We start from the raw sequence: 72,089 nt of genomic DNA, 5'->3' as shown, positions 1-72,089 counted from the left end.
GCAGAACAAATTCTATTCTCCTAAGAAAGCAAGAATTTCTCTCTGGCAAAAAGAGTCTTTGAAATAGTTATTTGTCTTTGGCAATGGCTCATTGCCAGGTGAATATAGAAAAATGATTTTATTCATGTAAATGCCAGTATTGCCTTCAGGAGGTAAGGATGTTAAAAACTGTTTGGAAATTTTGGAGCCTAGTTAGCATATAGTTAAGTTAAATCTGAGCTGCAATCTTGGCTTCTCTGAGAAGAGTATTATTTTATTTTTATTAAATATTTTAAAATTAACTTATAAGGAAATAAAAATCACTCTTTAAATCTTGCCTAATATTTGCTTAATAATTTCAAATAATAAATTTGGTATTTAAGGAAATGGGATTGATTTGTTACAGTTATCATGTAGTATCCATGATTGAAGTGTTCTTTTCATTATGACATTTATCCCACTTTAATAAAAAATTTTCTACAGTTTTCTAAAATAGCATTCTCAAAATATGTCCTATTGGTGCTGCAAGAAGTTAATAGAGGTCACACAGACAAATCATTTCTATACTGAAAGAAGCTTGGGTAACACAATATATACATTTCAAATACCACCCTAATGAAAGTTCTTAGAAATTTCTTTTATAATAGATATTTTTACCTGAAGACTATTTGTAGATCTAGAATAAAAGGTGGAAATTTTTTTTAAGTTGTCATTTGCAGACTCATATCTGTTTACTCAGAGACTGCAACAGGGGAGGGGCACTTTCTGGTTTTACGGTATGTATATGAAGACATACACAGATTATGGCAGTTCTGAGCAGCTTCTGGGATTTAAGTAGGTAAAAGTCTAAGTAGTAAGGTTTTTCTCCAGATTCTGATGGGGATGCATATGGAAAATATAATTTGGTGGTGAATTGTTGGAATTTCTTGTCCCTATATTAAAGTCTAACGTGATGTGCTAAGTACACTATCCAGTACCGTAATCACTAGCCATGTATGGTTATTTATATTTACATGTAAGTTAAAAATAAAAGTTTAAATTCAACTCTATGAATAGACTAGTTCAACTGCTCAGTTACTAGATATGATCATTTTCATCATCTCAGAAAATTCTGTTAGAAGCACAGGTCTGGTGTACTGGTCCCAGCCACTGAACCCTAACTCAGGATAAGAGTTTGTACACCAGAGCTGGGGTTATAGCTCAATGGTAGAACTCTTGCCTAGCACACACATTGTGCTGAGTTTCATCCTGAGCAATGAAAAAGCTGTACTTTCTCATTGGTTTGGGGCCCCCCTATCCTTCTGCAATGAGACAATGGGATCTATCTTGATGATTGCCTTTTATTTTATATTTCACATGATTTTGCCTCCAAGTACTCTCTTAGACCCTACCTTGGGTAGGTACTGTTGTACTTCCTACCTTAGTTATCTATTTAATTTTTCTTAATTCTGAAGGCTGTCAGGGTTCAGGTGGTGGTCTTTCTCTTTGTATGTCCTTGATGAGAGAGCTGGAAGGTTCAAGATGGCTTCATTGACATGTTGGACACCTCAGCTAGGTGGCTGTGAGCTGCCTGAGTTTCTCTCTTGCATTTTGCCTCAATCCTGGTTTCATCTCATGAACAAATGAAAATAGAAGATGTCAGACCTTTGAAGGCAGAGCCTACAACTTGTGCCACACCATCTCCATCATGTTCCAGCGAGTCACAGGATCACAAGGAGAGGAAATAGATGCCATTGCTTGAGGGGAGGTGTGGCTACTTATATAGGAAGAGAATGAATTTTTGGTAGTCATCTTTGAAGTTTCCTACACTGTTTTCTATCTCATGTAATTTCTTTTTTTGTTATCACCTATGACTGTTCTTAGTGATATACACAACTGTATAATTAATATATCTAGCAAAAAATAATCTTTTATTTATAATTTTCATACACAATAATATATAATCATAAGTAACATTTTCAGAATATAGGAACTAATAGTGGAATAATTATAAAATGATAGAAAGGTAGAAGGTGAGAAGTGTTAAGTACACATTTTCCTTTAAATCTTCTCTTCCAACCTCCATCTTAGAAAGTCACAATGTACATAAGTATAAAATATCCTAGCAGTACTGAAAAAAAGACTTTTCTCAGAGGGAATTTGGGATAGTCTACCTTCCTATTTAGCCATCATGAGATAATTTCCTCATTTAGTTTGGGATTTTTATAAGAAATTCTTTGAGGTATCGCCATACTAATTTCCACAGTGGTTGCACCAGTCTGCACTTCCACCAACAATGGTCATTTGACCCAGCTATTCCCCTGCTGGGTATCTTCCCAAAAGGATTGAAAGAATCATACCACAGCGATAGATGTGCATCCATGTTTATAGCATCACAGTTCATAATAGCTAAAGCTTGGAAACAGCCCAAGTGCCCATCAACTGGAAACTGGATAAAGAAGATGTGGTTTTTTAATAAAATGGAGTACTACTCAGCCATAATTAATGAGAAACTAGAGACATTTATAGCTAAATGGATGCATATTGAGGCCATACTCTTAAGTGAAATAAATGGGACACACATGCTTAAATACCAAATAGTTTCTCTAGTGTGAGAAACTGAAAGAACAAATAAGGATTAAAATGAATAATTGATAATTTGAAATAGCTAGAAAAGGTTCAAAGGGGTAGGGGAAGTAGGAGGGGAAAGGGAAATGAAAGAGGGGAAAGGAAAAATTATGAGAAAAGAAAAAACTGGAAACAAAGTCTTTGTAAATGGGGACGGGTGGAGGCAGTGAAGGGTGCACAGGTAATGGGGAAAAAATAAGGACAAAGATACATCATGTACAGGTACAAGCACCCAAGGATAAATGTAAACATATTGTATACTTAAAATGTACCAATAAAAGAATTTAAGTGAAAAAAAAAAAAAGAAATTCTTAGGCAGGTAGGCAATAAGAAAAAGAAATATATGATGTTCAAACACATTCATAATTTAAGAATGCAATTTGAAACCAAGATACTACAATTTATAAACTACATTTTCCACAATTATAACATTAGTATTGTCCAGGTGGAGTTGAGTGTTGGAGGGGCAGTTTAGGGTATTACAGGTTGTCAGAATATATACTTAAACAAAATTTTAGAGGTCATTTTGACAATATTTTTCAAAATTTCAAAGGCATGTAATTTAAGTCAGTATTTCCAGTTTTGAGAATTTATTCTCATTCTAATAAATCTTTAGTCAAATTCCCCTTTTCAATGCATTCCATATATATTTTTTTTTCTGCTGAAGAAAAAGAGAAACATCAAATTGTGAAATAACAATTGCTCTCAACTAAGCCATATCAGGATCTGCAGGATCTTTCAGAACAGAATGAATATTATTACCATAATAATATTATATTATTGAACATGTGATGATTGCCAAGTTTATGGAAAATCTCTTCAAAAAACGGTTCCAGCACACTGCTCAATATAATTTTAACAAATTAGCAAAAAGAATGGAACTCTTCTCAAAGGGTTACCCCATAATGATTTCTATCTTATCAAAAGAGCCAGAACCTATTCTCCCTTTGAAGGTGTCACTCATCTGTTATCAACCTAATAAAACATGTATGTCCAGAGAATTCAAAGATTTGAAAGAAATCTGCAAGTCTGCAGCAAACTAAAAGCAGCATGGTAATATCCATATATTGGATAATGTCGCTCCAAGTAGCAAATAAAGAAGTCATGTAATGACTCTTTTTAACTGATTTATCCAGCTCTTCAAGCTCTGAAATTTCTATCGCATTACTTATTATGACACAAACTAGCACTTGTTTAAAGAGTTAATTCTTGACTTTGCAAGTACCTACTTCAACGTGATCATTGTAGTACTGTTTGCAATTGTGAAAAAAAGAAATAACCCCAGTAAGAATTAGTTATGTGGATTGTGTACATCTGTACAAAGGAATATGAATATACAAATATATATAACCATCATAATGAAAATACAGAATTGTATGTTTTTGTTTGGAAAGATGTGTGATACAAATTAAGTGAAAAAAGAAAGATGTAGAACAGTATGAAAAATACGTATATTTCTGAAGAAAATCATAAGTATATGACTAAATTTAGAAAATATCTATAAAGGTCTATGTCTGGGAAGGGTGTATGTATAATGGGGAGGGGGAGAATTTAAATATACCTTTTTATTATTCGATCTTTAAACAAACAAACATTACTTTAAAAACTTAAGTAAATGACAAAGAGGTAAAACAATTGACAAAAAAATTAAAGGTACTGTGTTTTAAAATAATCTCATATGAATGTAATTAAATGATCATTTTAATCTGAAATCCATGGCAGTTGATGTCTTTGTAATGCATTGAAAACAGTGTAGGCTTGGAGTTAGTTCTAGGTTAAATTTCACCTGCACAACACTTTCAGCAGTGCTTTGGGCAGCTCATTTAAACCTTCTGAGACTCAGTTTTTGCATCTTCCAAGTGGATATATTCCTACTTTCATTATAGGTTTCATCATGGGGATGATTATGTTGGTAAAATACTTGGCTTACTGTCTGCTTCATAATAGATTCTCAACAAAGAGTTGCTGCTATCATTACATTATACAAAATCTTTGTGGCCTTGAGAAAGTCTCAACTTTCATTTCTATGTCTGAAAACAGGATAATTTAATACCAGTTTTACTGGTTATAGAGAATTGAGCTCTGCCAATTAACAAATGATATTTTTCTATCCCTTACAAATTTCCTAAAAGCCACACAAGAGAGTAGTTTCAAACCCATGGAATAAAGAAAAAAATATGACTTTCCATTATATCCCTTCAGTGATCAGTCTGTAAAAGTCAGTGCTAGTTGAAGGCCTTCCTAATAGCCTCCTCTTTTTATATTTTGTTGCTCACAGCCTTGTTAGCTGATTCTTGTCTTGAAGACTGCTGTCTCATATCCTTGGGCAATAATGACAGTTTGACAGTTTACATCCTGGCAAATTTATTTTGATCCAGAATCTCCCTGGTCAAACTATGGTTCAAAGAAAGTGTTTTAAACAAAATTTTTTCTTTATTGGTTTTCTGGTTTCACTCTAAAAACATTCCCCCACTCATATATATATGCATATATATATATATATATATATATATATATATATGCATATATATGTATGTAATTTTGTCCCAAAATATTTGTTGGCTCAAGTGTACAAGTAGAAAGAAAATCTGTTAGTGGTTATAAAAGAAGGAGTCTTTGTTTATGTTTGACTAATGCTTCTGACAGATACCAGACCTTTTTCCATGAGAATCTAATAAGCTTGATATATTTGTCATGTGTCTCTGGGAATAGGAAATGGTATTTGGTATAAAAATTTTAAAGGAAATATACTTCTCAGTCTCAATTTTCTTAATTTACTCTAATGAACAAATTCTATAAAATATTTTAAAATTTAATCAATAACTTATAAGTCTGTATTCCTAGTACATACAGTTAGCAAGTCCAATAAATTTAATGATTTCTTAATATCATCCAATATACAATCTATGTTCAAATGTCTCTGCTGCTTTAAAAAATATTTTTGAATTGGAGTACAAAATCTATGTATGATGTTTGCCTTTAGGTTTCAAATATGTAAAACAAAACCTATAGACCTAAAAAGAGGAATACCAAGTTTATAATGATAGTGGAAGAATTTATTTTTCTTTCACTATGTTATAAAACAAGCAGTCAAAAATCATTAAAAGCCTAGAAGATTTTAATAATCGGATTAACAGATTTTATTTAAGAGACGTATACAGAACACTCACTTAACACTGACACAATTCACATTTTTCGAGTGTACATGGAACAAATTTTAATTGCTCACATGCTGGGCTGTAAAGCAACTCTCTACAAATTTGACAGGATAAAAACCACAGAATATGCTCTTTGATCCTGGTGGAATTAAAATAGAACTCAAGAATAAAAAGAAAACTAGCAAATAGAGCATGTTAGTTTTTCATAGCAGTGACAAACTATCTGAGAAAAACAATTTAAAGGAGGAAAGATTTATTTAGGCTCATGGTTTCAGACCATGGTCAGCTGGTTTCATTGCTGTGGGCTTAAAGGGAGACCTAACATCATGGAAGAAGGGTAGGATGGAGTACAGCTGTTCACTCCACTGCAGCTGGGATACAGAGAGAGAAGCAAGTGCCACAGAGGAAGGGGCTGGGTACAAGATTTAGTCCCCAAGGCCATGTCCATATGATTCCCTCCCATCAGCTAGGCCCCATCTTCTGTTTCCATCACCTTCCGTCCATCTTGCAATCTAATTGTGATCTTATCTGTGGATTAAGCTACTGATGACATTAGAGCCCTCATGATCAAATCACTTCTTATAGCCCATCAGCATCTAAGCCTTCAACACAATGAGCTTTTTGGAGGACATATTGGATCTCAATTATAACATACCCCAAATGTTTGGAGATTAAACAAATATATATATACATAATTTATTAGTCAAAAAAGGCTCAATAGAGGGATATGGAATATCACATATACTATGTTTCAATAAATTTGGTCAGGGGAGAGATTTCTTAAACAACAGAAACACTGAAAAAAAACTACATCAGAAGTAGAATTCAGAAGAGTGTTTTTTGGGGGAGGAGTGACTTAGAAGATAAACTTATGCAAGGAACTAGTAATGTTTTATTTTTTATTTTGATTGTATTTATATAACTATACTCACTTGGTATTAATTCATTAATCCATACATCTATGACTTACTCTTTTCTGTATGTATGTGAAATTTTACAAACTTTGTGTATAATGGAAGCTACACAGAAACAAATCTAGCAAAACACTGTTCTTTTAGAGATAAAAATTAAAGCCGTAATAAGAGGTGTAAAGAAGACTCAGAAACTTATACTATGTTAATAAATGGAAGGAGGGCTGGGGATTTAGCTCATTGACGCTGCGGCTGCCTCAAAAGCACAAGGTCCCCAGTTCAATCCCTGGTACCGGAACATAAGTAAATAAATAAATTAATTAAACTAAATGGAAAGATTCAATATTGTAATGATGTCAAGGATATTTATAGAGTGATTTAACAATTTTATGTGGAGAATGATGGCCTAAAATGAGCCTATATGCTATTTTTTCACTGGCTTTCATTGTTTTAAAACATACACCTAAAATTATCCCTTTACTCATTGTCTCACAGTGTTGGAGGCCTGAAGTGTAAAGCAGAGTGAAGGTGCCCCTGACAGGTGTAAGGGAATATCCTTCCTTGCTTCTTTCAGCTTCTGGTGCTTTCTGGCAATCTTTGGCATCCCTTGTATTATAGACGCATCTTTCCAGTCTCATAGCCTTCCTCTTTCTGTGTATGTGGATCGTCTTTTGTTTTTGTGCCCACAGTTGCTCTTTTCTTTGAGAACACCAGGCTCTATCTGCAAATACAGCCACATTCTGTGGTCCTGGATGTTAAGGCTTTGACATAGAACTTTGAAAGGGGACTCAATTACCATAACAATTACTGTTGGCTTCGCAAAAATAATCACAATTATAAGAGAATATTATGAATAATTATATGCCCAAAGATTAGGTGAGACAAAATGGTTAAACTCTGTTGTTTGAGCTGCCCAGTCTGTAATATTTTCATATGGCCACCCTAGCAAACTTACACAGCAGTGCTCCACTGTCATACCTGATTTTATTAATTTACATCTTCCTTTTTTTCTTAGTCAATCTGGTTAAAATATTTTAAATTTTGTTGATCTTTACACAACCAAATTTCGGTTTTGTTGATTCTCTTTTGTTTTCTATTCTCTATTTCATAAATTCCCCTACAATCTTACTTCATTCTTTCTGATAGCTTTGTGATTTACTTTCCTCTTTGTAATTCTTTAAGGCATAAAGTTAGGCTATTGACTTAAGATCTTTCTTATTTTTTAATGTAGTTATTTACAGTTGCAAATCTCCCCCTGAGTGCTGCTTTCTCTTCATTCCAAAAGTATAATTATTCATTTTCATTGGTTTCAAAGTACTCTCATTTTCTTCTGTGAATTCTCTTTAACCCATTAGCTGTTAAAAGTGTTATTTAATTTAAACCATGTGTGGTGGTGCACACCTTTAATCTGAGCATTTGGGAGGCTGAGGTAGGAGGATCTCTTGAGAACTCAAAGCCAGCCTGGACTACAGAGCGAGACCCTGTCTCAAGAAAAGCCAAAAGTGTTGTTTAATTTAACATGATTTTGAAACATATTTCACAAAATTTCTGACTTTTGATAATGAATAAAACAACTAGACAGATAATAAAGAAATAGAGCAGTTGAACACCACTATACATAAACTAGATTTAATATTTATACAGAACATTCCATTCAACAACAGAACACATTTAACTTCTCAAACGCTCATGAACATTCCCCCAGGATAGATCATATGTTAGGGTACAAGTCTCAATAAATTTAAGAAAACTAACACTATACTAATCATGTCCTCTGATCCCAATGGAATAAAATTATCAGTACCAGGTGGTTGTCATTGTTCCTTCTTTATCTTAAAGAATTTCAGATATTCTTGAAGTAAGAACATGGTATATTTCATTTTTCATATCTAGGACTCAGCAAACAAGCAGGTCCAGATCATAAAAATTAGTACAATGACTGAATTAATGAACAACACAGAATCTGACTTCCTTTACAAATAACCACAAGACAGAAACAAGAAGAAAAATATGAAATGTATCACATAAATTATGAATTGTATAGGTGAACCCTGGATAATATTTGAACATCTATTTCAAAGAGATAACATTTTGCCTCTCTTAGAGGCAAGTTTTCAATTCTGCTTGCTTTGCTTATTTTATCATACAAGTTAATATATGTGTTAGTCACTTCCTGTGGGCCTCATCTACTATGTGAATAAATTGGATCTCTAGCAACAGGAAATATATGAATAATTTCTATGATGCTCTTATTCACCACACATGAGTGATCTGAATACTAATTAGTATATTTAAAGCAGGAGAACAAACGAAAGTGAAGCATTGGTTGATTTCAGTTACCTGATAGTAATGAACATTTCATAGTGTTACTATAAAGAATAACATGCTAGTATTCTTTCATCTTGACAAATGAATGAAAATGAATCTTGACCACACTCTATGAGGAAAAAGTTTGAACAGGTAAAGACAATCCATAAAATATGGTTTTCAAAAGGGATTAAAAATAAAACCTATACCTCCAGTCCTAACATCTTTCTTGACCTTCAGACCCACATATATAAGAACTTATTCAGTGACTTAGACGGATAGTCACAACTCGAATGTGTTCCAACTATTAGACATCATCTTACCCCAAAACTCAACCAGCACATCACAGAACTCTCCATCTTTCCCCTCAAATATTTTTTGCTGTATTTCTTATTTCCATACTCAACACAGGCATCCACTCACTTTCCCAATCCAGAAACATAGCAGTTATCTTATTTCTCCAATTCCTCCCATGTCTATAATGAATATATGTCTATGTCATGTTGATTCTACCTCCTAAATTATCCTTTGATTCTACATCTTCTCTATCTGTACCAGTACCACTTTAGTTCAGTCTCTCACTACAACTTTTTAAAAAAATTTTATTTTATTTTATCCCATCCCTCCCCTCAATAAGGAAATTATCCTGAATTATCTGGGAGGACCTGAAGTCAATAACAAATGTCCTTATAAAAGAAATACAGAGGGGCAGACAGAAGAGAAGGTAGCAACGTGACCATGGAGGCAGTGATGCAGTGATCCCAATGATGCAGTCATTAATTAAAGAATGCCGCTGCTACAAGAGTCTGGATGAGGTAAAAAACAGATTCTTTCCTAAACTCCCCCAAGGAAGTATGGCACTGAGGACACCTTGCTTTTGGATTTCTGTCTTCCAGAACTGTAAGAGAATCAATTTCTGTTATTGAAGCTACACAGTTTATGGTGATTTGTTATAATAGCGACAGGTAACTATGCAGGGAGTCACAGAATCTCAGTCACAACTATTCAACTCTGCTGCAGAAGAGTGAAAGTGCCCCTAGACAATATGTAAACAGATGGCCTTGACTGTGATCTTGTAAAAGCTACTTACAAAAAGTTATTGGGGTAAATTCTATCTGTTCTATCCCCATGGGGGATATTTTGTCAATCCATATTTTAGTGTAGTGATTGTCACACCAGTTTATCCCTTTTCACTCACCTTTTCCTAAGGAGATACCTTTGTCCAGGTGGCACCAGATATCACAGTGCCACATGTATATTCCAACCAGAGGGAAGAAGGGAAGAGGAAGGGGAGAGTAGATCCCTTCCAAGATGTAACCACAAAGTTATCCACATAATTTCTGCACAACCAGTGGGAAGAAAATACCCACACTTAGCTGCAAAGTTAGAGTGTAGTCCTTATTCTGGGCACCTATGTATCCAGCTAACAATTGATATTTCCTTTAATATGGAAGAAGGAGAGAATAGATATTTGGAAAACAAAAAGTTTTAAAAATTTCACGAATCAGTCATGGTACTAACTAGCAAGGGTCAAAATATATTGCAAAAATCATATTTTTAAAAGTATCAAAGAATGATGGAAGAAATAAGGTCTGTTTGCTTGGGCAGACCAAAAGATAAAATAATATAGAAAAATGAACCGAGTCTTAGAAACCCATGGGACACCATCAAGCATACTAACATAGGCACAGTGGGACTTCCAGCAGTGTGAGTGATAGAAAGGATACCTGAAGACATAATGGCAAAAAAAAAAAATCTTCTAAAATTTAATAGAAACAACACAAACAAGCTCAACAAACTCCAAATAGGATAAATTTGAAGAGTTCCACACCTAGACACATCAAACTCAATCTGTCAGAAGACAGAGACAAAGAGAATTTTAAAAGCAGAAAAGAAAAGCAACTTACTGCCTGAAGAGAACTTAAAGTATTCCCTAGGGCCAAGAAGAGTGCCCAAATGAAATAGAAATTTGGACCGGAAGTTGTATGTTGGAATCTGGCATTCCAGTGCATGCTGGGGCTGCAAGGTCTTGGGGGACTGTATGCTGTCACTTGCAGCAGGGGCAGAGTGCTACAGAGATGCTTTCACATATGTCCAGCTCATGGGCTGCACAGCTGCAGAAGAAACAAAACAGCAGCAAACTTGACCAGGAGGAAAAGTCCTCTTTTTACTTGCAATCTTCCTCTAGTACCTGCTACTGACAAAGCTTAATAATGTGCTCACTGTATAGAAAAAAATCCTCATAAAAAGCCTAACCTATTCTTGCAGGGTGCATACTAAAGGATAAATTTGATTTTGGAGTCAATAAATCAATAAGGTGTAATATGATATAGCTTTGTGTTTCCACTACATGAATTTTCGTCTCTATTTGATCTAATTCAGAGCTCACTTTGCAAATAGGTATTTATAGTTTTTGTCAAACTTGAAAGAATTTCAACCATTACTCTTCAAGTTTTTCTGTTTCTTTTCTCTTTTTCTGTGATTTGAATTACATAAATGTTTGGCTGGTTGATATTGTCCTACAGGTCACCAAGATGCATTGTTTTCTCTTTCCATACTTCTCCTTCCTTATAATTGTATGATTTATATTGATATGTCTTTAAGTTCACTGATCTCTTTTGACCGCAATGATTAATCATTTCATATGTTTATTCTGTGACTAATCATTTAATGTTTATTCAGTGAGTTTTCATTTTATGTATTGTATTTTTCAGGTCAAATAGTTAAATTCAGTTCCTTTTATAACTTCTGTTTATCTCATTATGTTCATATTTGAAGTCCTTAGGCATTTCTTTTTCTTTTTCGGTATCGGAAATTGAACTCAGGACCTTGAGCTTGCCAGGCAGGCCTAGTGCCACTGAGCTACATCCCAGGCCTGTTGGCATTTATTTTTAAAGTCTCTTAAAGTCTTTGTTCTACTAATCCCATCGCTTTTATTTCCAAGTCTGTTTCTAATGACTAAATATTCTCTTAGCTATTCAAACTCTTTTGTTTCTTTGTGTTCAGAGTAAGTGCTAAACAAGTACTAAATATGAGATGTTAAAATTGTTAGGTATCTGGATGGTCTTACTGTTCTTTAAAGTGTGTCAAATGTTGTTTTGGAAGTTGGTTGATTTACTTGCTGGTCAGCTTGGCCTTTTTAATCTTTATTTTAAAATTTTGTTAGACATAGTCTAGAGTCAGCCTTATTCTGGGGCTGATTTAGCCCTACTAAGACATGATAATTTTGAAGTTTCCACTGAATTCCCTGGGGTCTCTACTGAATTCAATTGGGTTTTTCACTCTGGAAGATTAGAGTGAAATCTCTTCCAGCCTTATATGAGCTCTGAGGATCATTCAATTTGTAGACACTGTACTTTCCCACTTTTGTGGAGTTTGACCACCTATATATTTAATTTAGTATTCACCTAAGATCTTACAGGAAACTGCACATTTGTGAACTTTTTTGTTTTGTTTTGTCTATTCTTCTCTAGATCTTTATTCTGGAAACAACAGCAGCCTCAGTCTCCTCAAACTCCAATTTCTTGCCTACTTTACTCAGTGGCAGTGGCATATACTATCGCGTTTCTCTTCCCTTTTCCAGAGTCTGGAAAGTGCTTTCAGGCAGAAAGCTGGAAAAAGTTAAGGATTACAGTATTTATTTCCCATCAGGATCACATTCTAATTACAATATCTGAAAACAATGGTTTCATACATTTTGTTCACTTTATTTGTCATGGCCAGAAGCAAAAGTTCCTTTTGCATGGTCTTCTACTATTGCTTGTCATGTAAGTTCACAGTAAAGAATCCAGGTCAAGCCAGGGGTATTGATCTTACTGAAACTGCAATACAACTGCATCTGAACTTGCATTTGCCACCTGTAAAGTCTTGAAATGGGAATTATTTTAATTTCAAACCCAGAACATCCTTTATAGGAGGTGGTTATAGGTGAGATTCCTTAGTTTTGGTTCCTCAAGGTAACTTCTAGAATAGTTTCTCTTGATCTAAACACTTGTAAACTAATGAGGCCAGTTTTATACTCCCCAAATACCCAAATTACAACAATGTGGCAGGCATAAGCTAACCATTATAGACTCTCCCAATAAAAAGGAAGAAAATGAGAGCCAAACAGAAATCACCAGTACATAGAAATTCTGAAATCCTTCTAGGCACATGTTGCCAGTTAATTTATTAAAATTAAATCTAATTACTGCCTGGTAATGATTCTTCATGGCTCTTGAGTCCACTATCCGGACTTTTAGTTCTACCTTTAAATCACTTTTCCTCTTCCACAAATGGTAGCCCATATTTTCAGCTGAGTAATTTATCTTAGCCTTCTTTCTGATTCTAGAAGTGTAGGGGTCCAAAGACCTCTTGTCATCATATTGTACTGTCTTGGGCCCTTTCAGATCCCATACTGTGGGCATTAGTATGTTGTTGTTGTTGTTGTTGTTGTTTTAATCAATGAGTTTCTTATAAATTTTACTGGAGTTAACTCCATTAGTTACAGCCAAACACACAAATGCCTTCACTGGAAGCCCTTTTAAATCTTAGGTTGCTTCTGGGGCTGTTGAAGTTCAATATCTCCAAGATGCTTAGAAACTTTGTCATTTAAAAGGGAGGTCTATGGGGCATATCCTTCAAATTGGTATAGGGCTTTTTCTCTCACCAGTTCTCTGAGACATTGCTTTAAATTTTTCTAAACTCTTTGCAAAGAATTTTTCAGTAACACCATCTGCTTCATCTTTAGATCAAATTTTTACTGAGTGCCCTAGATTGATATGTGCCTGAAAGCTATTTCTTAATTTTAGCATTATTTGCCATCTGTAAAATCTTGGAATAAGAAATGATTTTAATTTCAAAGCTAGCACATCCTGGATTTTTATTCTTTGCAGTTCTTCCTTTAGCTTATCTCCATGAGCTTATATTTTACTATGAACAGCAAGGAGAAGCCAAACAATACATTTAACACTACAGCTTGAAATTCTCTTAACAGTTTCTTCCAGTTTAGTAGGCATATTTTAAATTTTCCATGCAACCTCAGGCAACAATATTGATAAGTGTTCCAGCACTCTGTAATAGATGTCCTCTTTTTTCCAGCTTCCAATAACATTTTCTTCACTTTAATTTCTCATCTTCTATCCTCAATGAATACCATCTAGCCTCCATTAACTCTCTCAAATGGTATTTAGGTTTCACTAATAACCTCCCCAAGTTCTTTTCAGATTTTCCCACCAACTTGTCCCAAAATGATCACCATATTTTTTAATTTGTTTTTTGTTATAGCAACACCTCATTTTCAGTCATCATAATTTGTGTTTATTTACTGCTCTGCAATAAATAAATAAATAACCTAAATCTCACTGGATTAGAAAAAACCAATTCATTGTCTAATAGTTTCTAGAAGTCACTAATTCTTTTGTAGCTTGGTTGGTACATTTAAGGTCAGGTTCTTTTATGAGATGCAGTTGGCTGTTGACTAAGACTGCCATCATTGGAAGGTTTGACTGGGATAGGGATCTATTTCCTAAGGTTCCTTTACAATCTGGCAGGTTGATGCTGGCTGCTTTTTTCTCTCCATCCTGGCTTTTGCACGAGTCTGTACGAACTCCTCACTATCTGCTAATTTGCTTCTCCTAGTGTGGAAAATTCAAGAGAAAAAGGTAGAGCTGCACCACCTTTTATAAAATAGCTTCAGAAGTTATATGCCACCATTTCTGCACAAGACCATTGTTTACACAATTCCACTCTGATTCAATTCACAAAGTCATGAATATCAGGGATGAGGTTCACTGGGGACACTCTTTAAGACTGGAAAAAAAAGAGATTTACAGACAGTATTTGGACTTGACAGCAGGAATGGACCTTGTGAGAGAAGGGAAAAAACCAGCATTGGACTGAAGGAGGAGCTGAAGTTGATGCACTTTCAACAGTGGCCTCAGCCAAATCCTCAGGGGGAAATCTGGAGCTGCAAAAGCCCTTTAGATGTGTCCTGACTTGAGGACAGACTTTATACACGCAAGACAAACCATCATTTGATGTGGATTCTACTTTGAGAGGTGTAATAATCTTGAGCAAGCCATTATATTCCCCCAATGGTGATTCTTAGTGAAGAATCACACTGTGAGCTCTGAGAGCATAATATTCCTGGTAAGAGGAGAAGTAAGATATTCCTCATTTAATGACCAAGTATCAGGGGCTGGGCTACACCCCAACCACGTGACTGAGGGAACAGCAAGGATAAGAATAATACAAGACAAAGTTTTACTGCATAATGGAGTTCCAGGACAGTCAGAGTTTTTATCAGGCTAAGACTACAAAGCTTTGGACTTGCCAGTATTTATTGATCACACAACATTGCAGGAGGCATAAAGGCAGATGCAGGGAACAGTGTGGGCTAAGACGTTGACAAGAGCCAGGCTTATAAAAAGAGGGGCAATACATTCCTGTGCAAGATAGGTCCTGATTACCGAGTAACCCATGTTTTCTTTACCTAACATTTGTTCTGGGAAAATGGCTGCATAAGAGCCATAAAATCCTTAGCTGCAGTGTCATCTTGCTGTCAAAGTTGCCACAGTGTCACTGACCATTGAGACCTCAACTGTGAGAGTTGGCATAGGGATCTCTGTTTCCATATGCCAGCCGAAGGCTCATCTTGCAAGTCATATAGGCTGAGGACAGACTCACAATTTAATCCATAATTCATAAGTCAGTTCAATAATATTTTATAGCCTGATTAGTACAGTTTCAAGCTGGTCCCCAGCAACCAAGTTATGGTCCTGTACTAAGATCGTTAATTGAATTAGTCATTAAATGCGGAATTGTGTATGATTTGTACATTATAATATTCAGAACAAAGAAATGATCAAAGGAAACTCCAACTTGATGAATTTGCTTATATTTGCATAACTCTTACATGTAGTACTGGGATGTATAACAAAATATAAAGCTATAGCACTGTACTATACAGTAAAATCAGCAAATACTATAGTTTTCTATGAACAAGGTGTACTGTACAAAAAAAAGATATTGAGGCTCTATTAAAAATGTACAAAACCATACAAAAAAAAAGTCAGGTCATTAGTCCAAGTGACGGGTTATAAGTCTGAACAATCATTAAACAGGTAGGTCATTAAACAAGGAATGTCTGTATTTTGCTTCTGAAGGACAGTCTTGATGGTGTACCACAGGAATACCTACACAAAGAAAGTTAGAAAGTAACTGGTGAAAACTTTAGAAACCTAAAGAAATGGTTGCTAATGTAGAATTCTATATTCAGAGAAAATGTCTTTTAACAATGCCAATGAAATTGTACATTTCCAGACAAACACAATTAAGAAAATTTTTATTAAAATATTTTTACTAAAAGTAAATTAAGAAAATACCTTCAGGCAGAAGGAAATGATCCCAAACAGGAACATAAAAATATAGGAAGGAATAAAAAACACCAGAAATAGAAACCAAATTAGCCAATATAAAAGCGTGTTAATTGCACAAAATAATAGTCAGACATTTAAATTATATTTAGAACAGTAAAACAAAAGTAGGGGGTAAATAGTAGTAAAAGGACCAACTTTCAATTCAAGGTTGTATGTTGCATATTTAGCAAAGCTAGTATATAGTTCATGACATATAATTATAAGACAATAGAAGGAATACATGGAGTAGTAATTTTAAAAGTTTAATTAGTCCTAAAGAAGGAAAAAATACAATAAAAGAATATAAAACAGATGGCCTTAATAGAAAATAAATAGCAACATGCTATACATAAATCCAACTATTTTGGTAATTACATTAATAGTAAATTCATTAAATACACCAAATGAAAGTTTATGGTTGTTGGGTTAAACTATAACTATATCGTGCTTATAGGAATTATACTTTAAATATAAAAACACAAGAAAGTTGACAGTAAAAAAAATGCCACACAAACACTAATCAAAAGAAAGTTGGTATAATAAAATTAGACAAAGTAGACTTCAATACAAAAAGTATTATGACAAAGACGGGGATTTAATAAACACAAAAAGGTTGACACAACAGGAAGTTATCACATTCAAATTTGAATGAACTCAGTAAGAGAGCTTAAAAACATTGCTATGATCTGAAAGTTTTTGTTTCCTCAAGATTCATTTATTGAAACATCATCACAAATGTATTAGGTATTAGGAAGTGGGGCATTTGGAAAATGGCATGGTCATGAGGGGTCTGGCCTTTAAATGAGATTAGTGCTTTTATACAGGAGCCTCCCAAAAGCTGCAAGAAAGTGGGCCTTCATCAGATTGTGGGCACCTTGATCTTGGACTTTCCACCCTCAGAACTGTGGGAACTAAATTTCTGTTCTTTATAAATTGCCTAAATTGTGGTATTTCATGTAGTACCTCAATTGACTAAGAAAAGCATTGAAACCAAAATAGGTTTTTAAAAAACAATGGATGAATCCACACTTAAAATGGAAAACTTCAGCAAACTTCATTTAATAGCTTATAAAATAATCTAGAAAAAAATGTAAAAATATAACATGATTGACTATGTTGACCTAATTGGCTTATACAAAATACCACATCAAACGATGTCAGAATTCACCTTCTTTTACCAAAACTATAAAGGAAGCCTCAACAAAATTAAAAAGATTGGAGTTACTGAGTGTGCTGTCCTACCAGAGTAGAATCAAAGTAGAAATGGATTTATTGTCTTATAAAAGAAGCAAAAGTAATTATTCTGATATAAATGACAAACATTTGACTAAGCCAATAAGTAAATAAATCAAAATACAAATTATAAAGTATTTGATTAGGTTATAATGAAATTGTATCAAAACATAAAATGCAGGTAAAGGAGTGAATAAAAGGAAATACATTGCTCTAAATGTATGTCTTGAGAAAGAAGAAAGACTAAAATTAATCATTTAAGTTTTAGTCTCAAGCAGCTAAAAGTAAGTAAATTAAATTTAAGGACAACAGAAGAAAGGAAAAATGAAGGGGAAAGCAGAAATTGGTGAACAGCAAAACAAACTTATAATTAATAACATTAACTGTTGGTTAGGGTGGGGATTTAGTTCAGTGGCACCATACCTGCCCTGCAAGCACAAGGTCCTGAGTTCAATCCATGTTACCAGAAAAAAAAAAGCTACAACAGTTGGTTATTTGTGAAGAGTAATAAAAGAGATAAGCCCACTGCAAGACTGTTTAAGAATGACAAAAAAAGGAGAGATGATTATTATCAAGAGTGAAATAAGGGATCTCTAGAGGAAAATGGTAGAGTGGTAAGTAACAACAACTCACCCTCTTCAAGATTTGAAATTCAGACACTGGAAAATAACAACCTGGTGGAAGAGAGAGAGAGAGATTGATTGATTGATTGATTGATTGATTGGTTGATTTGTGGGAACCAAGAAGGATCTGACAGAAAAATTAATCCTATAGAGAAATTGAACAGATAGCACATAAAGTGGAGAAGGGAAGGGACAATCTGCACTTTCTCCATGGCTCAAGGCTCATGGCTCAAGAGAAAAGGAGACCATATCTACAGAGACAAAGTGAAAGCTGGGACACCAGAAGGCTTCAAGGAGAAACACAGTGGTGGAACAGACCAGGAAGTGCCATGAGCTGCAGGGAGAGCACAGGGTTCTGCTCTGATATGAGTCCTTCAACAGGCAACAGCTGGTGAATGACTCCAGTCCCAGAGCTTGCCATTTCCCCTGGAGAGAGTGCTTTGTCCACTGCCATTCCTGGGAAGATTTCACTGAACCTGGTATGCAGAGAAGCCATAGGAAAGCTTCAATTCAGGGCTCCTTGTGTTATGTTCCCAGTAACTGGGTGACGAACTGCCACAGTAGATAGCCATAGTCAGGGAGCTGCAGTCAGGCTGGAAAGAGACCCCAGAGGAGTTAAGTTAAAGGACACAGCTCTGTCGCCATGGCCAGAGGCCAGGCTCAACCTGAATTGCTCTGGATTTGAAGGTTTCTGCATTGGCACCCATGCCCTAATCCTGCTGCCTGCTGGTGACTACAGATCCACCCTGGATTGTGGTCTGACTGCCTTCTTGTTCTACCAGTGTGAGCAAGGACATGTCTTGATTTAGACACTGCCCCAAAATTGTATATCCCAGAAGGAAACTACACATTTGAAACCACAGAGAAATTTCTTTTTCTTTTTTTTGGTCTATTTGTTTTGTTTTCAGGTTTGGGTTTCTTGTTTTGTGTTGTTATTGTTGCTGTTTCTGTTTTTATGTGTGTTGTTTTTAGTGGTGCTGGGCATTCTTTTTTCTTCTTGCCTTTCCTCTTTTCTTCTTCACTGGTTCATTGGGGCTTGGGGAACTGTCCTTTGTCCTTCTTATCTCTTTTTCTTCTTTCTTTTTTCTCTGTTTATTTGTTCCTCTCTGCCCCCCTTTTAATTTTTCACCCTTTAATTTTTCTCTCTTAGTTTCACTCTCTTGGTCCCCCCTTCTTTTATCTTCTATTTCTCATCAGTTTTTTATTACCTTTACCTAATTCTATAAACCTCCTTTTACTCCTCAATAGGATCCATCGCACTAATTCTCTCTTCTCCTCATATTCTAAGGCTTCAAGTTTTCCCTCTTGTATATCCCTGTTCCAAAACTTTATATCTTTAATAGCATAATCATGAAGTTCTGTTAATCTTTTGATAGCTAATTAACTGTAAAATTGATGTTGAATTATTTTCAACCATTAGCGGAGATATAGTTGTCACATTTAGTACATATTAGCTGTAAGTCAATACCTGGTTTATCCTAATACTTACACCATAATTGTGGATTTATCCTTATATTTACATGATAATTGTGAATTTCTTCTCCAGAGTTGAGGTTTGTACCTCATTGGTTCTTATGTTAATATCCAATTTATCTTAGACAACACTAATGTATCTTCTTTGTTTGCTGTTACCAGAGTTGCATAATTGTCACTATTTCTCTGTAAGCCAACACTCATATTGCCTTTGGAATATAAACAATACTAGAGTACATTTTCAGAGAACTTGGTTGCTGGGCCAATTATACTACATCCTCCCCTTGCAAGTTAACAAAGGTGGTTGGATCTTGGGGCTGAAGTAAAGGACTATATATAGTTAGCCATGCCCAAAATACATCACTTAAAAATGAATAAAGAGATCTCTATACTAGCAACAAAGTCTTTATACTATAAGTGTCTGCAAATCTTAGCACAAGACAAAAAAGCAAAAAACAATAGGAACATAAGAAGACAGGTCAACAAAATGCTTCCCCAAACTCCCAACTCCCCCAAAGCCAATCCAGGGGACACCACAGGGCAGAACAGCATAAGTCATGTACCCAAATTACTCAGAAAGAAAATGAAACAGGTTAGAAAACACATCAAAGAGGTACTCAGCGGGATCACAGAAGATATAACTGAATAGATAATAGAATAATAGCCAAATGATCTAGAAGCTTTCAGAAGATACTAATAAAAAAGGTAGATGAGCTAAACAAAATGACACAAAGCAGGAATGACTAGTTCTCTCTAAAATCAGGAACAAGACAAGGATGCATGCTATCACCATTTCTGTTCAGCATAGTTCTTGAAGCATTATATAGAACAATTAGACAAGAGAAAGAACTAACAGGGATATGAATAGAAAGAAAGAAGTTAAATTATCATTATTTGCAAAAGACATAATGACACGATCCTCTACATAGCAGACCCCCAAAACGCCACCAAACACTCCTGGTATTAATAACCAAATTCAGCAGTGTAGCAGGGTACAAAGTCAACATTCAAAAATCAATAGTATTTCTGTATACCAATAATAAACTCACTTAGACAGAACTTAGGGAAATTATATCCTTCATTATAGGATACAAAAGAGAAATAATTAGGAATAATGTTCTCAAGAAAGCGAAAGACTTCTGCAATGAAAATTGCAGTACTCTGAAAAAGAAGATCAAAAGGAACATCAGAAAATAAAAAGATAGTCCCTCCTCCCGGATAGGCAGAATGAATAGTCAGAGTGGCTGCAATTACAGAACTGTCATACAGATTTAATGCAGTCCCAATCAAAATACCAACAACATTTCTCACAGCACTAGAGATTGTAATCCTAAATATAATATGGAATTAGAAGAGATCTAAAATAGCAAAAGTAATTCTGGGCAGCAAGAGCAAGGCAAGAGTCATCACCATCCCAGACTTCAAGTTATACTACAAAGTTACAATGATAAATACAACATGGTATTGGCAAAAACAAAACAAAGCAAAAAATCCCAACAGATGTTTTTGGTCAATGGAACAGAATACAGGATGCAGAAACAACTCCAGGTACACTCAGCTACCTTTTCTTTGACAAAGGGACAAAATACTATTGCTAGAGGAAAGATAGCCCCTTTAACAAATGGTGCTGCGAAAATTGGCTATCTTTATGCTGAAGGTTGAACTTAGACCCATTATCTCCCTCCATGCAATAAACTAAAAATCAAAATGGACCAAAGATCTAAATATTAAAACAGAAACAATCCAGGGGCTGGGGATTTAGCTCAGTGGCACTGCACCTGCCTTGAAAGCACAAGGTCCTGAGTTTGATCCCCGGTACCAAAAAACAACAAGAAAGGAAACAATCTGCTGGAAGACAAAATAGGTAAAACTCTTAAAGACAATGGTGGTGCCTGCCTATAATCCTATCATTCCGGAGGCTTAGGCAATAGGAGCACCATGAGCTTGAGCTCAGCCTGGGCTATATAGTGCATTCAAGGCCAGCTTGACTTACAGAGTGAGACTCTTGTCTTTAAAAAAAAAAACCCACACCAGCCAAACAAACAAACACCTCTTGAAGATATAGGTGTAGGCCAAGTCTTTCTAAACAGAACTCTTGCTGTACAAGAAACAACACCAAAAATGTACAAATGGGATCACATCAAGTTAAAAAGCTTCTACACAGCAAAAGAAGCCAGAGTGAAGAGTGAAGAGACAACCTTTAGAATGGATAAAAAATTTTGCAAGCTACTCCTCAGACAAGGGACTAATATCTAGAATATAAAGAACTCGAAAAAATTAGATCCCTCAAATTTAAAGCCACTCCAATAAAAAAAAATGGGCATCTGAAATGAATAGGTCTTTCTCAGATGAAGAGATACAAATGACCAATAAATGCATGAAAAAATATTCAACTTTGCTGGCCATTTAAGAAATGCAAATTAAAACAGCACTAAGATTTCATCTCACTTCAGAAAGAATGGCTACCATCAAGAAGTCAACCAATAACAAATGCTGGAGAAGCTGCAGGGGAAAAGAAACCCTTTTTCATTGTTGGTGGGAGTATAAACAGGTAAAACCACTATGGAAATCAGTATGGACATTCCTCAAAAGACTAAAAATGGATCCATTTAATCTAGCTATTCCTCTTCTAGATATCTTCCTGAAAGTTAAAAACATCATATTATAGTGATATATGTATACTCATGTTTATAGCAGCACAGTTCATAATAGCTAAATCATGGAAGCAGACTGTATGTCCTTCAACAGATGAATGAATAAAGAAAATGTGGTATTTATACACAACGGAGTTCTTCTTTGTCATAAAGAAAGGTAAACTCAACTCATTTGCAGGAAAATGGTTGCACCTTAAGACCATAATGTTAAGTGAAGGAAATCACACAAGCTTAAATATCACATGGCATAGAGAAGCATATTTGCTTATCTCTGGCTGGCCTTAAACTAAAAAGTACAGCCAAAAATTAGGGAAACTGGCATACATGATCAAGTTTGGTCATTTGGGGGCCAATTACCACAAAGGTTGTAGTTTAAATTCCTGGATTGATTATACAGGTATTTCAGGCTAGAGTTTAATTTTTATAGATGTTCTGGCCATTGTCTGTTTGTATATTCAATATCTCACTAGAATGTTCCCATCAACTTTTCACAAATAATTACAAGCTAGGTACTACCCAAATGCTCATCATTATTGGAATCCATAAATAAATGGAATATATGAAATGCACAATAAAATATTATCTAGCAATGAGAAGGAATAACTATAACTATGCTCAACAATGTGAGTAAATCTCACAAACATAATATTGAACAAAAATTAAATTAAAAGACTGCATACAATAAGACTGTGTTTATATGAGGCACATAGAACCAGCCTAACCTATGCCACTAGAAGTCCAAATGGTGATACCCTTGTGAGAAGTGAGAAGTAGTTATAAGTACTTGACAGGAATAGGAGGAAATGTTCTGTGAAGCAGGTAATAACTGTTTTTTGATCTGGGAACCTGGTTACATGGTGTGTATAGTGAAAATTTATTAGTATTTACAATTATGATATGAAAACCTATATGTATATTGGTTTCCAATAAAATGTTTATAACAATCTAATGCTTCATTTTTAGAGGGGAAATTAGACTAGAAGGTAGTGACTAAAACACTACTTATTTTCACTGTATAACAATAGCATTCTAAAATAGCTACCTTTTTAACTCACCTTATAACCTTAGCCATGAGGTATCTATTAAAATGTACCTCTTAGCATAACCTAGGAAACCAGTTCTGTACTGCTGGAGGTGGGAGAGGAGACTCTCTTGTCTTCCCAGTCAGAAGAATTATTTCTATTGTCAACGAAGGGTAGAAAGGGCTCCAATTAAATATTCAGACATCTTCACTGGAGTATGTTAAAAATTATTCCTCCTATATTGTTTAACCAGGTTTTAGTCTATTCATATAGTATTTGTTTTCTTTACATACAGGAGAAAATTCTCTGTATATTTTATTTTCAAGTTCAGTTCTCTCTTGCCTATAGCAAAATGCTCTCTTTTTTCCTCTCTGCCTCTAAAAAACAAATGTAATTTCCACCTAAAATAGCAGAATAAAATTGCCTCTGTAGTTTAGGTCCTAGAAAACAGGCTCTATTTTAACAGTGTCAGTTCCATAATTCCTACTTCACATAATTACATAATTCAAACTGATTATTTAACAATCCCCATATTTTAACTGCGTCTTTTCTGTACATTTTATTCCACAGCAACATGCTTTCTAGCTCTTCCACAACCATTTTGCTAGTGGAAGATATCTCAAAGATTTCTCTCCACTTTATAAACTACCCAGAAAGGAAAGGGCTTGAAGGTTTGTGATAACAAGCACTAAGAACTTTCTAGCAGAGCAATTAGATTTTGAGAACCATTAGGGTGCAAGGCAAGGGTCTTGGAACTACACATATGAAGGGATAATGGTCAAGCATATAGGATCTTTATTAGGTCACCAGAGTCAAATCTTAGACATATAATTTACTATCTCTGTAAAGATGAGCTATTTACTTTACCTCTCTATGATTCAGTTTACTGATTTGTGAAATAAAGGTTTCTGCTCCTACTTTTTTAGGGAAGTTAAACAGCATATCATGTGAAAACATCTTAGAATCATCCTCGGCACATAAGAACTTGATACATGTCAGCTTTTACTACAAGAAGAGATGACATCTAATGTTATTTTTGCCAAATTGCTTATTGACAAAGTACTCCATCACCACCTTGATAGCCTGCCATGTTCTCTTCTGTAGTCACTGCATCCATGCTATCAAGGAAATGACAAATGCATTAAGTGAACTAGCAACTGGGATTGTGGCACTGGGAAGTCCTTAGCCCAGTCTAGCTCGTGGCTTTTACAAATGAACACACTGGAGCCCAGAGATGTTGCCTATTTTAAACTGAAACTCCCACATTTAATTGGGCTGATGGCAATATTAGACTTTAGGTCTCTACATTCTTTGGCCAAGCACTGGGCTGAAGAAGCCTACAAAGTGGAAGATTAACCCCTCCTCTTATCTGGCTCACATTTGACCCCACCAAGGGGAATGAGTAAGTAACACTGGTAGGGGGGCCCACCTGGCTGGCAGATGTCTATTTTTAGCCTCTATAGATGGCCTACTCCCTGCAGATTCACACAGGCTAACAGACTGCTGTGGGATTTAAGGCACTTTCCATGGTGTTGCTTGGTGGTTGCCATGCCAACAGAATTTAATAGAAACAGAGTTTTTTAGTAGATTATTCGGGTGGAGGCTTTAAAACCAGATTACAGCTACAACTCTGAAGGCTAAATGATGCATATGATTTGTACTGGCACATTGTAGGCATGCCATAATACTTGGAGAAAGACAGAATGAATACATGGATTCAATTAGTTGCATCAGGAACTTGGAAGACAGTAGTAATGGAGAGTCGATCTGCTAACTAAAGACAATACTTGAGGTCAGTATAGAGCAAGTTCACTTGCACCTTCCTTGGGAAGTGCTGCAGCCTGGATTTTCACAATTACCTGGCACTCTGTGTGTGAAATGATTTGTCAGACTCCAAAGGTCTGTTCACAATCTTTAGGCTGCTTATTAGTCCTGCAACCCAGGGGTTCTGACTGCACACAGATGTTTGCCAATGTAGCTGCAAATGAGTACAAAAGCTCTCCCTACCTCGAGGGATGTTAAAAGATTTAATGAAATAATAAAATGCTTAGGGAGAGGAAGGCAGGAGGATCACGTGTTCAAGACCAGTCCTGGCAACGTGGTGACTTAGTGAGGCCCTGTTTCAAAATAAAAATGAATAAATAAAAATAAGAAGGGCTGGGTATGTATGTAGCTCAGTGCAAAGGCCCTGGGTGGGTTCAACTCAGTACTACAAGAAAAAACCCAAAAAACAATAAAACAACTCCTTAGCATCATGCCCAGCCCAGAGAAACATAATGATAATGGAAATATAGCTGTTTCGTTGGGAGACAACATATGAAGAAGTACCATGCAAACCAGCAATTCTTGAACTTTAGTAGTCATCAGACTCACTCCAGGTGGCAGGGACCCACCTCTAGGTTTCTGATTCAGTGGCACTGCAATAAGCCTATAATAGACATTTCTAATAAGTTATCAGGTGACACTCATGCTGCTGGAGGAGAGGGGCGTGAAGCTGTGTGCAAGTGAGACTTTGAGAACCACCGGTGCAATCTGAAAGGTCCTAAATGTCTGTGGATCAAAGCTGAACCTCCCACAATGCACAGCTCTTGATCCTGCACAGAACCTCTCGGTAATCATCTGGTAATACTTATGACATTTGTAGAGTGATAAAAGGCCCCAGAAAATCTCTCTTTCACTTGGCAGGATTTTTACTTCAGGACCAGAAAAAGGTGAAGTTGTCTCAGAATTGGGAGAATTCTGAGCCTGAGCTTTTCACCTCTGCCACAAAAGCAGCCAGGGTGACCTGGAATGCTCTGTCCACGATGACCAGGATAACCTGGGCCTCCATTATGTACTCTTTTCAGACTGTACAGTTTTTCACTAAATGAATTAATTGCTGGAGTACATACACTTTTGACAGCGAATTAAAAGGCAACATCAATGAAATACTGTATAATATTTTCATCGAGAACATACCCCAGCAAACTGTCTACCTCGATGTATGTGGAGTGTGTATTAGTTCCCTTTCTGGTTTCTCTTTTTTACAGGTATGTAGGCCCCTCTCTTATCCAGGGTTTAAATCTTAGAGTAAGGATTTGTATCCGCTGTCTGCCAAGCAGGGGCTCTTAATTGCATTGATGTGATGATTCATTTGAACTAAACAACAACAACAAAACCAACAAAACCGACTAAGATAACTATTGAGCTATTTACAATTCAATAAAATCAGGTGAAATGAGTAATAGCCGCTAAGGACAGACTCCCCAAGGTGTTAAGATGACAAGAAAACCCAACAGTACTGGTACTTTTGTTCTGGTTTCATATTTCAGGAGTTGGACTAGGAGTATCTCAAAGTTGGTGTAAAACAGAACAAAAATCAACAAGCTGGGACATCAGAAATCCTCAGAAGGAGAGAAACGACTCTTTAGGATGAGAAATCTTCATTTCTCTGGGGAAAGCGGCATCCCTTCAGAGATTAGGGTGCAGGTGGGAGCTCTGGTTGAGAACTGTTTATCGGTAAACTTTATGAGCTCTAGTCCTGCCTGTTAACGGAGCTTCAGGATCCTCTGCTTGGGCACTGCCTAGACTCGGTTAGTTATTTGGGGACATTCGTGCCCTGTCTCTTAAGATGATGAAGTCCTTATATAAAATATTGGACATTCCTGCCGGCAGCTTCTCAAGAAGATGGTCAGCCCTGCTTCATCCTCATCTACAGTTTCTCGGTCCCCGTAACTGCAAACTGCAAAAAGCTTGCCAGGGCCTGCAGGAAACGCAGTGCCCGCGGGGCTGGCACGCGTCTTCCCCGGCCTCTCCGGGGACTGATCACAGCATCTCTGCGTGATGTCAGCGGAATCCTGAGCCGGATCCTGCGCCCCGACTGGAGCAGGGCGGCCGGCCTCTTGCCATCCGGGCAGAGACAGGGCGGTACCCGCGGGGGGTGGCAGCCCCGGGGCCGCTGCGCCCGCGCCACTCTCCGCCCTGGACGCCGCTCGTCCGGGAGCGGGGGTGCGGCAAGGGTGCGGCGGGGGGCGGGAGGCAGAGAGCCCGGCTCAGCCTGATTTACGGCTCTGCTGAAAACCGCTTGACTACCGCAGCTTCAGCCTCGGTGGCCGCGGCAGCAGCTGCAAGACAGCAACAAGTCGGGTAAGTGGCAGCCCTGGGCATCTGCGCCCGCGGCCCGGCCCGGGCTGGGGAGGGAATCTTGGCCTAAGCAGCACCGCGGGGACTTGGGGGGAGCGGCCCTCCTGCGGGAACTCGTCTGCGCACCATTCCTCTGTGCGCCCGCGGGCTGGCGGCAGCGGGCGGGGGCAGGGAGAGTCGGGACCCCAGAGGCGAGTGGGGTCATCAGTACCCTGCCTGGCGCTGGCGGAGTAAATCGGAGCTTTTCCGCCAACCCTTTGCACTGAGGTTTCCGCTGGGCCCATAAAAGCCTGCGTGCTCCGGAGTGCCTGGTTACCTGTCTCCCTATCCAGAGATGTCACCCGGTTCCCATAGCCCCTCCAGAATTTCCACTTCCCTTTTCTCCACCTCTTGCCAGCGTCAGCGTCCTGGGCCCTCAGCTGCCCCAGGGTTTGCATCCCATCCCCAGAAAGCCAGCAGTAAACATCCCAGTACAGCACAGGAAAAGGTTCCCTTCTCCGGGGCCACATGCTTATTAACCCGAAAGCTTTGCTCCTACTGACTGGGGATCATTTGCACTTTGGCTTTTGGAGAGGTTGAGAACCTGATAAGGACACTTCACCGTTAGACCCATCTAGGCTCCGTCCTTGAGGCGCCCAATGCTTGTTGCCATTAGATTAAGTAGAAGCTGTTTCTGGAGGGAATAGATATGCACGGCTTGCAGAATTAGATTGTAATAAGTCATCTGTTGCTAGGGTGAAGGTAATAGATTCCTACAAGGAAACAAGAACTTCCTGTTACTAAAGGAGTTATCCTGATACCTGTCTGGTTCAAAATTGGCCATCTCTATAGCTTGTCAAGTTAAAAGAGAATCTGCGACAAGGCAGAACACCGTAATATAATAAAATCTTGGCCATAGTCCTGCTTATATTAAATGATATTTAATTCATTGAGTCCCCACATTTCAGTAAGGTTAGAGAACGGGACCATTATTGTTATGATTATATGTTGATTTATTTCATCATGCCAATAATGAACATTAAAGGCAAAAATATCAGATTAAAAATTTTTCAGCTGATGATGTGCTCTTTGCTACTATGCTTAGCTTGAGTAATTTTTCCTACACTTCAGGAAAGATCAATGAACCTGGTCTCTTAGGAGCTATTTTGACAATTCATGTGGATTTTTATATGTATGTAGGCCACGGTTGTACATGTCGTATGTATACCAAATTCAGAAGGCCAAGAGACTTGAGTTTCACTTCTGGATCTGCTTCAACTTGGCCTTGGATTCATTACTTCCTTGTTCCAATTTTCTCATCTGCAAAGAAGGAGTGATACCCACCTTTTTTCTTTCTTTCTTTCTTTCTTTCCTTTCTTTCTTTTCTTTCTTTTCTTTCTTTCTTTCTTTCTTTCTTTTTCTCCCCCTCCTCCTCCTCCTCCTCCTCCTCCTCCCCCTTCTTCCTCTTCTTCCTCTTCTTTTTTTTCTTTTGGCCTAGGTAGGGGCTGGTAAACTTTTTCTGTAGAGACAGTAATAAATAGTTTTTGCTTTGCAGGCCACAGTCGCTGTCTCAGCTCTAGTACTTAGCTCTGACATTTGTGCAAAGTCAGCAGATGACACAGAAAGGAAAGGATGTAGCTGGATTTTGTCTATGATCTGTAGGTTTTAATTTCAATATAAAATCCAACATAAAATATATGCAAATGCTGTTTTAAGCCAGAAAGCTGCCACCCTTATAGACATAAGCAGTAATCATTTAGGTAGCATTTTTTTTTTAAACAGACATGTAAACTGCCCATTTTCTCCCTCACAGGACTTTTAGAGTAATGCAACAGAAGGCTTTTGAGGAAAGCAGATATCCTTGGCAGGAATCCTTTGAGAATGTTGCTGTGTGCCTGCCATTCCGCTGCCCAAGGTGTGGAGACCATACCAGATTTAGAAGCTTGTCATCTTTGAGGGCCCATCTGGAATTCAGTCACAGCTATGAAGAAAGAACCCTCTTGACAAAATGCAGCCTCTTTCCATCTCTCAAAGACACAGACCTCATCCCTTCCTCAGAACTTCTGAAACAGGGAAAATTGCAGAGCCACGGCCATGTGGTCAGACAGAAACCAAGCTATGTTAACTTGTATAGCATTTCTCATGAACACTCCAAAGACCAGAAGCCATTTGAGGTGGTGGCAGAGAGGCCTGTGTCCTATGTGCAGACCTACACTGCCATGGACATACGTGCAGACTCGCTGGATGGGCCACGGTCAAGGCCTGGACTTCCCACCTCCGACACCAAAGCTGCTTTTGAGGCACATATCAGAGAAAAATTTAATCGGATGGTTGAAGCTGTGGATAGGACCATCGAGAAGAGAATTGATAAACTCACCAAAGAGTTGGCCCAGAAAACTGCAGAACTGTTGGAAGTTCGGGCAGCTTTTGTGCAGCTGACTCAGAAAAAGCAAGAAGTTCAGAGACGAGAGCGAGCCCTGAACAGACAGGTGGACGTGGCTGTGGAAATGATCGCTGCACTGAGGCAGCGCCTGACAGAGTCAGAAGAGGAGCTTCTTAGGAAAGAAGAGTAAGTAGTCCTGAACCAGGCTAGGCATATTGCTGTAGTAACCCCTGCCCCAAGTTAGGGAAATGTCAAGCAAGGTTTGGTTTTTGTGATTTGCAGATGCTTTGGCTGCATTTCTCCTTAACATAGTTGAACCAGAAGGCACAAGGCTTTGATATTATTTATCTTCTCTAGGTATGGTCAACAGTCTAGCAACACTGAAGTCAAAATATCTTAACTCCTTGTTATTTTGGAAATTGTAGACAACATATAATGTTTTTAGTGAGAAGAGTTCCCATGGTGAGATCCACGGTGTACAAACTTGAATTGGATGGGAAGGCAGGAAGTGTGTCCTGGGAAAGTCCGTCCTCCGGACTATCTCTATCTTATATAGTAGTCAAGAACATGAGCTGTTATCTTATTCAAGTATTCAAATATGCTCCAGATACAAATAATTTTGGCTTATTGGCCACTTGCAATTATCTGACCATATTAATGAAATGTCAATAGTTGAGAATCCATTTCATTATAATTTGTATTTGGAAGGACGCATTAGGAAACTGTGATAAAACTGTACTGCTGTGATTTGAGAATTTTCCTAAGGTCTTGACTGCTTACAAAGATTTGGCACTATTTTCACAAGTCATAGGTGATCATAGTAGCTATTATTTGAAAAATCCTTGTACTGTACTTGGAGAAGTGTTTCCTTATCAATAAGTATATATTTAACTCAAACTGGGAAAGTATACAGAACAATTCAGTGTATTTCCCAAATTCAGAATGTCAGATTTCATTTCAAATGGAGGCTCAGAGTACACAGAATCAAAGGAATAAAATTTGATAGAGTAAAATATCCCAGAAAGTAGGATTCCAGATTATTTGAGTGCCATTATAGAAAGTGATTTAATTTCATCCTTTTTGCCCTCTGGCACTTTTCTATCTTGTATTTTCTTTTAAAATATAGTAATTAAAACTTCTTGAGAAACCTTATATTAGTAGCGAGCCTATGCCACGTGTGCTGCAGTAGGCTGTTTGTATCATTGAAAGCTCTACAAGGTTCGCCATCACTGCCCTATATATTAAATCTTTACATGCTTTCATTAGATATTTATATCCTACTTTGGAGCCTAGACATTTCTGTTTATACTAGACATTTCTTAAAATTATGTAGTTAGGATGAATTTGAGTCAGCTACTGCTTCCTTGCCCCCTCAGGGAAATTATTTCTAATGAAAGAAAGCTTTTTTTTGTTTGACTTTTGGTGCTTGTTGCTGGGATGTTAGTGTTTTGACCTAGGTGAGCATGGCCCAGGCATGAGCACCCAAGTGACCCATGCTGCAGGGTTGGGAAAATGGAAGATGGCTTGCTCTGTGTATAGAGAAAAGTTTAGAATTAACTTTGTAATATTTATGCTTGACTCAAGAATAGTGAGTTTAGAAGGCCAGCAAATTAGTGTCTTACATTTATTTATTTTCATGTTTATTTTATTTATAACATTTATGTATATATTTTTACAGTACTGGCAGCTGAACCAGGGCCTTTGCTCTGAGCTATATCACCAGCCCTTTAAAAATTTTTATTATTTTTGTTTGTTTGTTTATCTTGCAGTACTGGAGATTGAACACAGTGCTGGACACTGAAGTACATTTCCAGCTTTAAAAAAAAAATTGTATTGTGACAGGTTCTTGCTAAATTTTCCAGGCTGGATTGAATTTGCTATCCTTCTCCCTCTTCCACTCAGTATTTGTTAATTATACAGGTAATGATGAGTGTAACATTTGGAGTGGTAGCTGCCTGCAGTGTGGGAAGACAAGGCAATTGAGGGCAGGCATGGTTAGATGTAGGTTACTGTCAAGGATCAAAGATTTGTTTGGGGTGGTGGATTTACAAGTGCTTTTTAAAAATTAAAATAGATTTAAAGTGGCCCATGCATGGACCAATAATGATATTGTGTTATGGTTTATCCAAGATTATCTATCACCTGAGTACTAAATGAAAAACATACTTATAAAAACTGTTTAACAAGATAGATTTTTACATGTTAAAAATATTCCTCTTCTTTTAGCAAACTCCACTGTGTTCTCAGGAGACACTACTGTTAAGTTTAGTAATTATCCTTCTAGAACTTTCCTGTATGCATACAGCCACGTATAATTGGTACACACAGAATTGGTACTGTGTTTTCCCAAATATAATCATGACACATACTATTCTACCACTTATACTTGGAATTCTTTTTAGGGATTTTTTTATTTTTTTTTTGGTACCGGGGATCAAACTCGGGTCCTTGAGTTTGCTCAGCAGGCAGCGAAACCACTGAGCTAAATCCCTGGCCCTGGAATTCTTTTTAATGTACTGTTTCTCAGGCATCTTTTGGGCACCAAACACAGAATTATTCCATTTCTTTTGAAAATTCCATGGTACTTCATGGTATGGATGCATTATAATTGATTTAACCAGTTTACTATTGATGAATACATAGTTTTGATCATTTTCCCAGTACAAAAATAGTGCTTCAGTTAATTTTTTTGTACATCTTTGTTTACATCTTTGGGCATACCTAATAGTAAATTACATGTTTGTTTATTTGTTTTTGGTGCTAGAGATCCAACCCAGGGCCTCGTGCATGCCAAGCACGCACTTTCCATCACTGAGCTACACTCCCAACCCAAGTTGATTTTTAGTATGCAATTTTTGGACCAATAGAAAAAAAAAATAATGGTATTTATTATTTTTTTAAAGCACTTGGGCTATTACCAAGTATTCATTTATTAAAAGCCTTCATTGTCTGTTTCTGATTCAAATAATCACTCTCTGCATATAAAATGGGACTGAAAGAGTCTTGTTTTCTAGGAAGGACACTGGAGCTCTTGGTCTGGGAGGGTGATGGTGGACAGCACCCTCAGTGTCTGCAGTGCCTGGCCTGGCCCCTCCTCCCCTGCCAGTTGAATGGGGGTGCACAGCCAGCTGCCCATCTGCCACCCTCTGGATACCAGGTTGATTTGACTGGACCTGCCTGGCTAGCCCCTTTCTCTTCTTACTACTGTCTCATAGGGCTGTGTCTTCCATAAGCAGGAGGCCTTTCAAATAAAGAAGGCCTGTTTGGCCAAGGAACATACCAGAAGCTGGACCCCCTTGCTAAATACCTCTGGGTTCATTTATATTATTGCCCCATTTGAGATTGACTTAAACTTGGTGACCCATTTGAAACACAGATAGAAGTAGTTTAAAAAGATGCAGATACCTAGTATGTAGCATTCACATAAGACTCTCTTGCCTATGAACTTTCCCCTCAAGTTTAAACGTTCTTTCAAACTGAAATAAAAGACTACAGGAAGGACTGCATCTGCACCGAGGCCTGATATATATTAAATCAACTTGGTTTATATAGTCATATACATATATTCTATGACTGAGGAGCCTGTTTGAATTGGCAATATTTTGTACTTTGGTACCATTGAGTCTCCTTGTACCTACATAGAGAGGTATCTGTAGATTTTGGAGTGCAAATCCCAGAAAAACCTTGCTCCTTGTCATTACAAAGCCAGTGTAACATTAAAAGTCCTACTGAAACAGGTATTTACTTATTGATGAGGAGTCAGAGCTGTTGTGTAGCACTGTCCATAATCAGGTAAATCAATTCTGGCCACCTTACAGTAAGATATCCTTAACAGGAAAGCTTGGGCTTAGATGGTAGCTGAGTTAATCTCTTAGGGTTTGGAGGAATTGAGGGTAAGAACAGTATTCCCAAATTTACTTACACATTGTGCCAGTAGGGCTGGAAAGTGCCAATGGAGCAACTGTGTTGTACCCAGCACTGTGCTGGGGAGGGGTTAAGGGGACATAAAATCCTTGGTATTTTCTCCTAAGGCTCTTATACTCTGTGTAGTAAGAATAAATTATAGCCATGCACCATGCCTATGTCCAAACGCAGGGTAGTTTTAAGATGTGTTAAAGGAAAGCCCCAGCTTCAGTTGATAACACTCAAGAGATCAGTATTTCTATGTGGAGAGGCCACACCGGGGCAGTAAGGAAGAAGAATAAAATTTTCAAACATGGCTGGAAGACTGACATTGAAGGAGCAGCTGGGCTCTCTTGAGATAGCTTGAGTGTACTGTGTAATCTCTGATTTTAGAACTGGCAGGTACCCTCTATCTTTCAGGATGGCACATTCGTTCACAGATGTAGGAAATAAGGTCGAGAGCAATGGAATGACTTGCCCACAGACAAAGATTTAGTAGCAAAGCTGAAACTGCAACCCCATTTCCCTGTCTCTGCTGAGTGCTTTTCCCATTAGTTCACTATGACCTAGCCAGACTTCTGAAAATGTGATATTTGCTCAAAGCATCAAGACTTATGTAATATCAAATGTGGCCCATTTTGGAAGTGGCTTGCTTCGTTGCTATTTTGAGAAGGCTGCAACGGTGACGTCATTTATTTTTCTGCTGTGATTAAAGAAAATGTGAGCTGGCAGCAAAGGTGTTGGAAGAAGGGAGATGAAATGGTGGCATCAGAAGCATGGTCATGCTATTCAGCTTCTGGAACAGCCATCCCAGGGCTTTTAATTTCCCAAATGGCTTTTAACTTGACTCTCCAGATGTTCTCAGTCAGGGTGGGGCTTAGTCACCACCAGCCTTTGATTGCTGTGAGGGGCCTCTTTGTGATTCCATCTCTCATTTCCATCCTACTGCTTTTTGAGCTACGAAAGATAGAATCTATTTCCCTCTCCCTGCACCATTTGCCCTGTTCCCAGCCAGGAGCCCTACAGAAGACACAGACATACTGAAAGCCTGCTGAGTGCCAGGTTCTTTCCTAAGTTCTGCTCAGATAGTGGTAAAGCAAATGAAGTTCCTGCCTTCATGGAGCTTATAGAGTACAGGGGAAAACAACATTCAAACAGATTATCAGAGTAGACAAAAGTCATAAAGCTGTAGCTTGAGACAGCGATGTCCATTTAGGTTTCTAGGCAGAGCTGGGTGTGGAATTCGGCCTTTACAAAGCAATACTGACCTGGTAACTTGCTTTGCACAACTAAACGCTTTACCATTTACTTAAGTCATTCTCAGTTTTTGATTACCTAAAGCTGTGAGTAGGCAACCTGGTGTCCAAACTGGTATGTAGCATGAAGTGGGCCAAGAAACATCATGTCAGATGTAGAGCTCATCAGGGCACAGAGGGGCCTGGTGGCTCGTGGTGTTAACTCATTTCAGTACTTGGGGTCCTCTCTTTCCATGCTGTGTTCCTTGCAGATTTATAGATTATTGTAGTATAAACCAGACATCAAACATGTTTTCTTAGCGACGTCATGTGGTAAAATTTGGAAATACAAGAAAATACGTCTTTCCTCTTTTCCCCCCTCCGTCCAAGGAACTTTGAATGTAATGTTGATCTATTCAGAACCAGTAAGAATAAATTGATTTTCTCATTAGGGTTTTTAAAAAAATAATTCTTAATGAGGAGCATATTTTATTGTTCAAAGAAGCTAAAGAGCAAAGATGAGGCAGAGATGGATGGAGCGTGGTTCTAGTGCAGAGTGGGGTCTGCGTGGCTCCTGGAGAGCCCAGCAGCCTTCTCAGCCTTCAAGTGTGCAGTTTGGCCCCTGATGCATGCAAGAAGCTGACTCTTGCTTTATGGCTGACTTTAGAGCCTGTCTGAGGTGCTCTGTGATCAATAGCTAGAGTATTTTTAGCTGGAGATATTTTTATTTCATATACCTCTGAAGGGGCTCATAAATCAGTAATGTAAAATGAAATTTAAATAACTTGCTAGAGCTCTGCCTTTGGGAGAAGCCCATGTTAAAGTGTTTAAGAAAAGAAGAGAGGCACCAAGTTTAGATCAGAGGTACCTACCTGCAGGTTACTTGCTGGCTTTATGCCCCAGTACTTGTCTAGTAAAAAAAAAAGAAACCTAAAGTTATCTTTTTGTTGGTTAATGATGTTCAACTAGAGGTGTAGTTATGCACATTTCATGAGTCCAGCAGAAATTTGTTGACCTGTATTGTGGGCTGGCCTAGTGTTAGGTGCTGTGTGCCCTAAGGAAGGAGCAGGAGTCTGTGAACTCGCTGATTTTATAATCAAATGAGGTAAATGACACAACTTCTCTGGTCTGTGAGAGAACTCAGCAGACTGTCTCATCTGGATTTGAGAGTGTGCAGGTATGTTACTACCAGGACACCCTGAGTTCAGAGGAATCATTAAAGTGGGTACTAGGGAAGGGCAGGAAGAGACCTTGGGGAGCAATACGTCCAAAATAAGAGCCTGGCTGGGTACAGGAATGAAGGGAGTTCAAATAGACATCAGATGTGGTGTATGGATGGCAGATTTTAATACTTGGTGGGATTGGCACCATGTCCCTCATTAACGATGCACAGCTGCCTGCCTATGCAAAATCAAGAGTGTGCTCCATGGGGCATGAATGCACATTTCTGTCAGTCTGTGGGTGCTTCTAGATGTGTTGTTCATATGATAGAGTGTTTTTGATTTTTTTGGAATTAACTTGTCTTTAATTCACCTTAAAAGAAGTAATTGAGAGGATTCCATCTGTGAAAAATGAAATATCTGTGTTTCAGACCTTATGTAAATAAATGCGTGCATGAGTGAATGTTTTTTCAAACTAACGCTCTGACTATGAAGAGCTTTTTCCCTCAGTGAACCCTTTCTACCTTAATGCTTTCTAAATGCTTGTGAATCCCTAGATACTGTCAGATTTCCAGGTGTGGAAATTAGTTTGCACAATAATGAACTTCAAGGTCAGTTTCTTATATACTATGCTGGGTTTTTTTTTTTCCTTTAGAGTCAAATATTCCTTTAAATGACCACATTTGCCATATAATCTTGGATATAATATTTAGCCTTTTTGTTTCTGTACTTGAATAAGAAGTCAAAGATGGGGCCAGAAGTGGCTTTGAAGTAGTTAAAGTTAATTTCCCCAAAGCTGTTCTGTCCCCACACCCGGACTGAATTTCACTCAGGTATGCCCTTATCTTCTCATCTGGCTGGCTAGCTTCACACTGTCCTCTGAGTCAGAGGGGTGAGAGCCTAAAGTAAAACCACACAAGTCCTTTATAGCTCTGATAGCATCTTATTTTCCTTAGTCACATTCAGCAATTCTTTGTAATTACATATTTTGTTGTTTGCTGCTTTTAATGTCTCCCTCTGCCATTACATCTTAACATAAATAACATGTTTTTATGAAAACAACTATTTTCCCCAAAACAATTTAGGAAAAAAGAGTGGTGGTGTTTACAGTTTTCCCAGTATTTTTAATATGTGGATTTATGGGAAGCATTTTGACCTTAGTAGTTCTATATTGAGTCTGGTCAGATTCATTTTTCTCTCTGAATAGACAACAAAGGTCTGGTCTCACACAGATGGCACAGGTCTAGTCTTAGTAAGAAAAGGACAGGGTAGGCCGGGAATTTTGCTCAGTGCCACCACGCCTGCCTTGCAAGTGCAAGGTCCTGAGTTCGATCCCTGGTACCACAAAAAAAGAAAAGAAAAGAAAAGGACAGGGCATTTGACTATCCTTTTCTAGTGATAGTGGATGTTCTGTTTTGGCACTATGCCCAAATGTGAGAATTGATTGTTTCTTAAAGATTAACTTCAGTGTGGGTTCTGAAACCATATAATGAACATTTTGTTCTTTTAGGGTGAAAAATATTGGTCTATATTAACACTTCGAATGGTCCTTTTACTGTTTGGAGTATAATTATTAGAAAGATTATAAATGCAATGAACTTTTTTTTCCATTCAGAAAATTCCCCAGATTCCTTGGGGAAATAAAGAGGTAGTTCTGGATATCCTTCATCCAAATGAACAGGATGTGAAAGGAGGGATCTGAGATATGTATACTTGCTTTTCCACAATTAGTCACTCAGTTTGGTGCTGTTTTAATCTAGTAAGTGTACCTTATACATTCTCAGTACGATGAGCTTACGCAGCCCTTGTGCATTTAACTTCTCTTTAAAAACACAATCATACTGAACCATCAGGTTTATTTTAATGGTCTTTTTCCCCCTTCTAGTTGGTGTAATACATTCACAAACTGAAATTAGGTTAGCATTAGTGCCAGGTTGTTTGAAAAATGCAAAGGTTATTAACTTCTTAGCTTCAGGCCACAAGATAATTGAATGAAGGAGGTTAGAAAAAGATCCTTCTCTTCTACAGTGCGGTGAAACACTCCATAATCAGCTAGAACATTAATATTCATTTTTTTAAAGTCTTATGTGTAATCAGCAGCAAAATATTCTGTGATTTAAAAATACAACCACAATCATTAGCAGTGTTGCATTCAGATTTGTTCTCTTGCTTTTGTGGTATTAACCCTGTGAGATTAGTCTTTCAGATCCTGTGTTCTCATATGCTAGACTATAGCCAGAGAGCTTGAGCACAGTAAATATGCACAGAAAAAAAAAGACTCATTTCTTTGTCCTTTGTAAACATTAATTACAAAAAATTTTTGTTGAATTTGTGCAAAGCATTGTATTGAGTCTGGGATTAAGAATAGAGAAAAAGGCCTTTACCCAATTGGATCCTCCAAAAGGTCAGTTTTCCTATTTCCCAGAAGTATGAAATATCTCTGTAATATGATAAATATAGTAAATATTATAATCCAGAATGAATTGAAAAAATGACTGTCCTTTTGTTTGTTTCCCCAATGCGTACAATCTGGAGACTGTTTCACAATTAAGGGTACCTTAAATATCACCCAGGAAATCTCTTTAATGAGCTTGTCTTCAAGTGAATTGAAGCCTTAATGTTGGAAAGAGAATGTGTAGCAGCCATTTTCCTGGGTTGTATTTCCAGTGGCATTTGAGTTGTAATAATTCTCCATCCATAGGATCTAAACCACAACCAGGACCCACGAAAGGGCTGTGCACACCACCTGGATAGGCCCTCCACTCTTGCTGTTAGTTAAGGTTTGTGGCTTATCTAGGAAATAGATCAAAGCAAATGACAGTAGAGTTTGGAAATTGGCTTGTGTCCATGGCCTGAATGACTAGGTCCTTGGAAAGCACACATCTGTTGACAGGTCACATGGAAACATCTGGAAATAAACTTGACAGTTAATGATGAAAGAAAACTTTTCCAAAAGGACTTTTCTGTCTCTTTTGTGGATAAATTTCTTAGCTACTAAAAGGTAATTGGATTATTATAGATTAGGGTTTATATTTGATTTTGAATAGGAAAACAGAAGAAAGAGGAGTGGTATCATAAGTATGTCTTTGAATGAGTCATTGGTACAGCAGATCTGTTCTCTATTTTTATAAATATATACTTTCTATGCTTTTTTTTTTTAGAAATCTGTGCCTCTGTAGGAAGTGTTGGTACTTTCAGTACTGTTGAGTGTGAGTTACTGTATTTGTGAGAGAAAAGTTACAATTGATTATAAAGTGGCCAGTTATAAATTGACCAGTAGTACAGAATAAAGAATCTGGAAGCTACCGCTGTCTATCTTGAAGATCTTATATAGAGGTGATTTCTTGAACCAGACTCACCAGAAATTTTTTTCTCCAGAACTGATAGAGCTTAGTGGGAATTAAAGGTCAAGTGGAGGTTGAGAAGGTGCTGACTTCTAGAACAATGTGTTGGACTGTCTAGAGCAACTAAATGAGGTTAGATACACAAAAACTAGAGTTCATTAATTTAAATTCAAAGAGGCTGTTGGGATAGTGATCAGAATCTTTAGAATCTTAACTGTGTAAATTGAATGTGGCCAGAACAATGCGAGGTCACTTGAAGGTTGAGAGAAATTTTGAAGACACCTAATGAAAATACTATTTCCAACAGGTATAAAACTGTGGAACTGAATAGCTCAGTAGGGATGGAAGAACATGCAAAGGGCATGACTAAAAGGCTGGTTGTGATTTCTTTGAAAGAAGTAAGGTGATGAGAACTGTGATAATGCACATCTTTTGGTAGTGTTGATTACCTGATGGTTCATTACCTGGAAAAGAGAGTGTAGAGAAGAAGAATTAAGAGGGGAGGGTAAGGTAAGGAAAGGAAAACTGTGTGTCTGTGGTCATAAACAGATGCTCCTGCCAAAACGTTAGTGATGGCGACCTTAAAATAATAAAATTTTAGCTCTTTCCTTTATATTGTTAATGTGTCATATGAACCTTTTATAAAGAGCTTATATATTTTGTAAATCAGAAAAATGTTACTTTCATACTTGCATTAAAAATAAATGGAAAATATAAAATGGCATTAAATTAGAAATTTTCTGGATTTTTGGCTCTATAACAAATAAGGAGATAAAAGATTGAAGAATTTTCATGGCTCTTAAGGGGAGGACAGCTTGCCCATTGCATCTCCTATGCCAGGGCTACGATAGCTTTCCCAATGGACTTCAGGTTGGCCCCAAGGTGCCTGTTTGCACTGTTTCATATATAGCTCAAAAATACACTGCTGGACAAGGTGACTCATTTTTTGCACTGCTCGATGTGACCTTGCCTGTATACCTGCCTTCACTGCAGACTTTTCTTCCTAACAGCCAGATTTTAAAAATCTAAGTCAAAACTTATCTTCAAAATCATCCAGTGGTTTGCCATCTCATTTTAAATGAAAACTGGAATTCTCACAGTGGTCTGTGAGGCCTGACCTAGCTCCATTCCCCAAGCAGACCTCATATCTCATATCCACCTCCAAGTCCCAGATCTGTCTCCTTTGCTTTTCTCGGCTATCTGCCTGGCTTATTCCTTAGGACTTCCTTCAAGCCTCTGTTCAGATGTTTCTCCACCCAGTGGGTGATCCCTCACTTTGCTTTCTAAAATATTACCCATCACTGCCCTTCCTCTTCACTTTGTGTTCTTGTACCCAGTTTCAGTGTTCTTCACTCTTCACATATGCGTTTATTTATGTATTTTATGACTAGCAATTTTTACCAAAATGTAATCTCTACATGAAATCTCCTTCAACATTGCCCACTGCTTAGCCCTCTAGGACATAGCATGGGGCACCATCAGTGCATAACTCCTGTCTCTTTTCTCCATTTCATGTTCTGACATTTTTGCCTTGTAGAGAAGTTGTTACATTCAACCATTTCCTGGAAGCAGCAGCTGAGAAGGAGGTTCAAGGGAAAGCTCGACTCCAGGACTTCATTGAGAATCTGTTGCAACGGGTAGAACTGGCAGAAAAGCAGCTCGAGTACTATCAAAGCCAGCAGGCCTCTGGCTTCAGCCGTGACACCAGCGAGCATGTGGTGAGTCGCACCCAGCCAGCCTCAGAGCATGAGGTCCTGTGGATGTAGAAAGGGAGCTGGGTGACCAACAGAGGCTCCCTAGTCATCATGAAAAAGCTCTTCCTGGGCCATGCCTGTGCTGCACAAGAGATGCCCAAGCACCTGGGACCTGAAGCTAAGCCCTAGATGTCCTTTCCCATTCTTCACCTTCCTCCTCCATGCCATGCAGAATTGGTAGAAATATTTTTATATTTGTTAAATGATGGAGTTTTAAGTAATTATTCTATCATGGATATTTGAGTAGATTAGAAGTTATCTTGTTTTGAAACTCTTTTAAAAGAGTCTCATGGAGACTTTGGCCCTTCTCAGTAAAGCAAGATCCATCCAAATACAGTATAGTTTTCCTTAATAGGGCCTGTTGATGCTATTCAACAGTGTCAACAGGTGAAACATTTTTTAAGTAAAAATTCAAAAACACAGAAACAATCACTGATGATAGGTGTGTGATAGATTTCTGAATACCATTTTACATACAAAGTTATGTGCTTACAAAACCCCAGAGCCAATCCTGACATGATGACACATGCCTATAATCCCAGCACTCTGGGAGGCTGACACAGGAGGATCTCAAGTTGAGCTCAGGCTGGGAAACTTAGTGACTTAGTGAGACTCTGTCTCAAAATAAAAAATAAAAATGGCTGGGGGTGTAACTCAGTGCAAAAGCCAATCCTCAGTACTGACAAGAAAAAACAAACCAGAGCCTAGAGGAGAACTTTGGATGTGAATAAAGATCCAGATTCTCATAAGTGGCTTGATTGAGACTTCTTGGTCTCTTGGGAGGGTGGGTGCAGGCACAAAGGACAATGTTGTAGGTAAGGGGGCTGTATGAACTATCTATCTGTCTGTCTGTCTGTCTATCTATCTGTACTGGTGCATGTTGGTAGTATACAATGTTTACATTCCTAGTGAGGAGTTGGTACGTGTTTGTTATGTAATGTTATGTTATATACACGTACCAGTTCCCCACTAGGAATGTAAACACTATATATTGCAAACATGTACAAAAAAGAGACAAGGGAATCAAGAGATGGATGGAGCAGAGACAGGGAAGGGGAAACAGATAAAAAAGGAATTAACGATACAGTATGTGTGATCATATTTAATCTCTATATTTCCTTGGTGGAATAAAAACAACAAAGCCAGAGAAATGATTTTTGTGACCCCAAAGTGTTTTTCTAAAACAACATTTTCATTTTTGAACTTTATTTATATTCATCTCCTTCCCAGGAGATTTAAAAATTATTCTTTTCTCCTCTGGTGAACTATATTAAAAGGAAAAGAAAAACAGAAAAATTTATGCGAACCAAAAGATTAACAATGCTGGTTGACTAATAAAGATTAGTTTGTACTTATGGAAGTCAAGATTAAAAGCACACATGATTATATAATAAAACAAATTCAGAAAGAGGAATAAGATGACAGTGTGGATGAAAGAAGGAATGTAAGTAGACAATAGGAAGGAAAAGAGGGAGGGAGGAAGGAAAGAAATACAATCTTACATGGTGCTTAGTGTAAAACAGACTCAGCCTTAGAGCAGTACTGTGAGGCAAGTCCCAGAACTTTCTAGAACAATACTGGACTGGACGGAAGTAAATTTGTTACATATGTGAGGCTTCAGCACTGTGTTCAAAGCAGCTCATCTGTGCGACAAATCTGTTATTGTCTGGGTGGGTGCTGGCAGCCTTCTACATGTAATGTTTCCTAGGAGGAACCATCACTCCCCAACTTAATCCCTTTCTCTGTCCAGTCATCATTAGCTGTAGCTGGAGGGACACAGCCATCTCCTGACTTCTTCTACCTTTTTCTCCCTCAAGAGATTGCTGTGGCTTTAGGTCACACAGTCCAGATGTAAGGTAGAAAGTCCTGGCTTTTGGAATATTCTTACCTTCATTCTGACTAGGCAAGAGAGTTTATCTTCTGGGGCCTATGATTCGTCTGGAAAATGAAAGGATTGAATTCAGTGCTAAATTCTGATCATCCTGACTTTGATGGTTGGGAATTCTTTTTTTTAAGTATAGAAGGAGGTGGGTATGGTGGTGCATGTGTGTAATCCCTGCACTCGGGAGGCTGAGGCAGGAGGATCTCAGAGTGTGAGTCTAGCCTGGGCTACATAGTGAGACCTTGTCTCAAAAAAAAAGAAAAGTACTTGAGGTTGAACCCAGGAGTGCTCTACCATTGAGCTATATCTCCAGCTCTTTTTCATTTTTTATTTGTGCCTCTAACTTGTGATCCTTCTCCTTCAACCTTCTAAGTAGCTAGGATTATTATGGTTGAGAATTCTAAAACTGAAATGTAATATAGCATTAAAGTTTTTGTATTTAGGCTAGTAAGTCATCTAGAGCTAAGAAATGTGTGAAGTCCTCCTACCCTAAACCAAGAAGAATCTTAAAGACAGAAAAGAGTAGCGGAGAAGATGGAAGAAAAGAAGCCATTAATTCTTTCTTTTTATATATTTCTTTGCTCATTTTCCTGCTCAATTAATTTTTGCAGTTTGAAAACTGAGTGCCTTTTGAAAGACACAGCAAGACATTATTTCTCAATACACTATATCATATCATCAAAGGTTAAATAGCATCTCAGATGTGTATATTCAAAATTTTATGTGTGAATATACAACATGCATGTACACATGTATACATTCATATAACATTCATATAAATACATTCAACTATGGCCAAGAATGAATAAATATTATTAATAAGTAATACTTTCTATGTCTCAAACATAACATGATCTGCCTTCAGCTGACTTACTGTGCCTAAGGAAGAGTTGAATGAATGAATGAATGAATGAATGACTGCAGTTAAGATTGTCATGAGGCATTGAGAAGCTGGGTGTGAGTGGGGCATGACCAAGCTAGTGTCTGACTGGGATCGAAGAAACACTGCCCTGGGAAGGCCAAGAGTTCGGTGTGTGTTCTGAAAGGTTTCGGCTGACAGTTTCCTCCATTCCCATGTGTGAGGTGTGATCAACACAGTGAATGTTTAAGTTTTTAAAAAAATTATTTTAGTAAAAGACACATTGCCATCAACCCCCTTCACAATACTCCTGCTCACTTTAAACACATTCATTCCATCATTCTTGCCATTTTCTGAAAAAGTTCTCAAACTCCTCTTTCATGAATATATTTGATTGCACTGTTGTGGCTGAATTGATTCAAAATGGTTACCTTTCATGCTCATTTTGACTTTGGGGAAGAGCCAGAAGTCCCGCAGTGCCAGACTCAGGGAATAAGATGGATGAGGACACACCATGATGCTTTTATGAGCCTGCCTTTCTGGTAGATGGCACTTGGCAGCAGCAGTCACCATTTTTTTAATCACACTTTTCAAAGACACTCATGAAAAAGGACTTCAGAACTGCTTCAGAAGGTGGTAAGAGTGCTGGGATAAATGTGTTTGAAGGACAAGGAGTATTTTCAGTGGGATTAATGGCCATGTGTGGTTGACTATAATAAATTTTTAAAATTTCAACATTCACCTTATATTTTGATCACACCACCTATAATCCTCTGTGTCCTGTGTTGGACCATAGTGTACCACATATGACACAGTCTGCAGATGCTTTTAAAAGAGAAAGCTTTGAATCATGTGTTTGGTAAGCTATTTGGCTCAGCTTAGTGAAGCTATAGAGTGTCCAGAAAGCCAGGCTCCTTGTCCCTGGTCCAGCAGGCTGAGCAGACATTCCGCCAACTTTCCTTTCCCCACTCGCTGCTCACACACCTGAGCTCCCTCCTGCAAAAGAGTCAGGAAAACCAGCCCCAGCCCAGCTCCCAACCTCTCCACCTGAGCTGTGCTGCAAAAATCACACAGGTCCCTTTCATCTTCCTTCTCATCTCCACTTCACTTCCCTCCCCTTCTCCTTCCTTCTTTTTCTGATGACCCCTCCAGAGAGCTGGGCAATTACTAGATTGATTGACGAGTTGCTTCTTTCTAAAGGTGACTTCTTTTATTGCATTCTTCTGTCCTATGGAAAAATTTCCTTTCCTTCAGTCTTACTGCCTTTCCTAAAATAATGTTTTGGCATCTGTGTCTTTCCCTTTATCCCCTTGAGCATTTATGTTCTTTTTCACCTGGCTGATTTCTAAAAATATAGTATGCTTACTCAGATATTTTATCTTTATGCTCTGAAAAATGCTGTCGAATTAGATACAAAGTGACCTAATATCCCATCTGCCAAAATCACTCACAGAACTGCTTGGAGGGAAGGTCACAGAACATCTTGGATAATCTGGTTTTAAGTGTTGCATTTATTTCCTGCAGGTAACTAATTTGGGACTAGCAGCAATTCATTGAACCCATATTTATTGGGGATACAGAACTTATGTATGCAAAGAGGAAACTGCCATAAGCAAATAGACAGGGTCCCTGCTCTCAGTGAAGATGGGAACACAATAAAGATGTAAATAAATGATGACAACTTTGCATAATGGTAACAGCTACAGAGACAGAAAGTAGGATGGCACATTTGAAGGGTTCAGAGTGGGGAGCTACTTTATTCTCTTTTTTCCCCCCAGTACCAGGGATCAAACTCAGGACCTTGCACTTGGGAGGCAGGTGCAGTGCCACTGAGCTAAATCCCCCACCCAGAGGGAGCTACTTTAAATTGGGTGGTCAGGAAAAGTCTTGCTGAGAAGGCAACATTTGCATTGTGACCTGGGTAACCAATAGGAGGCAGCTCCAAGGAAAGATGGAAGAGGCAAGGAAGAGGCAGGTAACAAGCTTGGCATGGCTGAGTGGTAGGAGATGAAGTCAGAGAATTGAAAAGGATCCATCATCCAGGCCTGGCAGGATCTTTTCCTCAGCACACAGGGAAGCCACTTAGAAGGTTCTCAATGGGAAGTGATCTATGTTTTAGCATAACCACTCAGGCTGCTCTGTGGGGAATGATTGGAGGGGTGTAAGCATGGGAGATGGGGTAGAAGGTGGGTATAAGGGATGTCATCTGGCAGAGAAGTAGACAAAGTGTTGAGAAGTGATGGCTGTAGGATGTGTTCTGGGCACGGAATTGACAAGACTGGTTGGCTTTGCTGAAGGATTAGATTAGCTTAAAAGGGGAAGGAAATGCAAGGTTTTGTCTGAACAGGTAGGTAGATAGTGCTGCTATTTATACAGAGGAGAAAGAAGTTAGAAGAGAGCCAGGTGTCCAGTTCTTCCAAGCCTGTAGCAACGTGAAATACCGTGCATATATTTCAATATAGTAGGCATCCCCATCTTAAGGGTTCCATATCTATGAATTCAACCAAACTTGGATTGAAAATATTTGGAAAAAAATTGTGTACTGAAGAAAAAGTTTGTCTCTACTAAATATGTACGGACTTTTTCTTCTTATCATTATTCCCTGAACAATACAGGATAGCAACTATATACACAACATTCACATTACATTAGGTATAAGTCTCTAGAAATGACCTACGCATATGGAAGGCTGTGCATAGGTTATATGCAAATACCAGGCCACTCTATATAAGGGATTTGAGCATCTACAAATTTTGGTACCCTCAGGGGGTCCTGGAACCAGTACTCCTCAGATACCAAGTGTGTCCTGGCCACATGAGCCCAGACCCCACGGTGGCCCTTTCTGCACAATTTCTTTGTTGTTTTTTTCTTCTGTTGGTCTGCCTGCTGCTGTGACAGCACTTTGTTTAGTGAAAGCTCCACAAGGGAGGTCAGGAACTAGAGGCTGGGAATAACTTAGGTCATTTTATAATCTGAGTAGTGACATCCAGATCTGGAAATGATAATTATCAATTTAATCTGAAGGTGAAGGCGTTCAGAGTCCAGCCACAAAAGTGCATGCAGATATTTTATTGAATGAGTTATTAGGAGTGAAAAATAATCTCAATGATAGATGGCCCTGGGGTATCCGTGGGGTTAGTCTTAATATGTCCCCATTTTAAATATGATCCATTTTAGGCAGTAAACATCGTGTGCAAGTTTCCTCTCGGTTAATAGTTTGTGACCAACCACAGCTGGAGTAAATTAGCTCTAAATACAGCCTGGTCACTGAAGAAATAATGGTGCATCAGTCCAGTTTTTAAAAACATATTTCTTCAGGCCCGGGGATTTAGCTCAGTGGTGCCACACCTGCCTTGAAAGTGCAAGGTCCTGAGTTTGATCCCTGGTACCAAAAAAAACAAAGAAACAAACAAACAAACCAAAAAATGTATTTCTTCAAGCATTGATCTGCTGAGAAGCTTTTTGACTTTTTAAATTTTTGATATCTGCTGATGTAGGCTTCTTCAAAAGCTGAGAACAGGTGCCCAAAGAGGCCCCCTGGGTAAGCAGAAACTGAGACACTGATGTGATGGGTGGTTCCTGGGTGATGGACCAGTAGCAGCTTCTGACTTCCTCACTGTGAATTCAGTTTCTTAAACACACAAGAAAGATTTTTAAAATCAAAAGCAAGCCATCAAGTTAAGTAATTTTTTCTTCATTTGTTTTCTTTCAGCTTACGGATATCTCCTCGAATAGGAAACCCAAATGCTTGTATGTATACCTTTCTATACTTGGGCCATTGGATAATGTTGTTCATATTGTCTGTTTTCCTGTTGCATTTTATATATCTGTCATATAGATGGATTTGAGAGGCTTAGGTGAAAATTCACCTGCATGTGTACCTAACTGTAAAGTGTTGATGTGATTTTCAAATCTGCCAAGTCTGTTAGTATATAGCACTGTGATAATGCTAGAGTAGTCTTATCTAGAGAACTTTCTCTTATTGAGGTATATTATGAGATATATTATAGTACTATCAATGTACTATGCATACTACCTTACTTAGGTGAATTATAAGCTTTATAGTACCTATACAGTGGATTTTTCTGAGACTCCTGGTAGTGACTTCAAGAGCTGAGAGACATGGGTTTTGGTTCCATCATCTCTATAGGCCAACTATGTGTATTATTCTGGGTAGTCATTTAAATTTTCTGTGCCTCATTTTTGTCACTAGTGATAGGAGTAGTAATATCCCCTGGGAATTCAGTGCCCTGTGATCATTTCAAGGGGGTCACAGGAAATGCCAGTATCTGTGATTTGTGTTGGTGGAGCATGATCACCACTATGGCTTGGAAAAGTGATTATAGATAAGTATTTATTATTTTTTAAGCATTAAAGAAATCTTTCTTATTGCTTATCTTTCCTCTACTCCCCCTCTGTAGAAGCCGAGGGCATCCTCATTCTGTGTGTAACCACTCTGATCTCAAGGCCCATTTCCACCCAAAGGGAAGGAGCCACCTGAAGAAAGCCAAGGATGACAGAGCCAGCATGCAGCCGGCCAAGTCCATACATGAACAGGCTGAGTCCTCAAGAGAACTCTGCAGACTGCCCAAAAAAGCAGAGCTCCTGGGGCTGAGCCGGAAGGGCAATATCAGGCCCAAAATGGCTAAGAAAAAGCCAACAGCAATTGTGAACATCATCTAAAAAAGGCGGGTGGATTTGAACTCGGCCAGTTGTTCCCGGGGGCAAGAATGCTGTCCTTTTGGTCACATCTGGTAGTAGGATGTATTGAGAAAGCAGAGGGCATAACACATATAAGTGTCTTGGTTAACCAGAATTACACAAATGGGGAAGCCCAGTGAACCAGAATTTTATTATCACCTCCTTTTAAAAGCAAGAGGCAGATTACAGAAATAATTTTTTAAAAATTGAAACAATCTAATCCTAAAGCTGTAGTAAAATAAGACTTCAGCCTCGAAAATAATTGGTCTGGTCTTTAATAGTCCTGACCTCTGGGCTCCTGGGCAGTGATCATTCATCCTCATGCCCAAGGCCACACAAGGATATCAGACACCACCAGAAATGATGTCTGCTGCTGTCTAAATTGTGAGGCAAGGAAGGGGCATGGAAAGATCTAGTAAAAGCAGTGAAATAAAAATATTTTTGTTCATGTATAACCTTCCTCTCAGTTAATTTGAAAGCCTTCAAAATAAGAATTCTTTTGCCCCCTAAGTGCTCTGGTTAATCAAGATTTTACTCTCTGGGGATGCTTATGGGACTTGTTCAGTTAAAATTCAGCTTTCATTCTGACAGATTGCTTTTCAGTTTGTTTGTTTGATTCAGGTTTTTCTGTGTCCTTAGATGCAACTTTATGCAGATTTTGATGTACTGTGTTGTGTTCTTTGACTAGGTATTCTCCACCCTCCAACCTTGCTTTTAGTCTTGATAGCTGCTTCCATGGTTGTGGTCTGGGAGGACCATGAAGCCCTTTGATCAGCTCCCAGCACTGGTGCCATGGCTGAGTCCTTGGAGTGCCAGTAGATGGTGCTGTTAGGGTTTTGGAACCACCCTGTAATCACTGTACATACACCCACCGCCTCTCCTAAGGACTGCTTTCCTGGTAATATCAGCAGCTTGCTCTCTTGAATTGTAGGCATGACTTTCTCTTCATTAGCATAACTTTTCAACTGGCAGCTCACTTTGTATTTTGCTGCTTCTGTGTCCTTTAATAACTAAATATACTTTCTTACCTTTCAACCAACTATCAGGGGTCTTCACTGTACAGTGCATTCTAAAGTAATTTCTGAAACAAATAGTGCACATAGGGTTCAGAATCTGACACTGTCCTCCTTCAACTGCCTTTTGTTTCGATGAAGAAAAATCTTTTAACAATCTCACTTTAACATTTTCTTCTAGAATGAATTTTCATATATTTTTCATTACATTTAGCAGTATCATCAGGTCTCACACAAAGTTTACAAGTGCTAACATTCCTCTAGAGACAAGGTAATTTTGTCCACAAATATATATATAGAATATACATATATAGAATATACATACAAAATATATGTCAAGTATATTAATAATTTATTTTTAAATACTCATGGAGAAAGTGTATGTTTGTGGTGGGTGGTCTTAAAACTGTCGAAGTGTGTTCATGTAAATTGAATTCTCTATTTTAAAAATTAAAACTGTAACCTAATTAACATTAGTAGACTTATGTGTGTTACTGAAATAAGCATCATATTAGCAGTACAATAAATAGGTAAAAACAGTTACTTAAAATTCCAGTAAATTGAAAAGTATAACTTATCATTTTCAAATATTTTGAACTTATCATAGTGGAAATGTTGATTTTTGAGTCTTTAACTTTTGGTTTATGGAAACGGGATATTCATGTGGTGTATAGGCAGCTATCAAGTGGGTAAAAACATTGCTGTGAATATCACTGTTTAGGCTAATATTGTAAAAATTATAATGTTTATTTACTTGGATAATTAATATTCTCCAAAGATAAATTATTTATTATTATTAATCTTATACTCTTATTGCATTTTACCTTTTTCATACTAAAAAAGAAAAAAAATGAGTTATTTGCATGCTGTCTGTTCTGTAAAATATGTGCAAATGACAACTTGTTTTTAAAGATGGTATGGCTACATTTTTCTTTTCTGTTTTATTTAGAGTAACTCACATTTTTGGTGTTCATTTAACATGCCTGGAGGGCGTGGCAGCCCTCTGTGACAGTGATACCCAGTGATCTTTAGAAAGCACCGTTATGTCATAACTATTCTATGTACATTGCATAAGACAAATAGTTTCCAAATTTATTTATTATATGAAAAATGTTCTTTTTAAGTTTAAGTTCAAATTAACTTCTTACTCCCATACAAAGAAATGTGTTATATATGTTGTACTTCCTTCAAAACACAAATTTACTGTTGAAAAATGGGAGCTGACTCACTCGGAGGGAAAATTCACCTGCATGCCATGGCCTGAGACATGTGCCACATCCCACATACATTCTATTTTAAAATATTCTCCTTGTCCCCATAGGCAGTCAACCTTGGAGTCAAGGCTGGTGTTTTTTTTTTTTAAGAAATCACCGAAGTTTCTGGGAAAACATGTTCAAGGTTAAACTGAAGAATAGATCAAATTTTATTATTTGTAGGGGGAAAAAATCTTCATTTGGACTGTTCTTTCTTTTTCTTCTTCTCAAACTAAATAACAGGTTCTTCTCTACAAAGTTCAGATTGCTTAGACACTGTTTTCCAGTATTCTGCAGGGTCAGTTACTTGTATAGAAGTTGGAATATTCTCTTCCCAGAATTAAAAAAGTTTTTAGATTATAAAATATTATGGTAATAAAGCTATATTTCTGACTAATGTGTTGGTATTTCTTATTAAAATGTTTTGGGGTAGCCAAGTATTTTGCTCCATTAAAAGTGAACAAAATGGGGCCGGGGATTTAGCTCGGTGGTTCCTGCGCCAGCCTCACAAGCGCAAGGTGCCGAGTTCAATCCCTGGTACCAAAAAAAAAGTAAGTGAACAAAATGTTCATTCATGAATAAGGTTTTCATTGTATATAATCACCATGACCTTGTTCACCTATAAACTATCTCAAAAACTTAGCTTGATCATTTTTGGTTTTGTTTATTTGTTTGGTACCAGGGATCAAACTCAGGACCTGTGCTTGCCAGGCAGACGTGGCGTCACTGAGCTATATCCCTAGCCCAGGACTTGGTCAGTTTTGATCATCCTAATGCCTAAATCCTAAAGTTCTTTTTACGTATGTTCACACCAAGACATCCTCATTAAAAGCCCACTTGCAAGTTTTTTTCCCACCTTCCTCCACAACTATGAGTAATTTTCCTACATTTTTTAACTTCCTGTATTTTTTAACTTGTCAATTCTTAGCAAAAATTATGAACAGATTTCATAGTACATGTCCCAATTTAAATCTATTATCTATCTTAGTTATTCCAAAGCTCAGAGAATGATTAGGCTAGATAACAGGGACACATGTATCACTGGTTGAATCAGTGAGCCATTGGTCTTTTAAGAACCATAGAATCACAAAAATTTAGGGGACTCCTTTGTTCAGGAGCTTCTAGAGTTATTAGGACTTAGTTTACTTTTAACACTAACTTGTGTTATGGTTAATGGGCTCACCAGGTTATAGTTTTGGAGAGGTAATGTGGCATTTCTGATTATCTCTGGACATGAGAAATAAATCCCAATATCTTGATTTTGCTTAGTCTGGATCCTTGAAAATGAATTCCAGATATAGCGTGCATACATGATCCTAAACAGAAGCCTGGAGAAGTTTCAAATATGAAATGATAGGAAGCTTTAAAGTTGGATTCCTTTTTGTGAAATTAAGGTAGTGGATTTTTTTAAACCCATGCTCTGTACCAGTAAAATGGACGCACCTGAAATTTTCATTTGAACTCTAGCCCTAGGATAAATCGACACAGTTATTATTTCAGGACAGACAAACATTTTTCCCAGTAGAGGAGCTTCTTCTATAGGCAAGCTGTGTTGTGCCTACCCTCTAATGGGGACATTGATAAATTTTGCCAATGTAGTGATGGATGCCTAGAATAGTTAAGGGAGGACTTTTGTAGCAATCCTATGAGGAGAGATGAATGCTGTCCTCAAATATCTGAAGTATTATCACATGGAAAAATACTTGCTTTGTGTGGCTCCAAAAGACATTGCCAAAGTCAATAAGAATAAGTTGTAAAGAAGCAAGAAAAATTTCCAAGTGCAACACCTTGTTAGTAAGTTCCCCATTTCTAATTTACTCTGTGGTAGGTGATTCGACATTGTGTAGAGAATTGGACTGGTTTCTTCTAAGAACATTGGTAGCCCTGGAATTCCATGGTTATATTATACTAATACCAATGCAAATATTGGTCACATAGAACTTAGTATTGATGTGGCAAATTTATTTTAGAGATTTTATTTCTTGAGCTTTGAGCCTTGTAAAGTTTTCTGTAACACATATCCCCATTTATCCTCCTAGAATCCTTCTGAGGCAGGTAGGTGTGAGGAGGTATAATTTTCTACTTATAGCAGGTGGAAAAACAGCAGTTGGATAAATGGGAGCTGTACATCAGGCACTATTAACCCTAGCTTGATGCTCCTCTTGGAGTGGAAGTGTTTTACCATGCTGGGTGTGGTTTTAGTGTTTCCAGAGGAGATACATTCTTGTTCTAACATAGCATCTGCATACAAGCCAACCATTTCATCTGGTGTTGAGTGGAATCAATAGCAATCATTTTCAACACTGGAGAGAAATTGGCAATGGTGGATCTAGGGAGAAATATGTGTGGTGTGTCAGGCTCTAATATCCTGCTTTCCTCAAGGATTTCCTGGGTAGTTTGATTGTATTTCCATTTTTGCCTTTCTTGTGAAAATACTCAAAAAGGTGATTTTATCGCTTTTTACAATGAAAGTAGGTTTATGAGGTTTGAAAATTTCTTAAGCCCAAGGAGCCAGCATGAGAGAACCAGAGTGAGAAGGAAAACACTGTCCTCTTGAATCTCATCCAGTGCTCTTTCACAACTTTGAACCTCTTCACTGGTGACAGTTCCAGGAAATAGTTTTAAATGTATTGATTATACAGATGTTTCCAATGCTCGAAAATTCAGTTTAACATTCATTATCAATTATTGCACTTTTTAATGCAAGCCACTGTCAAGGATATAAATGTGGTCACTCTAATTTCTAGACTATGGTCACTCCTTAAAGAAGAGCTATGACAGCTTGCCAAGGGTTTGAACATCTCTGATCAGAACATTAGAGTTGAGTGCACACCATTTTTTAACATCTCACATAGTTTGGTGAACGATGCCAGTGGCATAGCATTCACCTTGATTGGGTATATCCTGGAGAAACAGCTGAGGTTTTGTTGTTGTTGTTTATTGCTTTGTTTTTATATTAAGCTCCCCTCTTCCTGGTTCTTTGTTCAGAAGGAAATACTACTTTCCCCATTCCCAGGAACATACTTCTTTATTTTTATTCAAAAGTGTAACTGTAACTTGACCCCATAATTTATATTTTTCACTGTAACTTGACCCCATAATTTACATTTTTCACGTAATCCTAAACTAGAGGAGTGGTAGAGGGAACCAAGATTTGAAGGCAAGGAATACAAAGGGCATAAACCCAAAGGAGATTCGAGTAGGGTAAGGGTGAGAGGACACACAGTTATTGGGCTGAGGAACAAGGCCTGTAACTCACTTTGTGTGTCCTCACTCGAGCCTGCCTCAGCTCACCCCTCCCTTTCCACTTTCATATGGTGTTGTGGCTTCTGCCTAGAATGCCCTTCTCCTTCATCTGGTTAATGCTGGATTTCAGGTCAAATGTCATTTCCCCCAGGCAGCCTCAAAATTCTCAGAGCACAACAGGCCTTTTTCTTACAGGACTGATTTCAGGAATCTGTTTATATCAGATGTGATTATCTGACTCATATCTGCCTCCCCCATTAGCCTGTCATTTACATGAGCAAGGGACCAAGTCTTATCTTTTCCATTTCCCCATTACCAGATACAGTACCTAGCTTGGGTCCTCAATAACTATGGAGTATGTGAGCCTCAGTGGCCTCAAGATGCTATGAAAAATGAAAGTACAATGAGAAAGTAGATGTTCTTTGAGCCTGGGAGGATCCCAGAGGAAGTGGTGTTTAAAGAATGAGTAGGATTGGAGAGAACAGAAGAGTGAAGAACATTTTAGGCAGCAGTCAGCACAGTCACGAAGGTGGAAGGAACTGCACAAGTTGGGTCTGAGAAGTAAGATTATTTTACCTGGCATGGCATTTTGTTGTTTGTGTCTATTTAGTGGGTAAGCTACTCACATCTGCATATATCCTGCAGTATTATCCTACTGTGCAAGAACTCTACCTATTTTGGTGTCTCAAGCACCAAGCACTGGTGCTGTGTAGGCATTTAGAAATTCAGGGAGAAATATCACAAAGGGCATTCATTCCTAGAACCTGGAAGGAAGTTCAGCTTGCCAAAGAGGGAGACAATTATCTCCAGCTATGGAAAGGGAAGGGCTGCAATATATGGAAGCAGGCAGATCATTGGAGCACTGTCCTCACCAGAGCCCTTCCTGCTAGGTCTGGAGAACTCAGGACTGCCTAATCACTCTTTATCAGTAGGTATTTTGAAACTCTTTTTAGCTTGCATCTATGGTAGGGTGGGAAATACATGGCATTTCCTTCATCTGAATCCATGGGAGATATTGCTAATTGGGCATAGTTATCTTTTCCAACTAGCATAGACATTGCCTCAGAATCTTTACTTGGTTTTGGCTAAGTAAAACCTATTGAAAAAATTGGAACTAAAGAATTGTAAGACAACAAATATGTGTTGTTTTAAGCTACTAGGTTTGTAATTATTTGTTGCAGCACCCATAGAAAGTAAAAAGACCTGATGATCTAGTATAGCACTTGGATTGCAACCTACTTGCTTTTCCTCAACAATAGCAAGTTGAGAGTGTCCTGGAGTCTACATCTTTCTTTACAACTTAATCTGCCATGACTGTGAGTACAGTTTTCTCATCTGAAAAAGGATCAAGTCATCTGCAAATAAGAACAGTTGGACTCCTTTTCTATTTGACTCCCTTGTCTGTTTTTCTCTTGCTTAATTTTTCTGGCTAAAGTTTTGAGCACTATATTGAAGAGAAGTGATAAGAGTAGACACCTTTATCTTATTCCTGATTTTAGAGGAAATGCTTTCAGTTTCTCTCCATTTAGAATGGGGATGGAAGTGGGTTTGTCATAGATGGCCTTTATCAGCTTGAAGTAAGGTCTTTCTCTATCTATGTTCTTCTATATCTTTTTTTATTGGTACATTTTAGATACAGATAATGATCACATTCATCATATGGAATTTGTACTTGTACATGATATATCCTGCTTCTTTTTTTCCCATTCTCCTCCACTCCCTTCAACTCCTCTTCTTGTCTTTATTTACCAAAGCTTTGTTTTCTATTTTTTCCTTCTATTATTTTTTTTCTTGCCCTTTCCTTCTTTCCTTACCGCCCCCCTTGTTCTCCTTCTCATTTGAACATTTTCTTCCCATTTCCCAATATCTATTACATACTTTGGTCCTTATTTACACTTCAAATTTCTTACAACAGAGAAACAATGCGGTATTTAGACATGTGTGTCCAATGTATTTCACTTAAGAGTATGGTCTCAAGGTATATCCATTTAGCTATAAATGTCTGAAGCTCATCCTTCTTTATGGCAGAGCAGTACTCCATTATATATATAAAAAAACTACATCTTCTTTATCCATTCATTGGTTGATGGGCATTTGGGCTGTTTCCAAGATTTAGCTATTACAAACTGTGCTGCTATAAACATGGGTGTGCATATATCACTGTGATATGTTGCTTTTAGTTTTTTGAAGAATCTCCATACTGATTTTCACAGTGGTTGCACCAGTCTACACTCCCAACAGTGGGGAAGTCTTTCTTTTTTCCCTACAGCCCCAGCAGCATTTGTTATTAGTTGATTTCTTAATAATAACCATTCTTTCTGAGTGAGATAAAATCTCGGCATTTTTTAAATTTGCATTTCTCGAATAAACAGTGATATTGAGCATTTTTTCATATATTTATTTGCTGTTTCTATTTTTTCATCTGAGAAGTGTCTGTTCATTTCAGATGCCCATTTTTGGACTGGGCGCTTAAATTTGGGGGAGTCTGATTTTTTTTGAGTTCTTTATATATTCTAGATATGAGTCCTTTAAGGAACAGCTAGCAAAATTTTTTCCCACACTGTGGGTTGTCTCTTCACTCTGTTGGTATTTTTTTTCTGTGCAAAAGCTTTTCAATAAGATAAGATGCCAGTTATTAATTCTTTGTGACATTTCCTGTGCAGTCAGGGTTTTGTTCATAAACTCTGCCTACACTAAAGTCTTCTAGAGTTCTACCTGTTCTATCTTCCAGCAGATTTAGTGTCTCTGTTTTAATATTTAGAACTTTGATCCATTTCAATTTTAGTTTAGTGCATGGTGAAAGATATGGGCCTAGTTTTAATCTTGAGCATGTGGAAAGCCAGTTTTTCCAGCACCATTTATTGAAGAGCCTATCTTTCTTCCAGTGAGGGTGTTTGGCTCCTTTGTCGAAGCTAAGGTGGCTGAGTGTGTTTGGAGTTGTTTCTGCATTTTCTATTCTGTTCCATTGATCCTCGTATCTGTTTTTGTTTATTTGTTTTTGCCAGTACCTTGCAGTTTTTATCACAGTAGCTTTGTAGTATAATTTCAAGTCAGAGATCATAATGCCACTTACCTCGCCTTTGTTGTCCAGAATTGCTTTTGTTATTCTAGGTCTCTTCTTGTTCCAAATGAATTTTAAGATTTTTTTTCTCTAATTCTGTGAGATATGCTATTGGTATTTCGATCACAATTGCATTAAATCTGTGTAATAATTTTGGAAGTATGGTCATTTTCACTATATTGGTTATTCCTACCCAAAAACAAGGGCTATCTTTCCATTTTTTGATGTCCTCTTTGATCTCCTTTTTCAAAGTACTGTAGTTTTCAACATAAAGGTCTTTTACTTTCTTTGTTAGATTGATTCTTAAGTATTTCATTTTCCTTGATGTTATTGTGAAAGGCATTGTTTCCCTAATTTCTCTCTCAGTGAGTTTGTTATTTGTGTACAGGAATGCTATTAATTTTTTAATGTTAGCTTTGTATACTCCTATGCTACTGAATTTGGTTATTAAATCTAGATGTCTTTTGGTGGAGTTTTGGGGGTCTTCTATGTAGAGTATCATGTCATCCACAATAATGATAATTTAACTTCTTCCTTTTCTATCTTTATTCCTTTTATTTCTTTCTCTTGTCTAATTTCTCTGGCTAATGTTTCCAGAACTATATTGAATAAGAGTGGTTATAATGCACACCCTTGTCTTGTTCCTGATTTTAGAGTGAAAGCTTTCAGTTTTTGACCATTTAGTATGATGTTGGTTATTGATTTGTTATAGATAGATGGCTTTTATCACATTGAGAAAAAGACTTTCTATTCTAATTTTCTGTAGGGTTTTTATCATGAATGGGTGTTGGACTTTATCAAATGCTTTTTCTGCATCTATTGAGATGATCATATGGTTTTTGTCCTTGGCTCTGTTAATACAGTGTTTTACATTTATTGATTTGTGTATCTTGAGCCATCCCTGAATTTCTAGGATGAAATTCGTGATGTATAATCTTCTTTATGACTTTCTGCTTTCTATTTGCCAGTATTTTATTGAGGATTTTTGTGTCTATGTTCATTAGGGAGATTGACCTGTATTTCTTTTTTGTGGTGTAATCCTTCTCTGGTTTTGGTATCAGGGTAATACTTGTTTCTAGGAATGAATTTGGGAGTATTGCTTCCTTTTCAATTTTATTAAAGAGTTTGAGAAGTAGTGGCATTAGGTTTTCTTCAAATTTCTTATAGAATTCAGCAGTTAACCCACAAGGTCCATTTTTTTTTGTTTGTGGTTTGTAAATTATTCTTTCAATTTCATTGACTGATTTTGATTTATTTAGAATTTTAATATCTTTTTTATTTTGGTAATCAATATGTATCTAAGAACCTGTATATTTCTTCTATGTTTTCCATCTTATTAGAATACATGTTCTTGAAGTAGGTATTGATGATCTGGATTTCTTCAGGATCTGTTGTGATTTTTACCTTTTTCATTCAGTTTGTAAATTTTATTTAATCTTACAAAGAACCAACTTTCATTTCATTGATTCCTTTTATTGTTTTCTTAGTCACTATTGCATTAATCTCTGCTCTGATCTTTATAATTTCATCCCTGATATGAGTTTTAAGCTTGATTTGATCTTCTTTTTGCAGAAGCTTGAGGTTCAATATTAGGTTGTTTGTTGGAGCTCGCTCTTTTTTTCTTATATGAGAATTCTCTGCTATAAATTTCCCTGTAGGACTGCTTTCATTGTGTCCCATAAGTTCTGGTATGTTGTATTGGCATTATTGTTCAATTGTAGAAACTATTTTTTTCTTTAATTTCATCTGTGACCTATTGCTTGTTTAGGAGAGTGTTTTTAATTTCCAGGTGTTTATAAAGTTCTTGCGGTTTATTTTGCCACTGATTTTCAATTTCATTGCATTGTGGTCTGATAATATGCATGGGATAATTTCACTTCCTTTGTATATTCTATGAGCTAGAATGTGGTCTATTTTGGAGAATATCCTACGTGCAGCTGAGAAAAATATATATTCTGATGGTGTGGGGTGAAACACTTTGTAGACATCTACTAAGTTCATTTGTTCAAAACTTTGGTTTACCTCTGATATTTCTTCTTTGATTTTTTGGTCTAGTTGATCTGTCTATTTGTGACAGTGGGCTATTGAGGTCCTCCATTACAATTGTATTAGTGCTAATTTGATTTTTCATGTCTGTTGATATTTGTTTTATATAGTTGGCTATGCTTATTTGGTACATATATATTTATGATTGTTATCTCTTCCTCTTGGATTTTCCCCTCTATAAGGATGTAATTACCTTCTTTGTTTCTCTTAATCAGTCTTGGATTGAAATCCATTTTGTCTGCAAACACCTACCCCTGCTTTTTGGGGGTTCGTGTTGCATGGAATATTGTTTTCCAACCTTTGATTTTCAATCTATGAATTTCTTTTTTAATTAAATGTGTTTCTTGTATGCAGCATGTTCTTGGATTTTGCTTCTTGATCCATTCTGCTAGTCTGTTTCTTTTGTTTGGTGAATTGAGACCATTTACACTGATAGTTATAACTGATATCCACTGACTTGTCCTTGTCATGTTATTTTCCTGTTGTTGGTTCCCTTTTATCCCCTCTGTTTAATTACTTGACCTGCCTGTTGGATTCATTCTGTTGGGGTACATGGAGTTGTAGTCCTCATTATCTCTTTATAGAATTTCCTTGAGTACATTTTGGAGTGCTGGTTTGGTGGTCATGAATTTCTTCAGGTGTTTTTTGTCCTCGAAGTATCTTATTTCACCATCAATTTTGAAAGATCATTTTTCAGGGTACATCAATCTGGGCTGGAGATTCTTTTGTTTTAGGGCTTTAAATGCTTCATTGCAAATTCTCCTTGACTTGAGGGTTTGTGTTGAGAAGTCTGCTGTGATTCTGATGGGCTTTCCTTTATAGGTGATTTGTTTCCTTTTTCTAATAGCATTTAATATTCTGTTCTTGTGTTGAATTTTTGGAATCTTGGCTATTATCTGCCTTGGTGTAGATTTTTTTGATCATGGCTAATTGGAGTTCTATATGCCTCACTTACCTGTATGTCAAACTCTTTTTCTGTTGGGAAGTTTTCTGCCGTTACTTCTGTGAGCAGGTTTTTTTTTTTTAATGTCATTTGCATTGTGTCCTGCTTTTTCATTGACTCTGTTCAATCTTATGTTATTCTTCTTTGCATCATCTACCAGCTGTTGGATTGAGTTTTCATAGTCCCTTGCTATTTTTAAGAAATTTTTCTTTTCATAGTTGCCAACCACAATCCTGTCTTCTATATCTGATAGCCTGCCCTCACATTGGCTCATTCTGCTGTGTATACTTTAAATGGAATTTTTAATTTCCTGGATATATGTTTGGATCTGTTTCACGGATTCCCTTTCTTTCCTATGTTGGGCATTCATTGCTCCACCTCATTGTCCCCTGGGTTTGCCTTTGGCGAGCTGAAAGTCTTTGGTTGCATCTTGCTTCTGTGTCTTCTAATTTTCTTTTTTAGTTTAATTCCTGGGTTGATACTTGTAAATTACTTAAGGCAGGTAGATTTATTGCTAGTATTGAGAACCCTTAGGAAATGACTACTTATCAGAGATGTCTTCCAGGTATAGTTGGCTCTTGGATTTTTAATCTATTGCCTAATCCTACCTCTTCAATTTATTGGAGATAAGTTGCTGCCTATTTGGCCTAGCCCATGGTACTTTGGCACTGGCTTAGAGTATTGTTTATGACCCTTAGGCAATCTCAGTTTTGGCATAACAGGAATAATAACTGATTAGAACAATTGTATCACCTTGGCTAAAGTAGTACAATCAGCAATAAAAATAGCATCAAATACAGCTTAGAGAAGGACAAACTATGGTAACTATTAATTTGCTACCTTTAACTATTTAAACTATATTTGTGGTTATATAACAAAATCTAAAACAAACCAGGAAATCATATACAGTAAATATGCCCTCTATATGGCAATTTTATCCTCAGAGGAGAAATTTTAAAAGGGGATGGGGGAGAAATAGAGAAATAGAAGAAGAGAAAGAGATTAGAAGCAAGACTGGAGAGCAAAGGAAGATTATGAAAACTTTTGGAAACTGGTGAAAAAGGAGGGAAAGAGAGAAGAAAGAAATATAAATAAGAACAGAACAGAACAACAGCAATTAAAAAACTAGAAACAACATTCATACTCATACAAAAACAAGAACAAACAATGAAGAAAAAAGAAAAGAAAGCAAACAAAAGAAAAACAAAACAAGAAAAGAAGAAAAAACTGTCCACTTCAGAACATGTCTCTGCTATCACTGGTAGAGAGGGCAGACAGAGCCCAGATCTATGTTGATTGATCCCAGCAAATGAGCCATAGATCTACAATGGGTAGTGGATAATCAAAGCAAGCCTACACCTTTAGTTCCACTGAAGTTCAGGATGGCTTCTGGCTGTTAGGCTGGAACCCAATTTGTTCAGCCTGCAACATTCTGTGTGCCTCCTGCCAGCTTCAACTTAGCTCCTTGGCCTCCTGCCAATGTTCCTCCTCACCTTGATATTGGGAGACACTAGATGAAGCCAGTCTGCAGGTGCTCTAAGTTCCAAGCTCAGTTGGCCCCTCTCTAAGATGGCTTCCAGACAATCATCCTTTCCTGGGGGAATGTCTGGACCTGAATAATGTACCAGTCACTGTAGTCCACTCTGTCCATTGTTCTAGTCCACTGATGGATTTCTCTGTGGAGGCCTCTGGGGTTGCCAGTAGTCACCGTGCCTCTACATGGGAGAGTTTAAGATGTATTGGTGTTATCTCTTTCCTGAAGTTCTGGTAGAATTCTGTAGTGAATCCTTTAGGCCCTGGGCTCTTTTACTTGACAGGACTTTTATTGCTTTCTCTATTTTTAGCCTATTATTAGTGTTTTCAGGGTTTTTAGATCTTCTTGCTCCAATTTTGGTAATTCATATGTGTCTAAGAATTTCTCTATTTCTCTAGGTTTTTCAATTCATTAGGTTCTAAGCTTTCAAAATAGTTTCATATATAGGGCTGGGGATTTAGCTCAGTGGTTCCGCTGTCTGCCTTGCAAGTACAAGGTTCTGAGTTTGATAACCAGTTCCCCAAAAAAGAAAAAAAAACAAACAAAAACAAAATAGTTTCATATAGTTCTCTAGATTTTGGCAGTTTCTGTTATGATCTCACCTTTTTCATTTTTAATTGTGTTGATAATGGGTTTTTCCATTCCTTTTAATAAATTTGGCTAAGGTTTTATCAATCTTGTTTATATTTTCAAAGAGGAAACTGACCCACTGATCCTTTTTATTGTTTTTTGTCTCAATTTCATTAATTTCTGCTCTGATCTTCATAATTTCTTTCCTCCTTCTAGTTATGGGTTTGGATTGTTGTTATTTCCTAGGACCTTGAGATGCATCATTATGTCATTTATTTAGGATCACTTGATTCTTTGCATATGTGCATTTACAGTAATAAAATTTCCTCTTGGACTACTTGTATTGTGTCCCATAGGTTTTAGTATGCTGTGCTTTCATGGTAATTTAATTCTAGGAACTTTTTAAGTTTCTTCCCCAATTTTTCTGTGATCCATTGATGATTTAATGATGTATTAATCTCCATGTGTTTGCATAGTTTCTGTACTTTCTTTTGCTGTTGATTTCTAGTTTTATTCCACTAAGATCCAATAGTATGTAGGAGATTATTTCAATTATGTTATGTTCAGAAGCATGCTTTATGGCCTAAGATATGGTATATTTTGAAAAAACTTCCATGTGTGAGGAAAATACATATTCTGTTTTTGGTTAATGCATGCTATGGATATCTGTTGTGAGCAGTTATTTAATGATGTGGTTCGAGTCTGATATTTGTTTGTTGATTTGTTGTCTGGTTGACCTATCTATGAGAATGGGAATAGAAGTCTGCCACTATGCTTGTATTCGTGTTTATCTGTCCTTTTTTGTCCAGTAGTTTTTATCTTAAATAAAATATGAGCCAACGTTCAGTGGATATATATTTAAAATTGTTATCTCTTCTTGTTGAATTATTCCCTTTACCAGTATGTAGTGGCTATTATTGTTTCTTCTGATCAGTTTTGCCTTGAAGACTTACAGCTAGTTTTGTTCGCTTTCATCCTTTCATATTCAGTCTATGTGCTTCCTTTTGGATGAGGTGTGTTTGCTATAGGTAATATACGGTTTCATTTTGTTTTTTGATCCAATCTGCCAGTCTCTGTGTTTTGATTAAGGAATTAAGACCAGTGACATTAAGAGTTATTATTATAAGGTATTTATTGAATACTGTCATTGCCTTGTATTCCCAGTGCTGATTCCTTAATTTTTTCCCCTTTTTTGTTTAATTAATCTGCCAATTAGATGTATACTTTCCCTTGGGCTCCAAATGACCCCCCCTGGCCCACACACACAGTATGACCACCATCTCTGGTATGAGGCAGATGAAATTGAGAGTGACCAACTTAAAGCAATCAAGAATTGAACTGAGTGCAATAATGTTTGGTTTCAATAATGCTCAGTCTACTTATGATTTGTTCCTATCACTGAAATATTGTCTCTCTGGGGTTTCAACTGAATACCTAGAGTGGGTTTATTGGACTTTTTTCCTTTAACAGCATCTCCTCATCATCATAAAAAAAGTGATTTTTCAGGGTTTTGGCTTACCTTACAAGTTGTCAGGAGCCATTCTACATAATTTTGGGAAAAAATCATTTCAAAATTAAATTATGATTAGGCCTAGTCTTCTTGCCTACAGGCTGGGTGTGGCATGCTGAAGCATAAATCCATTTCTGCCTCCTGTCACAGCTGAGACCTCAGTGGTCCCATGATGCTGTGATGCTCAAGGGCAAGATTACATCAGCTGAAGACAACGTGGTTCCTAGAGAATCAAGTAGTAAGAGAAAGGTTTCACCTGGGGAGGGACAAATTCCTTATCAGTTTAACTCATTCCACCTACTGTTGTAAGAATGTCTTTGCTCATCTTACTGTCCTAATCAACATAAGCTTCTCAGGGATGTAAGATCCTCATCACCATAAAATCTTCATGGTCATAGGATTACCACCATCCTACACTGAACTGGATATTCTTAACTTGCTTCTTGGATTGATACTTTGATCACATATTTGCTTTGTTTTTCATTTTAGTTTCACTTCTTGATTCTATTTCTTGGATCATTCTCAGCTCTGAGCTGTGCAAAAACTCAATCCATCCAGCATAGGTCCTAACACAAGTAAAATGTTTCAGGCTTCCATCCAATCAGATTAATTAAAAGAGAAAGAAAAACAAACTACTGTGAAAACTAAGTATAATTGAACACAGAGAGAGCCAAATGGAAAAAAATGACTTTTGGGGGAATAGTGATTATTTGTACCCAAGCTAATGTTCTCCTAACAAAAGCCAGAAAAATATTTTCTATAGGTATTTATTCTCTTAAGAATGCTTTTCATATGAAATATTCTTATGTTTTCCTAATACTGAATCTAAAAAACAAATGGCTGATATCTTGAAGACAGAGCTTTTTACTTCCCATTTCTTGATGACTGAAAACAGGAAAAATAATGAATGGATTAAAGATGTTTGAAAAGTCTTGGATCTGAGATTATTAGGTAGCACTTTGCAGTTCAAACTTTTTCTGTTTTCACTGAAATCTTATAGAGGTTGGGAAATTGAGTACGTGTAATCATAGAACATGAGGTTTTTACTATAATTTAATGTGCTCTGCCAAACCCTTTACAAGAGCCCTTGAAGGCAGATCCCTCTATAATGTAGTAACCCCAAAAATTTCAGATGACTTGAAATCTAAATAGACCTATTCTGTTAGCATAGAGTTATTGGAAATAATATTAAAATATGTATTTCCATTCAAGAGAATTTACCTCAATAAGTGTACTTACTTTGTTTACCAAATGAGCACTTATATTGTTCCTAAAACTTTTCAACATCCTTACTTGAATATTTGAGTCTACTTAAACTTAACATACTATGCTTTCTCCTTATTTTACGTCACTAGAATGTTTGCTCGTGCATCAACCTAATGCTTATTATTACTATGCATCCTATGTGAAGTGTTTGGAGTAGATTATTTTAGTACTTTGTGTTCTCATAGTCATTTTTTTAAAAACTATTAATGATCCCAGTAGATAAAGCATTCAATAGTCTTTCATAAGTAGAGGCTGCATAGACATGAACAAAATGTCCATTCTCATTTCTTTGCTAATGCCATGCTTCATTCAGTTAAGATTCTTTCCTGTAGCCCTGACCTCTAAAAGATTGGAATAGAAAATGAGAAAAAATGAAAATAACTCATCTTAATAAAAACATTGGGACACTTGATTACATTCCTCAGATCTGTTTATCTAACTCAAGCTACATGTGCCTCAGCATCCACAATTCAGATTGTGTCAATTGATTTTTTTTGAAGTCAGAATTATGTTTTATTTCACATTGATAGAAACCATGAAAAACATTTAGATTGTCCCACATTACAGCACAAAGTTTCAATGGAATATTTCTTGCCATAAATAAGATCTTACTGATTTGTATAACTGAAATAAGTCTACAGTTCTTCAAGGTAAAGCAGAATGACATAGTAAATAATTGTTTAAAAATTTTAAATCCAGATAAACATATGGCTTCATTATAAACATCCTATGTAGTCCATTACCAGATTATTTCCATCTTTACTTTAGCACAGTAAAGATGCATTCTTAACATTGTTTTGGTAAGTTGAAATACAGCAGAAAATTAACATAGTTCAGAAATATTAAGCATGTATTTTTTGCTACATTTTAAACTGTATGGTAACTCTTCCATATTTATAGGGTTCTGATTAATCTTTATTACCCCAAAATTTGTTTTCAAATAATTTTTTTACTACTAATCTGGAAATTTTAACTTTCAAATCAAATGATTTGTTTTTGTGTTTGTACAAAAGACTAATTTTTAAAAATAATTTGAAGTGAAAATTTCAAATAAGCATGTTGATTGATTTTTGTCTCAGATATGGGCAGGATTTAGAAAACTTTGACCTTTTTCTGATATTCCAAGAATCATCTAGAGAGCTAGTAGCAGAGAAAGAACTGCAGCCTCAATCTTTTATCACTTTTCTTAAAGTTGAAGCTCCCTGACAGCAAGTAACAAATTTACTTTTCTTTAAACCTTGCTTTCCTGTTATGATGTACTCATACATAAAAATATATGAATTAAATCAGTTTTAAACTGTGTATAGTAAGATATATTTTTTGTGAAAAGGAAAAAGGAATAGTATATATATATACATATATATATGTATATATATATGTATATATATATATATTTGCAAAAGAAAACAACAGAGTATTAACTCAAAACTTACAAAATGATTACTTCTCAGGTGAGGAGAGAACAGGAACGAGGAATAGGGATGGAACCAAGACTTCTCTGAATTACTGTTTTAGTATTTCCATTTTGAATTCAAGTGTTTTACATATTGACTAACCAGTTTAAATGTAGAAAAAATTAAAAATGCACAAATAACTGAACAACTAAAGATATAAAAACTGGGATCTAGCATTAGTACAGTCAAGAATGGTTTTAAGTGTTGACCCTTACAGTAGTGATATTTGAATATCACAACTCAACTCTGGTCAGTATTTCTCATGAAAGGAAAATGGTTATGGCTAACCATTCATGTGTTGGACACTTGGTTTTCATTGTAGCAAGGAGATGATGGACCTTTAAGAGGAGCAATCTAGTGGGTGGTACCTTGGTTATTGAGGGTGTGCCCTCAGAAGGTATTATGGGACCCAACCTCCAACCTCTCTGGCTTCCTGTTTTGCAGTGTGATCTCTCTCTCCCCCTCTCTCTCTTTCTCTCTCTCTCTCCTACCACGATATGACACACCCAAGAGGGTCCTCACAAGAGTTGAGCTAATATCATTCTCATGAGCTTCCAAAATTGTGAGCTAATTAAGTATTTTAGTTATAAACTTAGCTTTCCTCAAGTATTTCATCACTATAAAATAAAATTGCCAAATACAAAAGCTAATGGCAAATGTGTAATTCTCCTTTGATGTAGTCCACTCCCAAAGATAGTGTCATTTATGCCACAGAGCCTATTTTAGATCTGTGTCACTGTCAAAGCACTGGTCTGATATGAGCTGGGTAGTCAGATTAATTTCACTACTTTTGTGATGTTGGACAAGTTATTTAACTTTTCTGAGCTATCTGGATATGGAAAATGTGCCCATAATAATTGCTCTTACTCATGGATTTATTGTATTAATATAGGTAATCCACATAAAAAGTTTAGCATTATCTCAGATGCATAGTGAGACCATAATAAAGTTTAGCAATTATTTAAAAAAATCACTTCTTCAACAACAAAAAGAATTGAGAAGCAAAAGTAAATAAATTCATTTTTATGTTAAAATGTGAACTAAATTATTTGTACTATTTATGAGAATATTTTTAAAAAATAGTAAAATGAACACTCAGTTACCTACTACCTAGCTAAAGGCACAGAGAACATTCACAAGCAGTTTTGAAGTCCCTGCAAACAACATTTTCTTTAGTTTGTTTTAGAAATTTTAAAAATGAGACTTCATATCTCTTCTGTGATTTGTTTTTATTAATGTGTCTTTATTTGAGATTCACACTTATTAGCTGCAGTTCACTCACTTTCATTGTGGTGAAGTTTCCTATTATGTGAGTACACAACTACTTTAAAAATCTATTCAATAATGATGAATATTTGAATGGATTTCAGGGTTTTTTTTATTACTAGCAATGTTTGTGTGGATATTCTCATTCATTTTTCTAAGTGCAAATGCATAAGATTTTTTCTGTCCTATGGACTTACGAGAGAAGTTGCCATGTTAAAATGTACATTTTAAATTACTGGATAAATACAAATTATTTTCTGAAATGATTGTACTAACTTAGCATCACACCACCAGTATATGGATGTTGCGTTGCTCTTTCCTCCCAGCACTGTTTTGATGTGTATGTATTTATATCTCATTTTTGTTTGAATTTATACCCTATGATTACAAACTGCATTGAGACTTTTCTTATGTGTATCAACCATTGAGATTCCTCCTCTTTTGTAAATGCCCATTTAAGTCTTTTGTCCATTTTTCTATTGGGTTAGCTTTCTTTTTCTTTTTTAAAATTAACATATAGGAAGTCTTTGTTTTCCCCTAGTATTTTTTTCCCACTTTCCATGTTGTCTTTGGATGAACAGAAAGTCAAAATGTTAATGTAGTCATATTTATCAATAGTCTTTTCCTATATTCATAGTGCTTTTCTGTTTCCTTTCCTACCCAAGGTCATGGAGATAGTTTCATAAATTAATTAATATTTTACCATTTAGTATAATTGCTGTAGATTTTTGGTGCATATCTTTTTCAGATTATTATGGTTCCTATTGATTCCTAGTTTAATAAAAGATTTTTTTACAGTATATGTTACAAATAGATATAAATTTTAAGGAATACTTTCTTCTTTACCTAATTATATTTTGATTTTTCTTTAATATTTTAATGTAGCAGATTATGTTAACCTATTTCATAACATTAAATAAACCTGAATTCTTAGGATAAATTATGCTTACTCATTATGTATTACTTTTATATGTGTTACTACATTTAGGTTGAGATACATTAGCCTACAATTTTTCTTTTTGTACTGATGTGGTCTTATTGGATTTCAGAGTTAGACTAGGGTTTCCTATATCTGGCACAGTTTGTGCAAATTTGAGATGACTTAAAAATAAATAATTGTTAAAACATGGTTGTAAAACACCTCACCAAGACACTCACAAAAGAAGACTTTCAGAACTGCTTCAGAAAATGTCAAGACTGATGGGATAAGTATGTTCAAAGTAAGAGGGTGTATTGTGTGTAGGGGGGGATTAATATCAATATGACTTTTACCATAATAAGAAATTATATATTCACTGCATTTTTTTTATCACCCCTGTAGTTCTTGGCTTTCCACTGGGCCCCAGTAGGGACTGAGTGCTAAAATAACTCTAATGCCATGCAACCTAAGTAGCCCAACATGAGTTAATGTTATCTTATCCCCTAAACCATAAAACCAGGTATTCACAGCACTCCACAAGATTTAAAGAACTGTATGTGAGATTGGCATCAAGCAGATCTTAAAGACTAAACAAACTGCATGAGCACAGACTCCTGTCCTACCTGTTCGTGCTTGTGCTGCCATCTCTCAACTCATACCTCTGTTCTCCTAAGGAGTATCCCTGTGATTAGTTTTCAGAGGAGAAAATACAGTTGTATCTGGTTTATGGATAGCTTCACACAATGTGTTAGCATCAGCTAGAAGCACACCTATTAGAATTTTAAATAAATGTATTGTGAGAACTAACATATGCCATAGATGCCCCATACATGTTAGTCTGTCTCAGCATTTTCCAAACTGTTCTCCAGTGTGTCACAAAATAAGATATTTAGAAAGAATTCCTGGAATATGAACCTTTTGTTGTTAGTGGTAGTACTGAAGATTGAACCCAGGGCCTTCATATTGAGCTATGTCCATAGCCCTTTTTATTTTTTATCTTTTAAAAAATTTATTTATTTATTTATTTATTTATTTATTTATTTATTTTGGTACCAGGGATTGAACTCAGGACCTTGGAATTTCAAGGCAGGGAGCGGCATCACTGAGCTAAATCCCCAGCCTGCCCTTTTTATTTTTTAAGATAGGGTCTAACTAAGTTATTAATTTGCCCAGGATGTGCTTGAACTTTTGATCTTCCTGCCTCAGGTTCCCAGAGGGCTGAGATTATAGGTGTGTCCCACCATGCCCAGCTCCTGAAAAGCACTAAACTTAATAGGAATTTAAAAACAAAACAAAATTTCAAGAGTTCTAAAGAAATGAATACATTAACATATAGTTTGAATTTCAGCATTTCTCCAACTTGCTTGATCCTATGACCCTTTCTTTAGACATCATTTCATAGGATTATTGATTTTTAGAATTTATTTTGGGAATTTTCAGCAATTCAAACTTTGATAGAATATTAGTCTTGATAGGCAGAAATGAAAGTGTTAAATTTTTATACTAAGTCTGCCTAGGATGTAAAATGTGCTCATTTGGTTATTCTAAATGACTACAGTTCTTAGTTCAAAAAGAAATTTTAATAGAAAATCCTTGCCACAAGGGTAATGTAGGTGACACTACCCAAAAGGAGTATGTAAATCAAATTTAATGATGATTTTTCCATTTTATAACAGGGATTAGGGTTACCAGGAGATCATAGCTCTGTGAATCCAATTAGGGTATAATGAAATGCAATGCTTTGAGCTTACAAACCAATTGATTTAGAAAGAGAAATAATTATAATAATAAGCATGATATTTGGCACTATGATTACACATTACATTATTCAGACTATTAAAATTATTCTTATTTTCAAAATTGTACCTAGTTTTCCACAATGTGTTAAAGTTCATGGAGTCTGCAGATTATTATTACTTTCTTTTGATACATCAGTGGGAGGAAAGAATTGTAAACAAAATAAGGGCATGGAGTCATGATAAAGAAAAAAAATTAGATCTCATTATGGATGACTTTGTGCTATTAATGAGCTTTTATAACAGACTGTAGGTAATATTATTATCTATAGAAAAGACAAAAAAATGATTGATTAGAACAAATTTTTGAGAACTCTAATTTGAGAACTCCATGAGTGAGTATTCCTAATGAAGCTCAGTTTTATTTTCATCACATTACTCACTCTTCGTGCCAAATTGAACATTTAATAATTTGTTTGTAAGGGACATGAGATGAAGAGGTAGTAAAGAATGAGGGAGTAGTTTCGTGTTTTGGAAGAGGGGGCTTGGAAAATATATTACCTTGAAGTATTCCTGCCATCACATCATATTATAGACTTTCTTCTCAGACAGAATTTGGGGAAAGAATTAAACCATAAGGCCTGCAGGAATCCATTATATACAACTGACTTCTTCCTGTGCATCTAGAATGGTACTAGCTATGGCTCAGCCTTGGGAGAATTGAGAAAATAGTCATTCACATAATTTTCTGGAGATCTAATTCTCTACTTGAACCTTGTTTGATAAAGACTGCTTCGGACTATGATTGCAAAACACTAATCAATGAGAGCTTAAAAGTTTCCTGTACACCATTTTCAGTGCATCTAGTTCAGTTGACCAGGAGTGGGATTCAAAGTCTCTGTTTAAAACAAAAAACTCTCTAGGTATTTCTGATGTAACCAACTCCGGAAACCACTGGTTCCCACAATGCCTTATGAAACAAATGTTCCATGCCCTAAATTCTTTCACTCAAGAGGCTGGATGATATTCACACCTAAAGGCTCTCAGTTGTCCTAGAGTTAAAACACAGCCATCCCAAGTTTCTCACACTTGTTTTAAAGTAAGAAAACTTTTGGGGGGGGGGGGCTGCTGAGCTCTAGTAGACATCTTGTGACACTAAAGTGCCACAAAAACACATTGGGAAAGTGGATGAGGCCAGAGTGGCTTGTGGTGTTTAAAAGTGAAGGATTCCACAGAATGTTCCCAACTAATTTCAACCCAGCTTGCTTGATGTATCACCTTTAGAGATCCATCATTGTGGGTCTTGAAGTGTTTAAGTCTCAAGAGTTTATTGTTTTTTAAACAATAAACCCTACTTTATTGACACCAAAAATATATTCCAGATGGGTCAAAATTATAAATGTTTTTGTTAAATCTATAAAATTAAAATAAAGGAAAAAAGAATAAAGTTTTCTTTTTCTGGAGGTGGGGTTGAACTTTGAAACTGCTCATAAAGAAAAGGTTGATAATTTTGTTTTAAATACTGGGCTGAGGGTGTAGTTCAGTAGTAAAGAGGTTGCTGAATATTATTTAAACCCTGGGTTCAA

General features: G+C 36.9%; 1 protein-coding gene across 1 annotated transcript; it reads left to right on the top strand.

Annotated features, from left to right (window-relative positions):
• Positions 1-27,175: 27,175 nt before the first annotated feature.
• Znf365 (zinc finger protein 365) lies at positions 27,176-51,345 on the top strand. The gene is made up of 5 exons (XM_004858261.3): positions 27,176-27,489; positions 29,279-30,034; positions 41,028-41,208; positions 47,698-47,735; positions 48,407-51,345. Exons 2-5 carry the CDS (start codon positions 29,292-29,294, stop codon positions 48,666-48,668), a joined length of 1,224 nt encoding a protein of 407 aa, XP_004858318.1. The 5' UTR covers positions 27,176-27,489; positions 29,279-29,291; the 3' UTR covers positions 48,669-51,345.
• Positions 51,346-72,089: the final 20,744 nt, after the last annotated feature.

The sequence above is a fragment of the Heterocephalus glaber genome, unplaced genomic scaffold (genome assembly GCF_053883595.1).
Source record: "Heterocephalus glaber isolate CG9 unplaced genomic scaffold, H.glaber_assembly_v1.0 deba00001497, whole genome shotgun sequence".
Lineage (NCBI taxonomy): Eukaryota > Metazoa > Chordata > Mammalia > Rodentia > Bathyergidae > Heterocephalus > Heterocephalus glaber.
The sequence above is the reverse complement of the archived record's forward strand: the minus strand, read 5'-3'. Positions and strand labels throughout refer to the sequence as shown.

Coding starts and splice junctions, on each gene's coding strand:
- Znf365 (XM_004858261.3), top strand. CDS start 29,292: ATGCAACAGAAGGCTTTTGAGGAAAGCAGATATCCTTGGCAGGAATCC. Junction 30,035..41,027: donor GAGCTTCTTAGGAAAGAAGA/GTAAGTAGTCCT, acceptor TTTGCCTTGTAG/AGAAGTTGTTACATTCAACC. Junction 41,209..47,697: donor GTGACACCAGCGAGCATGTG/GTGAGTCGCACC, acceptor GTTTTCTTTCAG/CTTACGGATATCTCCTCGAA.